The 71,391-nt window shown below is 41.2% G+C and overlaps 5 protein-coding genes and 1 pseudogene across 6 annotated transcripts in view; 2 read left to right on the forward strand and 4 right to left on the reverse strand.

Moving 5' to 3' along the window:
- Positions 1-1,868: 1,868 nt before the first annotated feature.
- TRIM68 (tripartite motif containing 68) lies at positions 1,869-14,700 on the forward strand. 2 transcript variants are annotated; one of them, XM_020884824.2, is made up of 7 exons: positions 1,869-2,006; positions 4,619-5,100; positions 6,679-6,774; positions 10,782-11,042; positions 11,490-11,512; positions 12,089-12,189; positions 12,391-14,700. In XM_020884824.2, the coding sequence occupies exons 2-7, from the start codon at positions 4,675-4,677 to the stop codon at positions 12,939-12,941; spliced, it is 1,458 nt and encodes a 485-aa protein (XP_020740483.2). In that variant the 5' UTR covers positions 1,869-2,006; positions 4,619-4,674; the 3' UTR covers positions 12,942-14,700. The 2 variants fall into 2 exon arrangements, with proteins under 2 accessions (XP_020740483.2, XP_020740482.2); XM_020884823.2 differs by lacking the exon at positions 1,869-2,006 and adding an exon at positions 2,013-2,128.
- Positions 14,701-19,222: 4,522 nt separating this feature from the next.
- On the reverse strand, positions 19,223-20,233 carry LOC110131860 (olfactory receptor 52I2-like). The gene has a single exon (XM_070464572.1). The coding sequence runs from the start codon at positions 20,231-20,233 to the stop codon at positions 19,262-19,264; it is 972 nt and encodes a 323-aa protein (XP_070320673.1). The 3' UTR covers positions 19,223-19,261.
- Positions 20,234-30,506: 10,273 nt separating this feature from the next.
- Positions 30,507-31,543, reverse strand: LOC139034152 (olfactory receptor 52I1-like). Its single transcript, XM_070464576.1, has one exon. The coding sequence runs from the start codon at positions 31,526-31,528 to the stop codon at positions 30,554-30,556; it is 975 nt and encodes a 324-aa protein (XP_070320677.1). The 5' UTR covers positions 31,529-31,543; the 3' UTR covers positions 30,507-30,553.
- Positions 31,544-35,280: 3,737 nt separating this feature from the next.
- On the reverse strand, positions 35,281-36,912 carry LOC139034151 (olfactory receptor 52I1-like). The gene has a single exon (XM_070464573.1). The coding sequence runs from the start codon at positions 36,893-36,895 to the stop codon at positions 35,876-35,878; it is 1,020 nt and encodes a 339-aa protein (XP_070320674.1). The 5' UTR covers positions 36,896-36,912; the 3' UTR covers positions 35,281-35,875.
- A 23,931-nt stretch (positions 36,913-60,843) lies between these two features.
- Positions 60,844-61,648, reverse strand: LOC110131855 (olfactory receptor 52M1-like; annotated as a pseudogene).
- Positions 61,649-70,893: 9,245 nt separating this feature from the next.
- Positions 70,894-71,391, forward strand: part of LOC110131872 (olfactory receptor 52K1-like) — a 945-nt gene continuing 447 nt past the window's right edge. The window contains exon 1 of the mRNA XM_020884834.2: positions 70,894-71,391. This exon is cut by the window's right edge and continues 447 nt beyond it. Coding sequence (XP_020740493.2) covers positions 70,894-71,391 — 498 coding nt within the window.

The following is a 71,391-nucleotide window of genomic DNA, read 5'->3' on the forward strand; positions in this document are numbered from 1 at the left end:
ACACCAGTCTATCAAAAAGCAATCATATTGCTGCTTCTTTGTTATCCATGCATGAATTGCTATAACTATAAATATTAATTTTTCATGTTATCTTTTTTTATGTCTAATGTTAATACAATCTGTAACATCTACAGTGTTTTATATCATATAAGACATATTGATGTAGGTGCATACTTGCTAAGTCACTTCAGTTGTGTCTGACTCTTTGCAACCCTATGGACTGTAGCCCACCAGGCTCCTCTGTCCATGAGCTTCTCCAGGCAAGAATACTGGAGTGGGTTGCCATGCTCTCCTCCAGGGATCTGGACCAACATCTCCTGTGACTTCTGCACTGCAGGTGGATTCTTTACCACTTAGTCACCAGGGAAGGCCACTGATGAAGGTACTGATAGATAATTCATCTTGTAAACAGATGTAAAGTTATGAAGTCAATCAACATAGCATAGTAGAATAACTGCATTTTCTCCTGCTTGTAACTTTAATAACATTTTTTCTCTTGTTTACTTTATCATGATTATAGTATATAATACTCACAAAATAGGTTAATTGTTTATGTTATTGATAAAACTTCAGGTCAACTGTAGGCTACTAGCAATTAAGGTTTGGGGGAGTCAAAAATTATAAAGATTTTTGACTGTACAGTTGGCCCCTGCAATGTCTAAAGGCCAACTTACAATCAATTTGATTTTGAGTTTCTTGAACAGAGTCTGTGGCCTATGGTTATAATTTCAGAACCCAGCATAAACAGTGAGTGCTCAAAAAATGTTGAAAGTGTCCTGTTTCAATTAATCCATTTATTATTCTGTTAAGCAGCCATATCTCCAGATCCAAGTGAGATGTACGGTACAGTTCAGACCTCAACTATCGCTTTTCTTCTTTTTTTGTTCATGGCCTCATTAGTTTCAGGAATTTTCTGGGCCTCACCCTTCAGAATTTAAACCATGTCCTGAGCCTTGACACTGGCATGAAGATCCAGAGAGTCCCTTAGTCCCAACAAGAAAATCATTTTGAACTAAGCTTCAGTTGGAGGATTTCCTGGTTATTTTCAATGCAAACAGGGTGTGCCTTTATTTGCTTATCCAGTAAACAATGAAGTATCAGGAAAAGGACAAGGTGCAGAGACTACAAAGAAATCATCGCCTTAAGTAGTAGTCTGTGTGTTTCTGTGAGGGTCTAGCACCCCCTGTTTAAAATTTTTTTTACAATTTCTATAGCAGTTTCGAAAGAGGAATTCCACTTACACTCCGCCAGTTCCCACCATCTGTTTTTAATTCTAAAGCGGGGTTGTGGCAATAGTGATGAGAGGCTGCCTGCTAAGTACTGAAGGATAAGACCTTGCCAGGAAAACCCAGGGTTTTCTTATGAGAAACCACCATCTGGAGCCAGGAGATGTCGCTCATCTTGCAGGAAACTATAAGTCTACTGCATTATCAATGCCCAGCCCCGCACTGAACTGGGTCACAGAACCAGACCTGGTTGATCTCATAGGGTGCTGAATTTAACGTAGAAAACTGGCTAAGGAATATTATTAGGTCCAGAGCTACCGCCTGAAAGGAACAAGATTCGCCCAGAAGAACCACTAGTCATCCACTGCGGAAGTGTAAGACGCAAGGGGTTCTTCAGCCCGAGGGCTAGCTGGGCTTCTGCTACTGCCTAGCCTGAACGGCCTCATCCTGGAGTTTCACCCCTTCGACCCGTTCTCGACGGACTCCTGGGCCCTTCTACAGTTTAAAGGGTTCTGAGTAGGGGAAGGGGCCAGAAAAACAGAAAATAGGCCGTCCGGCCGAAAGGTGGGCGCAGCCCCGTCCCCTGCTCCGACTGGCTAGGGTTTTCCCCATCACTATCTGTGATTGGCTGCTTCCGCAAAGATGCCGGCGGGGCGGATCCTGACGCCAGGTCCTGCACGCCATTCATTGGCTCCTTCCTTGTGGGCGGGGCCTCAGGGCGCTGCGGTAAAGGCGGCCGAGAAGGTGGACGCTGCTGGGGTCTTCGTCTCCGGGCCAGCGGTAAGTGCCGCTTTGGCGGGGCCAAGCGCTTCGGACGCTGCGGAGACTCGACCATGGGAACCAACTGGGCGTCTCCATTTTCAGTTTCCGCCTCGGGGCCCTAGTTCCGGCTGACGAGGGAGGTGGGTAGACAACTGTGCCTCTTCAGAGGTCCTGCAAGCGATCAGCCTTACTCAGCCCTCATCCGCCCCGTGCCCTGGGGCTCTGCCTGGCATCCTGTGCCCGGAAGTTACCATCCCCCTCTGCTCCGGAATCGCGGAGGTCACCTCCTCCCCACCTCCCTCTCTGGCCCCACCTCTCGAGTCTCTTTCAGGCTCCGCCCCCTTCCCCCTCAAACGTCTTTCCCTGAGGGCCTGGGGCTCTGCCAAACGCCAGGTTGAAGCTATTAATTAAGGTTTTGTCCGAGGAATTTGTGTAAAATAAAAACAAAATAATAAGGCAATAGTTACTATCCCTAAATCCTTTTTTGCAGAGACTTGCAGAGGCCATCACTTAACTTTTTTATGTTTAGAGCTTTTTACGTCTCTCTAAATAACATTCATCCTATTTTCTTGATATATCATTTTGGTATTTACCCGACTTCCCTTCTGCTACCATCTTCTCAGTTTTCAGTAACTGTTTTTATTCATTTGTTGGTCCACTGTAGCTTTAAATCATAGATATCAATATCTGTTGTGTAGCTGGTATCTCTTGGTGCCCCCTCCGCTTTAGATGAGGATGTTGACATTTCTTTCATATGCAGCCTTCTATCAGCTGGACCTCAACATTTACATTTAATTCTCACGTATTCAAAAACATTTGAGCACTGTTTTTGGCCTTGAGGATATGGTAGTAAACAGACTATGTCCCTATCCTCGTGAAACTTGTACTGTGGGAAGTAAGACACATACATGTCAAATGACATTCAGAGCAGGAATTTGGAGGTCATTTCTAGCTGGAGGGACAGCAGGAATCCGAGTGGGGTGGAATGAATGGACATGGGGGGGTCTACAAAAAAGTGTGGAAGTTTCCCCTTTTGTTTGACAGGGCTGTTTCAGGGTCAAGAGGGAGCTTCCTGTTGGACTGAGGGCTGGGGAACCAGGATAGGCTGTTCGGTAGGTCAATGACAGTAAGACAAACTTTTAGGATACTGATCCTACAGTGTAGTAGTGTCAGTGGGAGGAGGAAAAGCAAGAGGCAAGGAGGCCAGTGAGAAGGCAAGACCTGCTGATTGCCTGTAACAGTCCTTCAAAATCTACTTATTGCCCCACTTCTTCAGGAAGCCTTACTGAGCTACCTAAACCACCGTGATTTCTCTCTCCTCTTGAATTTTTATTATCCTTGAAGCTAGAGAGGTTAGATACTTTGCCCAGGATAGAATGATGGAGCCCAGGACCAAGCATCTGTAATATGAGAAGAGTAGAGTAATGATTTCTACTTAGGGTTGTGAAATACATTGAGTCAGTTCATTTAAAAAGCTCAGAAGAGTGCCTGGCATATAGTATATTCAAGGAGTGTTTGCTGTTATTACTAATGTATAGTATGCTCTCAACTCCCTAACTAGTTATAAAAGCATTTGGGGTTTAGGAACTATTTTCTATGTCTAGGTCAAGTATTTATTCAGCAGTACTGCATGGCAGGCAGTATTTAGATCCTCAGGATACGATGGTGACTAAGACCACCAGGGCTCTTCCCTTTATAGACTAGCAGGTCATACACACTTGCACAGTGAACAAATACATATTGCCAACTGTACCAAGAGCCTACCACTGTTCCTTTGTACACACATATAGCCTGGGCAAAAATCTCAGGTTTCTTGCTGGAGTAGTGAATTCATGATTAATGGGTTTAATTATCATCAGGTGACCTTTGTTTTTATCTTCCAAGGGCTATTTGTCCATATCTCCTTCTAACATGTCACTGAGGAGATTGTCTTGGCATCTTAGTGGATGTTAGTACTGGAAAAGTGGGCAGAGGTTTACAGAAGGTGGGGAAGCATTGTTGGTTTCCTTATACCTTCCACTTCAGTGTGCATCACAGAAAAACAAAATGAGCCTATAGGCAATGGGCTTCTGGCATATTAACTTTTCTGCATCTTGATGTAAAAAGAAACATCCTGGAGAGCGAGGCTGGAGGTATTTCTGGCTTTAGTTTGGCTACTGAAACACCACATGGCTAAGTTCTCTTGAATTCACCCAAGTTCAAGAGGAATAGTGTTATTCTGCAGAGCATAATAGAGGTAGAGTGAGAATGGTCTGGCCAGTGAACCCCGGGGAGATCAGAGATGATCAGGCGAATGGAAACAGAATTCTCAACATCCCAACTCTCAGGCTCCCTCAGATGCCCCTTCTGTGATGTGAGAAATGTGACTCAATCAGATTCAGTTGGGAAGACCAGTGCTTATTACACAGGGTCCATAAAGGGAGTGGCTCCTTACTCCAGTATTCTTGCCTGGGAAGTCCCATGGGCAGCGGAGCCTGCCAGGCTACAGTCCATGGGGTCACAGAAAGTCAGACATCACTTGGTGACTAAACCACCACCATAAAAGATGCAAATGAGGCAGTTATTGTTTTCAGTCACTACCCATTCCTGCTACCTCCTTTTTCTCTTATTTGTGTTTCTTTCCTCCTCAGCCTTCAGTGCCTCCGCCTGGTTTTGTTCATGTTCTGCGGAGGGTGTGGCGGGAACCATGGATCCCTCAGCGCTGATGGAAGCTGTAGTAGAAGAAGTGGCCTGTCCCATCTGCATGACCTTCCTGAAGGAGCCTGTGAGCATCGACTGTGGCCACAGCTTCTGCCACAGCTGTCTCTCAGGGCTCTGGGAGGTCCCAGGAGAATCCCAGAACTGGGGTTACTCGTGTCCCCTCTGCCGGGCTCCCATCCAGCCCAGGAACCTGCGGCCTAATTGGCAGCTGGCCAATGTTGTGGAAAAAGTCCGCCGGCTGGGGCTGCATCCAGGAATGGGGCTGAGGGGTGACGTGTGCGAGCCCCACAGAGAACAGCTGAAGATGTTCTGCAAAGAGGACGGCCTGATCATGTGCGAGGCCTGCAGCCGGTCCCCCGAGCATCAGGCCCACAATGTTGTGCCCATGGAGGATGTCGCCTGGGATTATAAGGTGAGAGATGGAGGCCAGCCCCCGTCCCCAATCCCGTTTCTCCCCTGCCCCTCATTTGGCTATCTCTAGATCAAGAACTTGAGAGGGAGCCCCAGAGACAAGATGAGAACTGATTCCTTTGACTTCTCACACCACCAGGTCCTGGGTGCCTGATCCAGTGAGCTGCACGTCTCCTTGCTTTTATGACCTTTCTTCCTTCCCTCCCACTTCCAAACCTACCCCCACCCCTTTCCTGATCACACAGGCCTTAATGCCTAACCCAAACTTGCTTTCCTTACTGAGAATTTGAGGGAGACCAGTTTGGGTTAGCTGGGGTTCTGGGTGCCTTGGATGAGGTCATCAAGACTGTACCTATCAGAACCTGCAAACTCCTAGCAAAGCCACAAATAATCTTTCGATATCAGGTGAGTCACTTCAAACTCCTCGTTTTATAGACAGACGTGAAGGCTTGGAAATCTGAGATCATGATCATTGGTTTTAGAGCTAGAAAGGACCATTTAGGATTGAGTTCGATTGTCTGATCTTATGTTGTAGGGGTCCCTTCTGACTTAAGTTAGTGAAAGGAAGATCAAAGACTAGAACTCAGGTCTTCTTTCTCCTTACCTAGTGCTCTTTCTCTTCTTACCTTTTATTTGTTGGGGGGCTTTTGGGAAAGCCATCTCTGACACACACACTGCTCCTTTTTTATAGCGATCCTTCTTGACTTCTAACTTCTTTTTCCTTAGATGTCCATGCTGACATCTTTATCAGAATCATTATCCCAATGATTCTGTGATACATTGATCCTCTACTGGTCTTAATTCTTAAAGTTGAGATTAGAAGGTAAAAGTGTTAGATGAATCCCTGATTTAGCTGTTTTCCTTTCCAAAGAGAATTTCTGAAAAATTGTTTATTTTGTTTTGCAAGTGTTAGAATAGGGAGGCAATATCCCTTACACACAAGAATTAAAGAGCTAAGTTAAATCCCAGCCAAACCAGCTGAATAACTTTGGATAGGTCACTCTCTAAGCCTCAGTTTTATTGGTAAATCTTTAATAAAATGGTTAATATTGTTATGAGATTACTTTATGCTTTCCAGTAGTAATCTCTTGCATTAGTATCTATGATAGTACTCTTTTAACGTCCATATGAACCATGCAAGGATCTTGCAAAAATTCAGATTCTAATTCAGGGAGGTCTCGGGTAAAGTCCAAGGTCCTGCATTGCTAACAAGATCCCAGGTGATGCTGATGCTGCTGACGCACTTTGAATAACAATGTTTAGGAGGCTGTAGGATAACAAGGCAGGAAAGTGTGAAAAGAGGCACTCGTAGGAAAAGTCCAAGGTACTTTTCTGGCAAGGTTGGAAACAGATCTTATCTTCTGCTTTACGAGACTGTGGGAGAGTAAATGATTCTCAGATGGAAAGACCTTGGCTGTCATCTGGGCAGGAATCCTCTGTGGCTTCCCTTTTCTCCCAGCATCCGTTCTGGCCCATCCTCTGAGGGATGCTTGTTTTCCCATCACCTGCCAATGCTCGAAAGTCTGGCAATCCAGGCAGGCTGCCCGAGGTGGCCTCATGAGGTTTTTGTCTCTTTCAGTGGAAACTCCATGAGGCTCTGGAACATCTGAGGAAAGAGCAGGAAGAGGCCTGGAAGCTGGAAGTTGGTGAGAGGAAACGAACTGCCAACTGGAAGGCAAGTTGCCCCCTGAAGAAAGGAGTCTGTATGGTCCCTGTGTTGTCCTGAAGCTGGCTTCCTCATGGCCCCCTCCTTATTCCTGTGAGGCAGAATGTGGGGTTTGAGGTCAGAAAACCTGGGGTCCTCATACCAGCTTTCTGTACCAGATATGCAGCTTTAAGCAAACCTTGGAACCACTTGCTTATAAGTTCCTTGAATATGATGTAGGGAGAACCTCTGGGCTTACATCCTCATATGTGAGAAAGGAAAAGTGCACACCTCACATATACTTTAGCTCACAGAGGTATGACTTGTTTAATCCCTAGTAGAGTATAGTTTCTGTTTCTCTTTCCTCAGCTAGAGCATACTTACTAAAAGTTCAGTAATTAAAATATTGGAAAATCATCTTGGAAATAAATTCAAGGCCCGTAACTAACAAACTATCTCAATCAACAGGAGGTAATATTGAATCAATATAAAACAGCATGAAGAATTGATATAACACCAGTAAGAAACAAAAGCAACTAACAGTGTAATTTTACACTGTCTTAGAGGCTTAAGGGTAATGCTTCTGAAGATAGAATATATTATTCTGAAAATGGAAAATAATATAGAACATAAATTGCCAAGATAGTATCCTGAGCCCTGCTGGGGTCAATAAGAGTTAGTAATAGGGACTAAGGAGCATGTCCTGGAGTTGTGAGAACAGGAAAGTAGGAAAAATATCCTTTATCTTTGCCTTTATAGTGCCTGGCACACAGTACCAAAACATTTCAGAGTGTGTGTATATGCACATGCCAGTGTCCTCAGTCCTGGGTGGCCCTTATACGACCAGTATCTGTGCTGATTTCTTTTTTTTTTTTTAATTTTGCTTTCAATTAGAGGATAGTTGCTTTACAATACTGTGTTGGTTTCTGCCATACATCAACATGAATCAGCCATAGGTATACCATATGTCCCCTCCCTCTTGACCCTCTCTCCTACTTCCCACCATATCCCTCTGCTCACAGAGCACCAGGTTGAGCTCCCTGCTTCATATAGAAAATTCCCACTGGCTATCTGTTTTACATATGGTATGTATATGTTTCAATGCTGCTCTCTCACTTCATCCCCACCCTTTTCTTCCGTGACCGTGTCCACAAGTCTGTTCTCTGTCTGCATCTCCATTGCTGCCCTGCAAATAGGTTCATCAGTACCATCTTTCTAGATTCCACATATATGCATTAATATATGATATTTGTTTTTCTCTTTCTGACTTACTTCACTCTGTATAATAGGCTCTAGGTTCATCCACCTCATTAGAACTGACTCAAATGTGTTCCTTTTTATGGCTGAGTAATATTCCATTGTATATATGTACCACAACTTCTTTATCCATTCATCTGTCAATGGACATCTAGGTTGCTTCCATGTCCTAGCTATTGTAAATAGTGCTGCAATGAACATTGGGGTACATGTGTCTTTTTCAGTTATGGTTTCCTCAGAGTATATGCCCAGTAGTGGGATTTTTGGGTCATTTGGTAGTTTTATTCCTAGTTTTTTAAGGAATCTCCATATTCTTCTCTATAGTGGCTTTTATCATTCCCACCAATAGTGCAAGAGTTTCCCTTTTCTCCACACTCCCTCCAGCATTTATTGTTTGTAGATTTTTTGATGGTGGCCATTCTGACTGATGTGAGGTGATACCTCATTGTAGTTTTGATTGCATTTCTCTAATAATCAGTGATGTTGAGCATCTTTTTATGTGTTTATTAGCCATCTGTATGTCTTCTTTGGAGAAATGTCTGTTTAGGTCTTCTGCCCACTTTTTGATTGGGTTGTTTTTCTGGTATTGAGCTGCATGAGCTGCTTGTATATTTTGGAGATTAATCCTTTGTCAGTTGTTTCATTTGCTATTATTTTCTCCCATTCTGAGGATTGTCTTTTCACCTTGTTTATAGTTTCCTTTGCTGTGCAGAAGCTTTTAAGTTTAATTAGGTTCCATTTGTTTATTTTTGTTTTTATTTCCATTACTCTAGAAAGTGGGTCTTTGAGGATCTTGCTGTGATTTATATCAAAGTGTGTTCTGCCTATATTTTCCTCTAAGAGTTTTATAGTTTATGTCTTACATTAAGGTCTTTTAATCCATTTTGAGTTTATCTTTGTGTATGGTGTTAGGAAGTATTCTGATTTCATTCTGATACACACAGCTGCCTAATTTTCCAGCACCACTTACTTGAAGAGACTATCTTTTCTCCATTGTATATTTTTGCCTCCTTTGTCAAAGCTAAGGTGCCCATGGGTGTGTGGGTTTATCTCTGGGCTTTCTATCTTGTTCCATTGGCCTGTATTTCTGTTTTTGTGCCAGTACTGTACTGTCTTGATGACTGACTGGAGCTTTGTAGTATAGTCTGAAGTCAGGAAGGTTGATTCCTCCAGCTCCATTCTTCTTTCTCAAGATTGCTTTGGCTATTTGGGGTCTTTTGTGTATTTCCATACAAATTGTGAAAATTTTTTGTTCTAGTTCTGTGAAAAATATCATTGGTAGTTTGATAGGGATTGCATTGAATCTGTAGATTGCTTTGGGTAGTATAATCATTTTCACAAGATAGGTAGATTCTTCCAATCCAAGAACATGGTATATCTCTCCATCTGTTTGTGTCATCTTTGATTTCTTTCATCAGTGTCTTATAGTTTTCTGCATACAGGTCTTTTGTCTCTTTAGGTAGGTTTATTCCTAGGTATTTTATTCTTTTTGTTGCAATGGTGAATGGGATTGTTTCCTTAATTTCTCTTTCTGATTTTTCATTGTTAGTGTATAAGAGTGCAAGGGATTTCTGTGTATTAATTTTATATCCTGCAACTTTACTATATTCATTGATTAGCTCTTGTAATTTTCTGGTGGCATCTTTAGGGTTTTCTAGATATAGTATCATATCACCTGCAAACAGTTTTACTTCTTTTTTTCCAATCTGGATCCCTTTTATTTCTTTTTCTTCTTTGATTGTTGTGGCTAGAACTTCCAAAACTATATTGAATAATAGTGGCAGGAGTGGCCACTCTTGTCTTGTTCCTGATGTTAGGTGAGATGCTTTCAGTTTTTCACCATTAAGAATAATGTTTGCTATGGGTTTGTCATATATGACCTTTATTATGTTCAGGTATGTTCCCTCTATGCCTACTTTCTGGAATTTTTATCATAAATGGTTGTTGAATTTTATCAAAAGCTTTCTATGTATTGAGATCATATGGTTTTTATCTTTCAGTTTGTTAATATGGTGTATCATATTGATTGATTTGCATCCCTGGGATAAAGTCCACTTGATCATAAATATAGCCTTTCTAATGTGTTGTTGGATTCTGTTTGCTAGAATTTTGTTGAGGATTTTTGCATCTATATTCATCAGTGACATTGGCCTGTAATTTCTTTTTTTGTTGGCATCTTTGTTTGGTTTTAGTATCAGGTTGATGGTGGCCTCACAGAATGAGTTTGGGAGTTTTTATTCCTCTTCAATTTTTGGAAGAGCTTGAGCAGAATAGGTGTTAGCTGTTCTATAAACTTTTGGTAGTATTCGCCTGTGAAGCCATCTGGCCCTGGGCTTTTGTTTGTTGAAGATTTTTTATTACAGTTTGATTTCTGTGCTTGTGATTGATCTGTTCATATTTTCTGTTTCTTCCTGGTTCAGTTTTGGAAGGTTGTACTTTTCTAAGAATTTGTCCATTTCTTCCAGGTTGTCCATTTTATTGGCATATAGTTGCTTGTAGTAGTCTCTTATGATCCTTTGTATTTCTGTGTTGTCTGTTGTAACTTCTCCTTTTTCATTTCTAATTTTATTGATTTGAGTCTTCTCCCTTTTTTTCTTGATGAGTCTGGCTAATGGTTTGTCAGTTTTGTTTATCTTCTCAAAGAACCAGCTTTTAGTTTTATTGATCTTTGCTATTGTCTCCATTTCTTTTTCATTTATTTCTGCTCTGATCTTTATGATTTCTTTCCTTCTACTAACTTTTGGGTTTTTTTGTGCTGATTTCGGATCCTGGCTGTGCAGATACAGGTGGAAACCCGAAAGCAGAGCATCATATGGGAGTTTGAGAAATATCGGCGATTACTAAAGAAAAAACAGCCACCAGGCCGGCGGCTGGAGGTGGAGGCCGCTGCAGCTCTGGCCAGCCTGGAGCAGGAGGAAGGGGAGACCATGCAGAAACTAGAGTTAAATCATGAGGCACTCATCCAGCAGAGCCGGGTCCTATGGAGGATGATCGCAGAGCTGGAAGAGAGGTCTCAGAGGCCTGTCCGCTGGATGCTGCAGGTGAGGAGCAGGTTTTCCTGGGAAGTCTGAGCCAGAGCTGAAGGTAGCCTGGCATTCTGAGAGAAGGGATTGCCTAGTCTTCAGTAGGGCCTGTAAGCACTCGGCCAGCCAGCACGGATCTTGTTACCCACCACCAATACCAGTTGTGCCCATACCCTGGTCTGGAGAATGGCCTCACAGCCTCCTAGATGGGCATTGTTTGGGCGGCTCTTGCCTCATACCTATTCCTCCCCTCTGGCCAGAGAGTTGGGATTGGAGCCTGAGGTCGGCCAGTCTGGCAAGAGGGCTAGGTCTGCCCTGCCCACTCCTGTAGGCTCCTCCCCGCTACCCCAGCATGCCTCCTCTCCAGCTCTCCGCCTTCCTCTCCATAGAGAGACCTCTGTGTCTGTCTGGTCCCTTTGAGGAATAGGGCATACTCATGTGCTGTCTTTCTTTTTCTCCTTCCAGGGTATTCAGGACGTCTTAAACAGGTATGTTTCCATCTTTGGGATAGTGGGGCCTGGCCAGAGCTAGAAATAGGGAAGGAACGTAGACCAAGTACCTACAGAAAAGTGGGTGCTGGTCTGTAAACTTCTCCCTATTCTGTTGTATTGGATAAAGAAGCTTTGAACATCTTTCTTTTTTTAATTTGTATTGTTACTTGGTCAAATTCATTCCAACCATTAGCAATAAGAATTTCGGTGAGAGCTATAACGTGTGGTGGCCTGAGCAGGTGGCCCAAGGAGAGGGAGTGCCTGCAGGTGTCTGCATGAGCGTTGGTCCTCTGAGTCTGCGTACCACCCCTTCTCCTCTGCTGTGCACCTCTGCCTCTCCCAAAGTCAGAGTCATACCTAACCCTTCCCATGGCCTAGGAATGTGATTATCTCTCTGTACCATAGACTGTTCAGCCCAGTCAAATAATTATCACCTCCTTGCTCTGCCTGCTGTTGTGAGGAGGGGCAGCTCACTGACTCTATCCCTGGCCGAGCCCCCTTTCTGTACTAAGGGAAGGCCCCACCCTTGGCAGAGCCAGGACTTCTGACCCCAAGGCCTTCCCCATCTACCAGGAGCAAGTCCTGGCGTCTGCAGAGACCAGAACCAGTCTCCTTGGAGCTAAAGACAGACTGCCGTGTGCTGGGGCTCAGAGAGATCCTGAAGACATATGCAGGTAATGAGCGCAGGGCAGAATTGCGGTGAGTGGGGAGTGGGACCCCTCCCCGAGAAATGAAATCTCCCAGTGCCCTCTGGATGCCCCATCTGTCCTCACCCTCATCTGTCATGGAGGAAATCCGTGGCTGTATCTGTCACAGAGAGGTCACCCAGGCCCCCTCACTCTGTCCGGGCACCAACCAAGACCTTTTTTCCTCAGCGGATGTGCGGCTGGATCCAGACACTGCCTACTCTCGCCTCATTGTGTCTGAGGACAGGAAATGTGTGCGCTATGGAGACACCAAGCAGAAGCTGCCCGACAACCCTGAAAGATTTTACCGCTACAACATTGTCCTGGGCAGTCAGTGCCTCTCCTCGGGCCGGCACTACTGGGAGGTAGAGGTGGGAGACAGGTCCGAATGGGGCCTGGGCGTGTGTAAGGAGAACGTCGACCGGAAGGAGGTGGTCTTCTTATCCCCCCACTATGGATTCTGGGTGATCAGGCTGAGGAAGGGCAGTGAGTACCGGGCAGGCACTGACGAGTACCCACTCCTGTCCTTGCCCGTCCCTCCCCGCCGGGTGGGAGTCTTCCTGGATTATGAGGCTCATGACATCTCCTTCTACAACGTGACTGACAACGGCTCCCACATTTTCACTTTCCCCCACTACCCCTTCCCTGGGCGCCTCCTGCCCTATTTCAGCCCTTGCTACAGCATTGGAGCCAACAACACTGCTCCCCTGGCCATCTGCTCTCTGGACGGGGAGGACTAAGAGAGCCACCATTTTAGCCAGAGACCTCAGAGTTTCACCTGGCCTGCAGGGGTCTGAAGGGAAGACCCTGCCCCTGGTTAGGTGATCCTGCCCAGAGAACTGAACTGAGCCTGGAACGCAGGGATTCCACTGCCTGACCCAGTGGTCTCACTCCTGGGCCAATGTCTCCCACTAAACCACTCATGTTAAAAAGCCAAGGCTTGGCCAGAGGAGCATCACGGCCCTGTGGGAAATGCAACAAGGCTTTTGGTGAGGATCAGAGTGGTCCTAAGGATCATGACAGTCCTTTATGCAGGTCACACCCCTTGTCCACATCTGTGTCAGGGCCATAAATCAGGATAATAAAGTAGATCTGACCTTCAGGAAACCCACTGGGTCAGGTTTACCAATAACCAGAAGAATCCTGTCTGTGTCCAGAGCTGGTTACTGTGCCAACACCAGCAGGAGGATGCTTCACCTGAGGTTTGCCACCTCTGAGCACCCATCTCTGACCCCAGCACTCTGACCTCCCAGCTGGAGAAATGTGTCACTGACTGCCCAGATCACCCACAGTGGCTGTCCCCTCTCTGAGCACAACCTGGGCGAGTCACTGTCTCAGACTCTAAGCAAACCTGTGTCCTAGTCCTGCCCTTTTCTCTAAATAGCAGGATCAGAAACCTATGAACCTTTGTTTCTATTTTCATTTCATGGGTGAAGAAACTGAAATGGCCTTAATCCAGCCAGTTATTTCTCACAGAGCTGTGGAGAGAAGAGTACATAGATTATAAAGTATTTCTCATGTTCAAATGAAACAAAGTTGATGAACTCGCTTCTCAGGTCACACATCTGCATATCATTCATTACATTCAGGTCTGAACATCCCAGTCTTTGAAAGATTTTAAGTGTCCTCAATGGGAAAATGGGTGTAGTAACTGCATCCTCTCCTACCTCACAGAGTCATTGTGAAGATCTCAGATCCATCCTGAACGTTTGTTCCTTTCTCAGGGACAAGGAAGGCAAGCCATGGATTTTGCCTGTGGTGACCTTCCCATCTTGCCTTTTCCCAGCATCTTTGCAGCACTGCCTTAGTTTCCTAGCACCTCTTCTGACAGTCCTGCCCTTCAACAGAAAGATGCCCTGCCTGGCAAACTTCAGGCCACGGTAATATATTCAGTATCGATATGTGTTTGTCTTTGGATTAGAACAGGGACTATGACATCAGGGTAGAGACTGGAAATAATACAAAGAAAAATGTAAAACAAATGCACTGAAAGGAAGGCTCACCCATAATTTCCTTGGGCAAAAATGTGGATCTTTGTATGTCACCAAGGGAATGTTCGTAGTTCTAGTAACTACATAATATTCTGCCTTTGTCTCTCTAAATCTGTGACAAATGATAGAAAGCAGAAGGAAAGCGTGGGGATAAAGAATAGGACTAGGCACAAAAAGCTATATATTATAATGAAGGTGAATTAAGACTATATCTGGGCTATTGTTATGTGTGTGGTGAAAATAATTCATTACAGGTCTTCAGAGTATGAAGTGGGAACAGTTGTGCTGGAATCAAACTGTGAGGCAAGCGTATGAAAACTGGGCTTTGCCTGTTTCAGGGGCTACAGTATACATGTATTGTCACGTTGATGCTGTGTAACACAACCTCTGATGTAGTTTAAGCTTGAAGGTGGTGACTGTTGAGTTAGGACTGGGCAGCAAAGTAGACATGGGTTAGGTATATGCAGAAGTAACATAATTCCTATAATAAAGAATAGTATAAATTGTCTTTCTGATGTCATTGTATTGGTTGTTCACATGTAAACGAGGTGAAACAGGCCAACATGGAGAAATAAGCTCATTCTACCCACCATGCTTCCAAGTTGCTCCTTGAGCGTTAGCAGCAGAGTGGGAGAACTTTCCACCATCTGCCTGGAAGGGAATGAACTGGTAAGTCACACACCTGGTCCTGGCAGAGGGTTGAGCTGATCTACATGAGAAGGACCTTGTCTTTGTGTGTATAGGGGGGCTGGGTAGGGGAATTCCCTGGGTAAGTGTGAGTATAGACTTGAGAAATAGAATGTAGGAAGTGCTTCCAGTTATGTCCATGGAAACTTCTCAGAGAGGCTAGGGGCTGAAACACTGTTGTCCTTTTATGATGGTTTTCTTAAGACAAACCTTGGAAGTTTCCTAGAAAAAGAATTGCTGGGTGAGTTCAGTCAAACTTAGGAAGAAATAAGGAGTAGAATGTGTTCATTTGTAATGTGCTCTTTGGACTGTTGTTTTGTTTCCATTTTTATATTTATAAGCTCATTTAGGTGCCATGGTTACATGTTAGAAGAATAACAAGGTTAAACATACTATGTGTTAATCATAATGTCTGATTTTTAAGACCAGGCAAGATAAAAGGTCTTAAGAATATGACAATCCTTGTCTCTAGGGTAGTTGCTGACAATAATCTTCTAAGAATAAGAATCTTATTTGTTCAGTTCACCGTTGTAGCTCCATTCTGGCACTGAGTATGTTTTTGTAAACATTTAAGTTCAGTGAATTTTCTTTTATATACCTAGAATCAAAACAAAAGTAAGCTCTTCTTGCCCCATAGGGGCATGAAAGACCAAATGTTATTTAATTGCAATCCCATTCAAAAACTTATTTGATACAATATTGTAAAGTAATTAGCCTCCAACTAATAAAAATAAATGGAAAAAAAAAAGATATTCTAAAAGTAAAAAAAAAAAAACTTATTTGATGGCTAATTACAAAAGAAGCCCAGAAGGGGAAGAGGCTGGTAGACATGTGGAGGGCAGAGTGCCTTCACTGCTCCTAGAATGCCTAGGGTTGTACCTCCATGTTGGTGTGATCATTCACTACAAGCCAGGGATGATCTTTGCTCATCTTTGTTTTGCTGCCAGAGAAAATAGAAACCAAGGGTTGCAATGTCTGGCCCTTGAGAGAAAAGGCTATTCAAAGGGTAAAACACTTGGGTTCTACAAAATGTGGACAGAGGGAAGATCCTTGGGTTCCCAACTCTCCACAGGAAACCCAATCTCCCTTTTTTTCAAGCAAGATTGGCTGTAATTTCTTAAAATTCTAACAGAGTCAACTGAGGGTTCCAGTCTCTAGTTACATGAGTATATGTTCCTCTGCTAAGACAAAGGTCCTATCTGAATATACTGGAAGAAGCACAGGGTTTTCTGTTTGGAGGAGCCATGGCAGGGACCCAGTCCACTTTGGGAGGTATGAAGTTCGATATTTGAGAATGTCTCATCTGGCTTCAGAGAATACCAATGTGAATGAAACACAAAGCTGGCAGGGCAGGGTTCTGATGGAAATGCCAGAAAAAAAAAAAAAATTATGTTTTGCGTGCAGGTTGGGCTATCCTTTTGTCACTTTCCATCAGGTTCTGTAGTGCATCTAATAATTCTTTGATTTAATAGGCATAACCAAGTCACTGGGTAGCTTGTGGAGAGAGAATAGTGTGACTTGTCAAAATGGAAATCTTAACCAAACACGCTTAACCATCACACCGTCTTGATGTTTTTATGTCATGGAGTTGCAAGGGGTTGATCTGATTTTTAGAGGTGGATTCCTACTTCTTTGATTTTCAGAAATAAAATACATTCTAAGCAAGTACATAATATTAGAAAAAAGGTATAGCTGCTAAGATGTTAAGCATCACTTTGCTTTGGAACAGTTTCAACATGAATGCTGATCTGCACAGAAATACATTTAAATGGTGCCTAGGATTACCCTTTCAGAGTGTGAAATTAAAACATTATTGGGTATATGTATAAGTATATACAGTATTTCAAGTGCTGTTTTATGTGATTTCCACTCATTTTTAATTTAATTTAAATCTTCAATACCCTCTATGAATTAGCATTATTTCCCTATTAGTAGAAAGGAGGTAAAGACTCAGACACAATAACTTACCATCAACACTTATTAGGAAATTATATTTTATTATGATTTTCATATGTACCAGAATCAAATATATACATCTCTTACATATGAAATATCTTTCTTTTAACATATACAGACTTATTCAGTTAAGGTTTTCTGCAAGGGAAAAATGAAAACAAACTCACATTGCCTTAGCCTCTGTTGCTTAGAAACAAAAAGCTGGTGAAAACTATTAAGTTGGTGCAAAAATAATTGGGGTTTTGCATTGTTGAAATTTACCATTTGATATTGGGATACATTCTCAAGTGTGGTTATTTTATACATCATTGTAATGTACATATATATTGTTTTATGACTTTTTGCTAGTTATTACTTGCTGTTTATTTTAGACTATATAACTAATGTTAGACAAAAAGTAAATTCAAGGGACTTTTTTATTCAAGTTCAAATGAGTCTTCAAGCAGCAGAGATAACCCACAACATCAACAATGCATTTGACCCAACTGCTAACAAATGTACAATGAAGTGGTGACCAAGTTTTGCAAAGGAGATGAGTGCCTTGAAGATGACGAGCATAGTGACCAGACGTCAAAAGTTGACAGCAACCATTTGAGAGGATCATTGAAGCTGATCCTCTTACAACTACACAGGAAGTTGCCAAAGAACTCAGCATTGACCATTCTATGGTCATTCGCATTTGAAGCAAATTTTAAAGGTAAAAAAAGCTCGATAAGTGGGTGCCTCATGAGCTGACTGCACATCATCATTTTGAAGTGTCATCTTCTCTTATTCTACACAACAACAAACCATTTCTAGATCAGGTGACATGTGATGAAAAGTGGGTTTCACAGACAACCAGTGAAGACCAGCTCAGTGGTTGGACGAGAAGAAGCTCCAAAGCACTTCCCAAAGCCGAAAACTTGCACCAAAAAAAAGGTCATGGTCACTGTTTGGTGGTCTGCTGCCAGTCTGATCCACTACAGCTTTCTGAATCCTGGCAAAACCATTACATCTGAGAAGTATGCTCAGCAAATTGATGAGATGCACTGAAAACTGCAGCACCTGCAGCCAGCATTGGTCAATAGAAAGGGCCCAATTCTACTCCACAACAACACACGACCACACTTCACACAAACACACATCACGCAACCACACTTCAAAAGTTGAACAAATTGGGCTATGAAGTTTTGCCTCATCTGCCATATTCACCTGACCTCTCACCAACTGACTACCACTTCTTCAAGCATCTTGACAACTTTTTGCAGGGAAAAATTCCATAACCAGCAGGAGGCAGAAGATGCTTTAAAGAGTTCATCCAGTCTTGAAGCACAGATTTTTACACTATAGGAATAAACAAACTTATTTCTCATTGGCAAAAATGTGTTGATTGTAATGGTTCTTATTTTGATTAATAGAAGATGTGTTTAAGTCTAGCTATAATGATTTAAAATTCACAGTGTATAACTGCAGTTATTTTTGTACCAACCTAATACAGTATTCCAACCAGCTTTAACAATGTGTGTTAGTCGCTCAGTCGTGTCCAACTCTTTGCGACCCCATGGACTGTAGCCCACCAGGCTTCTCTGTCCATGGAATTCTCCAGGCAAGAATACTGGAGTGGATTGCCATTCCCTTCTCCAGAGGAACTTCCCAACCCAGGGATCGAACCCTGGTCTCCTGCCTCACAGGCAGATTCTTTACTGTTTGAGCTACAGGGAAATTTACAATAGTGGATATATTAAAAGGCTATAGAGATATATCCTATAGAACTTAATAAGAGATATGTACCTGGGTGGTCCAAATTAATTCTAACCAGATAACCAGAAACTCCGTTTCTTCATCTCATTTTGCTCATCTGCTTCTCTTGCTGTGGAACAGATTTCTCTTTCCAAGTTCATGTTAGGAAATGGCCACCATCAGTGATCCCATGTTTATATCCACTCAGATAAAATCAAGCCCATTTTCACTAGAGATGGCCTCTGGTCCAGGTGTGAGCATGTGACCCATGTTGAGTGGATTGATCAATGGCCAGAGGTTAGTGGCCTATATATTAACAGTTACTTCCACATAATCACACAAGATGAATAATTGTGAGGAAACCAGTCAGGTATGGGGGACCCAACAGTTGGTTTCTTCTGCAGAGGGTCCAGTCAGATACTAAGTTGAAAATGTTGGTCAGAATCTAAGCAAAGAAAAATTCCAGCTCTATGTTCTCCACCAAACTTATATCTGATTCAGTTTCTAGGTGACTGAAACCATAAAAAGCATTGTCAGAAAATTATTTCACTTACATCCATGGTAGAAATTGAAAAGGTAGGCAAAAATACTCCCCACAGTTTCATCTTGAAATTTCTATGCTACCAGGTGAACCAAATGAGATCCACAGAACTCTAAGGCATCTTTGAAGTTGTCTGGAATCTTCAAGGGCTCAACAGACAAAGTGTTCATGAACCCAAGTTGGAGTGGTTAAAGAGGCAGTGCGTCAGCAAGCTCCATGTTCGATTTCGTATTTGCTTGGTCTTCAGGCCATAGATGATGGGATTCAAGGTTGAAGGGATAATCAGATACAAGTCAGCTAACAGCACTTGGGTGCTCAAAGGCACTATGTCCTCCCCCATCCAGGCCACATAGATGGATGCCATCCCAGGTAGGTAGTACAGAGCCATAACCCCCACATGGGAGCCACATGTGCTTAATGCTTTCAACTGAGCATTCTTTGAGAGAGCAAAAACTGCCTGGAGAATCAGGATATAGGAGGCAGCAATAAACACCACATCAGAACTCACAATAATGGAGGAAACAATCAGGCTATAGAGACTACTGGGCCTAGGGTCGGCACAAGCCAACTTGGCCACAGCGATGTGCTCACAGTAGGAATGGAGAACCACATTGGAGCCACAGAAAGGCAGATGACTCACCATCCAGCTCAGTGGAGTCATTGATATAATAGCTCTGATGGTGATGGTCACACTCATTCCCAACATCACTCGAGGTGTGAGAATTCTCTTATAGTGTAGGGGCTTACAGATGGCCACATAGCGGTCAAAAGCCATGGCCAGCAGCAGCCCTGTCTCCACAGCTGTGGCTGCATGGACAAAATACATCTGAGTGAAACAAGCATTAAAGCTGATGGAGTTGTCCCCTGAGGAGAAGATGCTCACCATCTTGGGCACCACCGAGGAGGCCATAACCATGTCCACTGCAGCCAGAATGCACAGGAAGCAGTACATGGGCTCCTGTAGCGTGGAATCCATCCAGATGACAGTCACTATGAGGGTGTTTGCTAACAGGCCTGTGGTATACATGACGCTCAGTGAGATAGCCAGCCAGAGATGTGAAGACTGCAGACCTGGGATACCCACCAGGATGAAAGTGGAAGGGGCTTCCGTTGTATGGTTGTAGGGTGACCCCAGCATCACAGATGAGACTGCTTTCCTGTTAATGTATAAAATTAGGTAAGAATGCAATCCCAGAAGACTTGTTCCCAGCTCTGGTGTTAGGAGAGCCTGATTATATTCTCAATTCAGTGCGCCACAGGATGAAGGAATCCACATGTGACAAAGTTATTCTATTCCCCCTTACATCCTCCTCAGTATTCTTTGCCTTACTAATCTCTATTCATTCTTCAGAAGTCTGCTCATGAACTACCTCCTTTGGAAAGTCTTTTCTTCTCTACCACCTCCCCCAACCCCTGCCAGAACTAAATTAGGTAACTTAGGAACTTATGGAATCTCCTATACTGACCTCTGAGGGATCTAAATTGACCACTCCAGTACTCTACCTGGGACTTCATTCAATTATGTGTGTCTTGCCCATGGCCTTATAACTTGTACCAAGTATGTGACCCAGAGTTCTGTTGCCCAGATCCATTAAGAAGAGATAAGTGTATTCATCATAGCAAACAGTTGAATGAATGAGAAATCAGAGGAAAAAGTTTTTTTCTTATCTCCGTATGGTAAGTTCCTAATATTTAATCATTGTTGAATGAAACAATGAACTTCCTGAGGTTGAACACATCGCATACTGCATCTTTTCCTTCCTCAAATGCTTACTGCCCTAATACTGGATCTCTCAAGGCCTCAGGCTAGTGGGTAAACACATGGATATTGTGTGACTATTTTGACTTTACAATACTCAAATAAAACCCAAGAACTCTATCCCAGGTGTCCAGGCAACCTTAAATAAAGAGTGCTTACTTGCCAAGTCTTAAGACTAGACCGCTGTTTATAACATCCTGTCCGTCCCCTCAGGAAGAGGCTTTCAGGCTGAGACCTTTCCATATCCTTGGACACTCTTTACTTGATTCTTTCTGATTGTTTCTCATTAGGCTTGGATTCTTCCTGAAAAATTCGTCAATCAGATAGACAGTACTGGCCTCAGAATCCCATCAGCTACTGTAGCATGTTCTCCTGTTAACCAAGCATGTTAATCAAATGTTAGACCAACATTTACGTGGTTCTCAATGCTAACCATATGACATGCATTTGCCCCTTCCAGTAGCTGCCTGGAGAGCCTACCACTGATTGACCCCACACCTAGCTACCAACAGCAGCCTTTACAAGAGACCTCATACGTTTTTTAAAAAGTTAAATTTCTAGAATATGATTGCAAACCATGGTCTTCATTGAAACAAACAAAATGCTAAACATAAGAAATGCCTTATAATGGAACAGACTGAATAAAGTAATTGTTGTTCAGTTGCTAAGTTGTTTCCGACTCTTAGTGACCCCATGGACTACAGCTTGTCTGGCTTCCCTGTCCTTCGCTATCTCCAGGAGTTTCCTCAAACTCATGCCAGTTGAGTTGATGCTACCCAACCACCACATCCTCTGTCGCCCCCTTCTCCTTGCTCCCTCAATCTTTCCCAGCATCAAGGTCTTTTCCAGTGAGTCAGTTCTTCATATCAGGTGGCCAAACTATATGTTTTCATGGTCAGAGAACCTTGCTGTGTCTAGCCACTGGGTAATAGATCATGAGAGGAGAAGGGAAAGCCTTTTGAAATAGACTGATAGTGCAGACTGAAAAAGACTTATTCAGTATATCTTTAAGATTGCTGTGTGTTTCCTGGATGCCACAGACTCAAGGTTAAGCATTATCCCTTAAAGAATAAAAAACGAGGTTGAGGAACCATACTGCCTCCTCCTCCCACCCACCTCTGATCCCAGATCTTTCCCTCTGCATCCCTGCTCTGTATAAAGCCACCTTTCTTCTGAGAACAGTCTCAGCTGGTGCCTGCCCAAGTCTCCAACTTGTAGCAGGTCCTACCTTTCATTCCCTTGAGGCTTCATTTCCCTCATTACTTTTTCTTCTTGATTAGCACTGCTAGACATTTATATATCTTGTTAGTCCTTTCCAATGACATTTGGTCTGGTTGGTCCTTTTTTCTTATTATTTTACTCTTCAGTCTATTGCTACTGAAAATTTTTTTGCTAAGACCAACAATGATCTCTATCAGTGACATGTTGATAGGATGTTTTCAGTCCATCAACACTTTTCACTGTTTCAATCCAGTGCTCTCAGTCTTAAATTTTACTTACCCTATCCAAAACATTTAACGTTACTGCTTGGTCTCATATTTGGGGATTAGTTTTTTATTGAAATATACATACTGTAAAATGGACAGTTGATAAAATTTTATCTGTGAGGACATAAGCATAACCCATGGCTACTATCCAGATCAAGATATACAATTGCTTCCTGGTTCTTGAGGTGCACTCTTCTTCGTGTTATGGCCAAGTTTTTCTGAAACATTTCCAGCCCACAACCTGCCTCTGCCTGCAACTCTACAGAGACATTCACATGATGAGCTGGAGAGTGAATTACTAAAGAAGAACTTAGACAATCATTTAATTCAATAATGAAATTGAAGAATAGGTGAGAATTATTTTTCCTATTTAAAGGATTGAAAATACTCAATTCAAACAAAGATTGTCTTAAAGGTAAAAGCAGGAATGCATAATTTACTCAAATGAAGCCTTTGTGTTTATGATAAACCAATGCCTCCCCTCTCTAGGACAAAAAGCACTTGCTTCCAATAAGCCCTACTGTTCAGTTTCTATTCTCTCAAATTCCCCTGGTCCTTGAAAACGCTGTCTCGATTATCACAAAGTTAGACTAACCCCTTCCTCTCTCAGCTTTAAATCAAAATAGTCGTGTGTTCCTGTTCCTGTTCTCTCCCCAGTTGTCCCATGATTTCCAGGATGTGAACTTGCTATCAGCAGTACCCACGAGCCCTGGCTAGCCCATTTTAGTAGGGTTGAGAGCTTATATCCTCCTATCTAGGATGGCTCTGGCTTTGAGACTTCAAGCCCAACACCCAGTCCCCAGGTCAGTTACCCACATCCCTGGAATTTTCTCTATTTGACTTCCTCTGGTTGTCCACATTTCTTCCACTCAAAAGAAAGGGGATTTATATAAGATCCTTTAGGACAAGCAATATGAGATCATATATGAACAACATGGATGCATGGTGAGGAGTTTTGTCATTTTCAGAGACCTCCCATTAAGAGTCCTCTTCCCCCTGTAGATTCTCTATCACCCTGCTTTTCCCCTGGACACCCCAGCTTTCCTTGGCCTCTGCCCAGCAGCCAAACACTGTAACTTCTCCAGAGACTGATTTTTGTTTGTGCTCTGGTCCCCAGAGTGTTCCAGATTGTAGGAACAGGCAGATGCCTAATGGTTAAAGAGTCTTTGTTTCTCAACAGATCCTCAGAGGATACTTAAGAGTTAGAAGAATATAGAGTATATTCTGAAAGGAAAACAAAAGACCCAAGATTAGTTCGACTTTGAAAAATGTAAAACAAACGCACTGAAAGAAAAGCTCACTCACAATCTCCTTGGGCTGAAGTTTGGGTCTTTGTACTTCATGATTCTGATAACTACATAGTATTCTGCCCTCCTTTCTTCTAAATATATGACAAAAGGAGGAAAACAGGAGGGAATTGTGGCAAGAAAGGATAGGACTAGGCACAAAATGCCATATATTATAATGAAGGAGAATTAAGGCTATATAGTTAGGCAATTGGCCCTTTAGAGTGATTGTTGTATGCGATAAAAATAATTCATTACAGGTCATTCCGATAATGAAGAATAGTAAAAAAAAAAAAAAAAAAATCTACCTTAATTGTATTGGTTGTTCACATATGAAGGAGGTGAAACAGGCCAAAATGGAGAAATAAACTCATTCTGTCCACCATGCTTTGAAATTACTTCTTGAACATTATTAGCAGCAGAAGAGGAGAACTTTCCATCATCTGCCTGGAAGGGAATGAACTGGGAAGTCACACACCTGGTCCTGGCAAAGGGTTGAGCAGTTCTATATTAGAGGGAACATATGTTTTTTGTGTGTGGGAGGGTGGCTCCCTGGGGTAGTGTATATTGAGTGGAGAAATGGATCTGTAGGAAGTGCTTCCAGTTATGTCCATGGAAACTTAGCAGGGCTGCCAGGGGCCAAATCAATGGTGTTCTTTTTGTGCTTTTATTAAGACAAATCTTGGAAGGTTCCTGGAAAATGAAGATTATTAGGTGAATTCATTAAAATCTTGAATGAATTAAGGAATGGAATGGCTTAATTTGTAATGTGATCTTTGGGTTGTTTGCTTTTCTGTTTATAAGCTGATTTGTATGTTATGATTACTTGTTAAAAAAATTAAGGTTAAACCTATTATGTGTTATCATGTCTGATTTTCAAGACCAGCCAAGAAGATAAAAGGTCTTAAGTGTATGAAAATTCTTTCCTCTAGGGTAGTTGTTTATACTTCTCTTCTAAGAATGAGGACCCCTTTTTATAATGAGTATGTATAGTTTTAATTTTTTTAATAAAGAAAGTATATATACACAGTCACAGATACAGGGAAAAAACACAGTATAAGAAAAGATCCCATTAACACTGTATTTACAAAAACAACATCAAAAATTCCAGGAATAAATTTAATAGAAGTAATATACAGGAACTAGATAGAAAAATATAAAATGTTACTAAGTGATATAAAAGAAAATCTAAATAAGTGAATATATTTTGTCCTTTGATAAGATTCAATATTGAAAAGATATTGTTTCTTCTTAATCTATATATTACATGAAATTCCAATTGATTTCCCTTATAGTTACATTAAAATTTTGATCTAGAACAGGAGTCAGTGAAGTTTTTCTCTAAAGTATCTTAATATTTCAGGTTTTGTGGGTAACATAGTCTCCAATATAACTACATAATTCTGTCTTGTGGTAAGAAAGCAGCCACTGATAATGCTTAATGACTGTGTATTCTGATAAAAATGTATGGACACTGTGAAAAAAACAAACAAAAAACCAAAGAACAAGAACCTTTTGTGTCTGATTCACCATTGCAGTTGCAGTCTGGCAATGTGTGTGCATATATAAATATTTAAGTGAGGGAACTTTCGTTCATATGCCTAGAATCAAAACAAAAATAACCTCTCCTTGCCACATAGGGGCATGAAAGACTGAATGTTATTTAATTACAATCCCATTTAAAAATTTATTTAATGACTAATTACAAAAGTGCTCCAGAAGGGGAAGTGGTAGGTAGCCACGTGGAGGGTAGAAGCTGCACTGCTCCTGGAATGCCTAGGGCTGTACCTACAGTTTAATGTGATCATTCACTGTAAGATAGGAATGAGCTTTTGCCCATCCATGTATTTTACTGGCAGAAAAACCAAGTGATGCAATGCCTGAGCCTTGAAGGGGAAAGCTTCTCAAAGGGTAAAATGCTTGTGTCCTGCAAAAGGCGGAGACAAAGGCCAAGAATCCTTGAGTTCCCAACTCCTTGCAGAAAATCTAATCTCCAGGTTTTTTTCAAGAAGGACTGGTTGTAATCTCTTAAAAATCCAAACACTGAGAGTCTACTGTGGGTCCCAGTTTGTAGTTAAATGAGCATATGTTGTTTTATATAATAGATCAGGGGTCATATTTGAATATATTGGGAGAAGCACAGGGCTTTCTGTTTGGGGTAGCCATGGCGGAGAACCAGTCCACTTTTGGAAGTATGAAGTTCAGTATTGTAGTACTAGCAGTGGGTCTTGGCTGGCTTCAGTGAATTCCAAAGTGAAAGAAACACCAAGCTGACGGATAGGCTTCTAATGGAAATACCAGCAAGAAATCTCTGCTTTTAAGTGCTGGCTGGACTATCCCTTTGTTGCTTCTCATCAGATTCTTTAATGCATCTAATAATTTTTTTTATTTAATTGGATGTGGCCAAGTCAGTGGGTTGCATGTGGAAACAGAACAGTGTGATTTGTCCAAATGGAAACCTTATCATATACTTAACCATGTCACGGTCTTGATTTGGTTTTATGTTATGATGTTGCGAGCGGATGGAAACTCATTATGATTTTTAGGGGTGGATTCATACTTCTTTGATTTTCAGAAAAATAAAACATTCTAAGGAAGTAAATAATATAAATGTTAGCAAAACGTATGGTTGCTAAGTTGTTAAGTATCAAATCTCTTTGGAAAAGTTACTACATGAATACTGATCTACATTAGGGGCTTCCCTGGTGGCTCAGAGGGTAAAGCGTCTGCTTGCAATGCAGAAGACCCGGGTTTGATCCCTGGTTGGGAAGATCCCCTGGAGAAGGAAATGGAAACCCACTCCAGTACTCTTGCCTGGAAAATCCCATGGATGGAGGAGCCTGGTAGGCTATAGTCCACAGGGTCACAAAGAGTCGGACACAACTGAGCGACTTCACTTCACTTTCACAGTTTCAATAGTGCCTACAAATACCCCTTAAAATTATGAAATTAAGATTTTATTGGGTATATTTTTAGGTATATACAGTATGTCAAGTGTTGTTTTATGTAATTTCTACTCATTTTTAGTTTAATCTTCAGTACCCTCTATAAAAGGGTTTGTTTTCTCATTAGTAGAAAGAAGATAAAGACTCAGATACAGTAATTTTTCATCAGCACTTATTATAAAATTATATTCTATTAAGATTTACAAATGTAACAGTCAAATATATAGACATATCTATTATATATGAAATCTGTTTCTTATAACATATACCAACTATTCAGTTTAAAACTTTCTGAAAGGGGGAAATAAAGACAAACTCACATTGCCTAAATTTCTGTTGCTTAGAAACAAAAAGCTGGTGATTAGTACCTTATTCCAACTAGCTTGACAACAGAGGGTATATTAAAAGAATATAAAGATATATCTTGTAGAACTTAATAATAGGGATGTACATAGGTATTCTAAATGAACTGGGGCCAGAGAGCCAGATAATTTCTTTATACCATTTTCCTAATTTGCTTCTTCTACTGTGAAAGAGTTCCAAGTTCATGTGTTAGAAAATGGCTACCATCAGTGATTCCAAGTTTACGCCTTCTCAGATAAACCAGAATCCATCTTCACTGGAGATGGACTCTGTCAAGGTGTGAGCACATGAGCCAAGTTCAGTGGGTTCATCAATGCACAGAGGTCACTGTCATATATATGAACAGTTGCTTCCATATAATTACGTGAGGAGATATACATGTGTGCAAAGTGACTTCAGGTGTGTCCAACTCTGTGATCTCATGGACTGTAGCCTACCAGGCTCCTCTGTCTGTAGGATTCTTGAGGCAAGAATACTGGAGTGGGTTGCCATTTCCTTTTCCAGGGGATCTTCCCAACCCAGGGATTAAACCCATGTCTCTTATGTCTCCTGCATTTGGCAGGCAGGTTCTTTACTACTAGCTCCACCTAGTAGTGGAATTAGAATTTAGCAGATGTACAGTTTGTGAGAAAATTAGTCAGGTATGGGTCAACCTTGGCTTCTTTTGCAAAGGGACTTGTAGGATACTAAGCTGAAAACGCAGGTCAGAAGCTAAGAAAAGGAAATCTCCAAATCTATAATCTCTGCCTAAACTCTACGTTTCAGATACTAGTTGACTGAAACCATTAAAGTTGTCAGATAATTTTATCATTTCATTGGTCCTTGCTAGAAAATGAACAGCTAGGCAAAGAAAGGCAGTACTTGGATGCAGTCTCAAAAACAACAGAATGATCTCTGTTCATTTCCAAGGCAAACCATTCAGTATCACAGTAATCCAAGTCTATGCCCAACCAGTAATGCTGAAGAAGCTGAAGTTGAATGGTTCTATGAAGACCTACAAGACCTTCTAGAACTAACACCCAAAAAAGATGTTCTTTTCATTATAGGGACTGGAATACAAAAGTAGGAAGTCAAGAAACACCTGGAGTAACAGGCAAATTTGGCCTTGGAGTACAGAATGAAGCAGGACAAAGGCTAATAGAGTTTTGCCAAGAGAACACACTGGTCATAGCAAACACCCTCTTCCAACAACACAAGAGAAGGCTCTACACATGGACATCACCAGATGGTCAATACCAAAATCAGATTGATTATATTCTTTGCAGCCAAAGATGGAGAAGCTCTATACAGTCAGCAAAAACAAGACTGGGAGCTGACTGTGGCTCAGATCATGAACTCCTTCTTGCCAAATTCAGACTTAAACTGAATAAAGTAGGGAAAACCACTAGACCATTCGGGTATGACCTAAATCAAATCCCTTACAATTACACAGTAGATGTGAGAAATGGATTTAAGGGACTAGATCTGATAGAGTGCCAAAAGAACTATGAATGGAAGTCTGTGATATTGTATAGGAGGCAGAGATCAAGACCATCTCCAAGAAAAAGAAATGCAAAGAAGAAAAATGACTATCTGAGGAGGCCTTACCAATAGCTGAGAAAAGAAGAAAAAAGCAAAGGAGAAAAGGGAAGATATACCCATTTGAATGCAAAATTCGAAAGAATAGCAAGGAGAGATAAGAAAGTCTTCCTCAGTGATCAGTGCAAAGAAATAGGGGAAAGCAATAGAATGGGAAGAACTAGAGATCTCTTCAAGAAAATTAGATATATCAAGGGAACATTTCATGCAAAGAATGGGCACAATAAAGGACAGAAATGGTATGGACCTAACAGAAGCAGAAGATATTAAGAAAAGGTGGCAAGAATACACAAAAGATCTTGTTTATATACACAAAAGATCAAGAATAGACAATAAAAGATCTTCATGACCCAGATAATCAAGACTGTATGATCACTCACCTAGAACCAGATATCCTGGAATGTGAGGTCAACTGGACCTTAGGAAGCATCACTTTGAACAAAGCTAGTGGAGGTGATGGAATTCTAGCTACTTCAAATCCTAAAAGATGATCCTGTGAAAGTGCTGAATTCAGTATGCCAGCAAATTTGGAAAACTCAGCAGTGGCCACAGGACTGGAAAAGATCAGTTTTCATTCAATCCAAAGAAAGGCAATGCCAAAGAATGCTCAAACTACTACACAATTGCACTCATCTCACACACTAGTAAAGTAATGCTCAAAATTCTCCAAGCCAGGCTTCAACAGTACATGAACCATGAACTTCCAGATGTTCAAAGCTGGATTTAGAAAAGGCAGAAGAACCAGAGATCAAATTGCCAACATCCATTGGATCATCGAAAAAGCAAGAGAAAAACATCTATTTCTGCTTTATTGACTATGCCAAAGTCTTTGACTGTGTAGATCACAACAAACTGGAAAATTCTTAAAGAGATGGGAATATCAGACCACCTTACCTGCCTCTTAAGAAATCTGTATGCAGGTCAAGAAGCAGTAGTTAGAACTGGACATGGAACAGCAGACTGGTTCCAAATCAGGAAAGAAGTACATCAAGGCTGTATATTATCACCCTGTTTATTTAACTTCTATGTAGAGTACATTATGAGAAACGCTGGTCCAGATGAAGCACAAGCTGGAATCAAGATTGCCAGGAGAAATATCAATAACCTCAGATATGCAGATGACACCACACTTATGGCAGAAAGTGAAGAAGAACTAAAGAGCCTCTTGATGAAAGTGAAAGAGGAGAGTGAAAAAGTGGTTTAAAGCTCAACATTCAGAAAACTAAGATCATGGCATCTGGTCCCATCACTTCGTGAGAAATAGATGGGGAGACAGTGGAAACAGTGACAGACTTTTTTGGTGGGGGTGGGGTGGGAGGGGGGAGGGAGCTCCCAAATCACTGCAGATGGTGACTACAGCCATGAAATTAAAAGACACTTACTCCTTGGAAGGAAAGTTATGACCAACCTAGACAGCATATTAAAAAGCAGAGACATTACTTTGCCAACAAAAGTCCATCTAGTCAAAGCTATGTTTTTTCCAGTAGTCATGTATGGATGTGAGAGTTGGACTATAAAGAAAGCTGAGCACTGAAGAATTGATGCTTTTGAACTGTGGTGTTGGAGAAGACTCTTGAGAGTCCCTTGGGCTGAAAGGAGATTCAACTAGTCCACCCTAAAGGAAATTAGTCCTGAATATTCATTGGAAGGACTGATGCTGAAGCTGAAACTCCAATACTTTGACCACCTGATGCGAAGAACTGACTCATTTGAAATAGACCCTGATGCTGGGAAGGATTGAAGGCAGGAGGAGAAGGGGTGACAGAGGATGAGATGGTTGGATGGCATCACTGACTCAATGGACATGAGTTTGGGTAAACTCTGGGAGTTGGTGATGGACAGGGAGGCCTGGCATGCTGCAGTCCATGGGGTCGCAAAGAGTCAGACACAGCTGAGCGACTGAACTGAACTGAACTGAAGCAAAGATACCCTTATAGCTTTATCTTAGAACTTGTTTAGTGCCAGGTGAACCAGACCATCCAGGTTAACTAAAGCATCTTTGGATTGGCTAGAATGCTCAAAGTCTGAAGAGACTTGTATTCATGAACCCAAGTTGGAGTGGTTAAAGAGGCAGTGCGTCAGCAAGCTCCATGTTCGATTTCGTATTTGCTTTGTCCTCAGGCCATAGATGATGGGGTTTAAGGTAGGTGGGATGACCAGATACAAGTCAGCTAACAGCACTTGGATGTGCACAGGCATTATGCCTTTCCCTAGCCAGGGCACATAGATGGATGCCATCCCAGGTAGGTAGTACAGAGCCATAACCCCCACATGGGAGCCACACGTACTTAATGCTTTTAACTGAGCATTCTTTGAGGAGAGACTGAATACTGCCTGGAGAATCAGGATATAGGAGGCAGCAATAAATGCCACATCAGAACCCACAATAATGGAGGAACCAATCAGACTGTAGAGACTACTGGGCCTGGGGTCGGCACAAGCCAACTTGGCCACAGCGATGTGCTCACAGTAGGAATGGAGAACCACATTGGAGCCACAGAAAGGCAGATGACTCACCATCCAGCTCAGTGGAGTCATGAATGCAGTCGCTCTGATGATGATGGTCGCACTCATTCCCAACATCACTCGAGGTGTGAGTATTCTCTTATAGTGTAGGGGCTTACAGATGGCCACATAGCGATCAAAAGCCATGGCCAGCAGCAGCCCTGTCTCCACAGCTGTGGCTGCATGGACAAAATACATCTGAGTGAAACAAGCATTAAAGCTGATGGAGTTGTCCTCTGAGGAGAAGATGCTCACCATCTTGGGCACCACCGAGGAGGCCATAACCATGTCCACAGCAGCCAGAATGCACAGGAAGCAGTACATGGGCTCCTGTAGCATGGAATCCATCCAGATGACAGTCACTATGAGGGTGTTTGCTAACAGGGCTGTGGTATACATGATGCTCAGTGAGATAGCCAGCCAGAGATGTGAAGACTGCAGACCTGAGATACCCACCAGGATGAAGGTGGAAGGGGCTTCCGTTGTATGGTTGTAGGGTGACCCCATCATCACAGATGGTACTGCTTTCCTGTTAATGTATAAAATTAGATAAGAAAAGGATACAATCCTGTAAGACATGTTCCCAGCTCTGGTGTTAAAAGAGCCTCTTATTATTCTCAACTCAGTGGGCCACAGGTTTAAGGAACTGACATGAGACAGTTTTCCTGTTCCACCTTCCATCATTCTCAGTATTATTTGCCTTACGAATTTCTATCATTGTTCAAAGACCATGAGTTACCTCCTTTGGATAGTCTTTTCTACTTTCTGCCCTATCTCATGACAAAACTAAATTAGGTACCTTCTGAGATTTTATAGGCTCTCATCTATGCTTACCTCTGAGGGACCTAAACTGATCATTCCAGTACCATACCTGTGACTTTGTTGTATTCAATCATGTGTTTCTTGTTCATGGCCTTATAAACTATACCAAGTGTGTGACCCAGATGTGTTGTGCACAAGTCCATTAAGAGAGGATATGTGTACTCATTATAGCAAAAAGTTGAATGAATGAAAAATCAGAGGAACGAATGTTTCTTTTATTTCTGTATGATCCATTCCTAATATATAATCATTGTTGAATGAAACAATGAACTTCCTAGATTTAACATGTAATGTTTTTCATCTTCTCCTTCCTGAAACTTTCACTACCCTAATACTACATCTCTCAAAGCCTCAGGCTAGTGGGTCACGACACTGATTGTGTGACTGTTTGACTTTGCAGTACTCACATAAAACCCAAGAACTCTTTCCCAGGTGTCCAGGCAACCTTAAATAAAGAGTGCTTATTTGCCAAAGCCTCGAGACTAGCCAGTCATTAGTTATCACCTCCTGTCCCTCCCCTCAATCAGGGGCTAAAAGGCTAAGAACTTTCCATATCCTTGGACATTGTCTTCACTTAATCATTCTTGGTTTTCTCATCACTTCTAGCTCCTCCCTAAAAAGTTGAGTAGGTAAGATTGATGGAGAACTGACTTCAGAATCCCATCAATGGCAGTAGCCAAGCAGTAGACCAACATTTTCCTGGTTCTCAGTGCTAATCAGGCAACACACATTTGTCCCTTCCAGTTACCCCCTGGAGAGCCTACCACTAACTGACTCCACACCCAGGTGCCAATAGAAACCTTGATGAGAGTCCTCAGAAGTTTTCTAAAAAGCCAGACTTATGGGATATAATTGAAAACCATGGTCTTTATTAAAACAAAAAAACAAAACCCTAAACATAAGAAATGCCTTATAATGGAACAGACTGAGTAAATAATGAGCTCTGTATTATAGTCAGAGAACCTAACTGCATATAACCACTGGGTGAGACATCTTCAGTGATAGATCATGAGAAGATAAAGGAAAGTTTTTTTAAAGTAGAATAATAGTGTAGAGTGAAAAGAAAATTATTCAGGGTATCCTTAAGACTGCTGTTTGTTTCCTAGATGCCAAAAAGCCAAGATTGAGCATCTTTCCTTAAAGAGTTGAACAGAATCTGAAGAATCAGAATGGCTCTTCCTGCTATTTACCTCTGATCCAGGATCTTCCTCTCTAGATCTCTGCCCTGTATAAATGTACTTTTCTTCTGAGAGAAGTCTCATCTAGTGCCTGCCCATCCCTCCTCTCTAGCCTTGGAAAGTTGTCTCAGGTCATACCTTTCATTTCTTTGAGGTTTTAGTTCCCTCATTCCTTTTTCTTCTTGATTAGCAGTGCTAGGGATTTACATATCTTAATAGTCTAGTCCATTGGCAGAACATTTGGTTTGGTGGGTCTATTTATAAGTATTACTATCTTACTCTTCAGTCTGCTGCTACTGAAAAATATTTGCTAAGATCAACAATTACCTCCATCAATGACATGTTGCCAATCCAGTGTTGTCAGTCTTTATTTTACTTGACCTATCCAGAACATTTAACACTGTTGCCTGCTTCTTTATTTTTTGGTTAACTTTTGACTGAAATATAGCATCCATATGGTAAAAGGGACAGTCTAAGTTTTATCTGTGAGAACATGAACACATCCTCATGGCCACTACTAAGATCAAGATACACAATTGCTTCCTAGTTCTTGAGGTGCACTGTTCTTCAGAAAGCTCTGGCCAAGCTCTCCTAAAACATTTCCAGATCACAATCTGCCTCTGCCTTCAACCCTGCAGAGACATTCACTTGAAGAGCTGGAGAGCCAATACTAAAGAAAAGCTTAGACAAGACACTTAATCCAATAACAAAATCACAGGATATGTCAGGATATTTTATTTCTATTTAAAGGATGGGAAAAACTCAATTCAAATGAAAATTGTCTTAAAGGTAAAAGTAGTAATCCATAATTCAGTGTGTTTGAAATGAATTAGAACCAAATCCATAATTCAGTCAAATCCATAATTCAGTCAAATTCAGTCAGGTTCCATTTGCCTCCACTCTATGACCAAAAGCACATGCTCCCAATCGGTCCTACTGCTCAATTTCTATTCTCTCAACTCCCCCTAGTCCCTGAAAACCCTCTCTCCTTCATTCCAAGATTAGACTTACCCCTTCCTCTCTCAGCTTTGAACCAAAATAATCATGTATATCCTGTTCCTTTTATCTCCCCAGTTGTCCCATGATTTCCAGAATGTGATCTTGTTATCAGCAGTACCCACGAGACCTGGCCAGCCCTTTGTAGTGGAGTTGCTTATATCCTCCTTTCTAGGGTGACCCTGGCTTTGAGACTTCATCAAGCCCAACTGCCAGTCCCCAGGTTAGTTACTCACATCCCTGGAGTTTTCCCTATTTGACTTCCTCTGGTGGTCCACATTTCTTTCATCCAAAAGAAGGATTTGTACAGGACCCTTCAGGAGGAGCAGTGCAAGATCAAATATGAACAACGTGGAGGCACGATGAGGAGTGTTGTCACTTTCAGAGCCCTCCCATTGGGAGCCCTCTTTCCCTTTAGATTCTCTATCACCCTGCTTTTCCCCTGGACACCCCAGCTTCCCTTGGCCTCTGCCCAGAAGCCAAATACTATAACTCCTCCAGAGACGGATTTTTCCCTGTTCTCTGGCCCAAGGGAGCTTTCCAGATTGCAGGGAGAGACAGGTGCTTAGTGGAAGAGAGTTTGTTTCATGTCCTCAGAGGATAACTAATAAGGAATATAACACATATTCTGAAAAGAAAACAAGGCCCAAAATAAGTTTATCTGATTTTTAGAGATTGATTCCTACTTGTTTGATTTTCAGAAGTAGAATACATTCTAAGCAAGTAAATAATAGCAATATTAGGAAAATCTATGGCTGCTAAGTGGTTGAGCATCAGATCTCTTTGGAACAGTTACTTTGTACATGCTTATCTACACAGGAATACAATATCAATAGTACCTATGACTACCCCTTAAAATTATGAAATTAGAAATTATTGGGTATATTTTAAAATATGCACAGTATGTTTGTAAGGTATTATTTTATGTCCTCATTTTGAAATTTAATCTTCAATGTACTTTATAATTAGCATTGTTTCCCCATCAGTACAAAGGAGACATTAAGACACAGAGACAGCAACTTGCCATCAACACTTATTTGGAAATTATATTTTATTAAGATTTTCAAATACACCAGAGTCAAATATATGTATCTCTTACATATGAAATCTCTTTCTTTTTAACATATACTGACTATAGAAATTAAGACTTTCTGAAAGGAGAAAATAAAAACAAACTCACATTGCCTTAGCTTCCATTGCTTACAAACAAGAAGTTGGTGATTAGTACACCATTCCAACTTCCTGAACAATACTAGGTACATAGGAAACAGAGGTATATCTTATAGTACTTAATAACAGGCATGTACTTATGTGTTTGAAATGAATTAGAACCAAAGAACCAATTTTATGAACAGATTTCACTTTCCAAGCACATGTGTTAGAAAATGGCCACCATCAGTGATTCCAAATTTACATCTCCTCGGGTAAGCTGGAATCCATTTTGACTGGAGACAGACTCCATTACAGGTATGAGCACATGATCCAAGCTGAGTGGATTCATCAATGACCCAGAGGTCAGTGTATTATATATTAATAGTTGCTTCCATATAATCATATAAGAACAGCTGTGAGAAAATCAGTCAGACATTGCAGATCCAACAGTTGGTTTCTTCTGCAGATGGTTTGGTAGAATATTAAATTGGAAATGTAGGTCAGAATCTAAGGAAAGAAAAAATCCCGTCTATATTCTCTGCCCAGACTTATCTCTGACTCAAATACCAGTTTATTCAAACCATTATATTCATCAGAAAATAAATCATTTCATTGACATCCTTGCTAAAAATTGAATAGCTAGGTAAAGCTAAACTTTACAGCTTATTCTTAGACCTTGTATGGCATCAGGTGAAACAAAATGTCCAGGTTAGCTAGGGAATCTTTGAAGTTGTCTGGTTTTCTCAAGGGCCTGAATTCCTGAACCCAAGTTGGAGTGGTTAAAGAGGCAGTGCGTCAGCAGGCCCCATGTTTGCTTTCGTATTTGCTTCGTCCTTAGACCGTAGATGATGGGATTCAAAGATGGTGGGATGATCAGATACAAGTCAGCTAACAGCACTTGGGGGCACAAAGGCACTATGTCCTCCCCCATCCAGGCCACATAGATGGATGCCATCCCAGGTAGGTAGTACAGAGCCATAACCCCCACATGGGAGCCACACGTACTTAATGCTTTTAACTGAGCATTCTTTGAGGAGAGACTGAATACTGCCTGGAGAATCAGGATATAGGAGGCAGCAATAAATGCCACATCAGAACCCACAATAATGGAGGAACCAATCAGACTGTAGAGACTACTGGGCCTGGGGTCAGCACAAGCCAACTTGGCCACAGCAATGTGCTCACAGTAGGAATGGGGAACTACGTTGGAGCCACAGAAAGGCAGATGACTCACCATCCAGCTCAGTGGAGTCATGAATGCAGTCGCTCTGATGGTGATGGTCACACTCATTCCCAACATTACTTGAGGTGTGAGAATTCTCTTATAGTGTAGGGGCTTACAGATGGCCACATAGCGGTCAAAAGCCATGGCCAGCAGCAGCCCTGTCTCCACAGCTGTGGCTGCATGGACAAAATACATCTGAGTGAAACAAGCATTAAAGCTGATGGAGTTGTCCCCTGAGGAGAAGATGCTCACCATCTTGGGCACCACCGAGGAGGCCATAACCATGTCCACGACAGCCAGAATGCACAGGAAGCAGTACATGGGCTCCTGTAGCATGGAATCCATCCAGATGACAGTCACTATGAGGGTGTTTGCTAACAGGGCTGTGGTATACATGATGCTCAGTGAGATAGCCAGCCAGAGATGTGAAGACTGCAGACCTGGGATACCCACCAGGATGAAGGTGGAAGGGGCTTCCGTTGTATGGTTGTAGAGTGACTCCATCGTGACAGATGAGACTGCTTTCCTGTTAATGTATAAAATTAGATAAGAAAAGGATACAATCCTGTAAGACGTGTTCCCAGCTCTGGTGTTAAAAGAGCCTGATGTTATTCTCAATTTAGTGGGCCACAGGTTTAAGGAACTGACATGTGACAAAGTTTTCCTGTTCCAGTTTCCATCATTCTCAGTATTATTTGCCTTACTAATTTCTATCACTATTCAAAGATCATGAGTTACATCCTTTGGGAAGTCTTCTCTACTTCCTGACCCATCCCATGGCAAACCTAAGTTACATAGAGGGACTCATCCATGCTGACCCTCAGAGGGACCTCAATTGACCTTTTAAGTACTCTACCTGTGATTTTCTTATATTCAGTCATGTGTGTCTTGTTCATGGCCTTATCCCTTATGCCAAGAGTGTGACCCAGAGCTGTTGTGTACACGCCAATTTAAAGAAGATATGTGTACTCATTATAGCAAACAATTAAATGAATGGATGGATGAAACAAACAGTAGAAAGGTTTTTTGTTTTACTTTTGTATGTTCAGTTCCTAATATTTAATAATTGTTGTGTGAAACTTCTTGAGATTGAACATATAACATTTTGTATCTTTTCCTTCCTCAACCTCTCAGTGCCCTAACACTGCATCTCCCAAGACATTAAGCTAGTGGTTTACCGCACCAATTTTGTGAGTATGTTGACTTTACAATAGTCATTTATAGCCCGAGAACTCTTTCCTGGGTTTCCAGGCAATCCCATATGAAGAGTGCATATTTGCTAACCCTGCACACTAGCCCACTGTTATCATTCACCTTCTATCCCTCCCCTCAGTCAGGGGCATGTAGGCTAAGAACTTTCCATATCCCTGGACACTGTCTTCACTTGTTGTTGAGTCGCTCAGTCATGTCCCACTGTTTGCAACCCCATGGACTGCAGCATACCAGGCCTACCTGTCCATCACCAACTCCCACAGCTTGCTCAAACTCATGTCCATTGAGTCAGTGATGCCATCCCACCATCTTGTCCTCTGTCATCCCCTTCTCCTCCTGCTTTCTATCTTTCCCAGCATCAGGGTCTCTTCTAAAGAGTCAGCTCTTAACATCAGGTAGCCAAAGTATTGGAGCTTCAACTTCAGCATCAGTCCCTCCAATGGATATTCAGGGTTGATTTCCTTTAGGATTGACTGATTCCTTTGACCTCCTTGCAGTCCAAGGGACTCTCAAGAGTCTTCTCCAGCACCACAGTTTGAAAGCATCAATTCTTCAGCGCTCAGCCTTCTTTATGGTCCAACTCTCACATCCATACATGACTATTGGAAAAACCATAGCTTGTGACTATATGGACCTTTGTTGGCAAAGTAGTGTCTCTGCTTTTTAATATGCCATCTAAGTTTGTCATAGCTTTTCTTCCAAGGAGTGTCTTTTAATTTTATGGCTGCAGTCACCATCTACAGTGATTTTGGATTCTTGACCCTTCTTGGATTTCCCATCAGACTAGCTTCTCCCTAAAGATTTGAGTAGGTGAGATTGATGGAGTACTGGTTTCAGAATCCAATCAGCTACTGCACCATTTTCTTTTTTAGCCAAGCACTAAACGAACATTGGGCTTCCCTCATGGCTTAGACAGTAAAGAATCCACCTGCAACACAGAAGACCCAGGTTTGATCCCTGGTTCAGGAAGATCCCCTAGAGAAGGAAATGGCAACCTACTCCACTATTCTTGCCTGGGAAATCTCATGGCCAGAGGAACCTGGCAGGCTACAGTCCATGGGGTCACAAAGGCTCAGACATGACAGAGCAACTAACATTACATTTCATTAGACAAACATTATACCTGGTTCTCAAATCTAACCAGGTAACACATAAATATATTTTACCCTTCCATTTATCCCCTAGAGTGCCAACCACTAACTGATTCCACATTGAGGTACCAACAGCAGCCTTGATGAGAGTCCTCTGAGGTTTTCTAAAAAGCCACATTTCTGGGATATGATTGCAAACTGTGGTCTTTGTTTAAACAGACAAACAAATGAAAACCCTGAACATAAGAATTGCCTTATAATGAAACAGAATGATTGATGTAATGAGCTATGTTTCATGATAAGAGAACCTTGCTGTGTCTAGCCACTGGGTGAAACATCTTCAGTGATAGATCATGAGAGGAGAAGGGAAAGCTTTTTGAAGTAGAAAAATAATGCAGAGTTTAAAAAAAAAAAGTTTTTCAGGATATCCTTAAGATTGCTGTGTGTTTCCTGGATGCCACAAACTCAAGGTTGAGCATCATTCCTCAAAGAATTAAAAAAGAGTTTGAGGAATCAGAATTCTTCCTCCCTTAACTCACCTCTCATCCAAGGTCTTCCTCTCTGCATCTCTGCTCTGTATAAATCTCCCTTTCTTCTATGGGCAGTCTGAGCTAATGCTTGCCCATCTTTCCTCTCTCTAACCCTGGCAAATTATAGTCATACCTTTCATTCTTTTGAGAGATTTTCTCCCCCTCATTACTTTTCCTTCTTGATTATCACTCACTGCTAGATGTTTATATACCTTATTAGTCCTTTCAAATGACAGGATAAGTGATTTGGTTGGTCTTTTTTTTACTCTTCAATCGACTGCTACTGAAAATATTCTTGCTAAGTTCAACAATCATCTCTGTCAATGACATGTTGCCAATCCAGTGTTTTCTTTTCAATCTTTATTTTACTTGACCTCTCCAAACACTTAACCAAAAATATTAGAGACAAAGAAGTAATGTTAAGTTTTTGAAGTGTGATATATGTGGGCTTCCCAGGTGGCACAGTGGTAAAGAATCTGCCTGCCAATGCAGGAGATGCACAGAGATGCGGGTTCAATCCCTGGGTCAGGAAGATCCCCTGGAGTAGGAAATGGCAACCCACTCCAGTATTCCTGCCTGGAAAATTCCCATGGACAGAGGAGCCTGGTGGGTTATAGTGCATGGGGTCTCAAAGAGTCAGACACAACTGAGCTACATACTGAGCTCACACATGTGGTATACAAACTGTAAAATGCACAGAAGACATGTCGTCGATAAAGTTTTATAAGGTCAGCATATAAATGCATCCTCATGGCCACTACCCAGATCAATATACAGACACAACTGCTTTCTGGTTGTTGAAGTGCACTGTTCTTCAGAATGGTCTGGCCAAGCTCTCCTAAGACATTTCCAGCCCAGAACCTGTCTCTGCCTTCAACCTTGCAGAGACATTCACAGGAAGATCTGGAAAGTCAATTACTAGAGAAAAACTAAAACAAGTCACTTAACTGAATCATAGGGTATATGAAGATTCTTTTATTCCTATTTAAAGGATGGGAAATAATTCAAATTAAAATTGTCTTAAAGGTAAAAGCGTGCTTCCATGGTGGCTCAGTGGTAAGGAATCCACCCGCCAATGCAGGAGCGGAGTCTTTGATTGATCCCTGGTCCAGAAAGATCCCCAGGAGAAGGAAATGGCAACCCATTTCACTGTTCTTGTCTGGAAAATCCCATGAACAGAGGAGCTGGACAGTTTAGAGTCCATGGGGTCGCAAAGAGTCAGACAGGACTTAGCGAGACAAGTGCTCGGGCCTGGTGCACTGGGAAGACCCAGAGGGATCGGGTGGAGAGGGAGGTGGGAGGGGGGTTCAGGATGGGGAACACATGTAAATCCATGGTTGATTCATGTCAATGTCTGACAAAAACCACTACAATATTGTAAAGTAATTAGCCTCCAACTAATAAAAATAAATGAAAAAACAAAGGTAAAAGTAGTAATGCATAATTCGGTCAAATGGAAGCTTTGTGTTTTGATAAACAATGCCTCTCCTCTATGACCAAAAGCACATGCTCCCAATCAGCCCTACTGCTCAATTTCTATTCTCTCAAATCCCCCTAGTCCCTGAAAACCTTCTCTCCATCACCTCAAGGTTAGACTTACCCCTTCCTCTCTCAGCTTTGAATGAAAGTAGTCATGTATTCCTGTTCCTTTTCCTTCCCTAATTGTCCTGTCACTTTCAGATGTGATCTTGACATGAGCAGTATCCACTAGACCTGGCCAGCTCTTTTTAGTTGGGTTGAGGGCTCATGGTCTTCTCTGGTTGTTCAGAGAGTAAAGAATCCGCCTACAATGCAGGAGATCCGAGTTCTATTCCTGTGTCAAGAAGATCCCCTGAAGAAGGAAATGGCAACCCATTCCAATATTATTGCCTAGAGAATCTTGTGGACAGAGGAACCTGGCTAGCTACAGTCCATGGGTTTGCAAAGAGTCAAAGACAACTGAGTGACTAACACACTGAAGGCTTATATCCTCCTTTCTAGGGTGACCCTGGCTTTGAGATTTTGTCAAGCCCAACACCCAGTCCCCAGGTTAGTTACTCACATCCCTGGAGTTTTCTCTATTTGACTTCCTATGGTGGCCCATATTTCTTTCATTCAAAAGAAGGGGGATTTATACAGGAGCCATCAGGAGGAGCAACACAAGATCAAATATGAACAACACAGAGGCATAGTGAGGAGTGCTGTCTTTCAAAGACCTCCCGTTAGAGGCCCTCTTCCCTGTTTAGAATCTCTATCATCCTTCTTTTCCCCTGGATACCCCAGCTTCCCTTGGCCTCTGCCCAGCAGCCAAACACTGTAACTCCTCCAGAGACAGACTTTTGTCTGTGCTCTGGTCCCTAGAGTGTTCCAGATTTCAGGGAGAGATAGATGCCTAATGGTTAAAGAGTCTTTGTTTCTTCAACTCCTCAGAGGATAACTAAAGTGTTAGAATAGAGAGTGCATTCCGAAAGGAAAACAAAAGGCCCAAGACTAGTTAAATTTGTGAAACGCTGTTATATTCCAAGCACCCTGCTAAACATTTTTCAAAAATCTCTTTCAATTTTCACAACCCTCTGAACTTAGCTACCATTATTACATCTATATTTTATAGATGAAATTAGGGTATATAGAAGGTCACAAAAATAATAAAGCAGAGTCATAATTCAAGTTCTAGCACTCATAATTTATTTTTCTTTTTGAAGAACTCTTCACACCGATAGCATACTTAATATCTCAAAGTCCACTTCTGTTTAGTTCCTGCATTCTGCCTGGGGACTCATGTTGGGCTTCACTATTTAAATACTTCTCCTAGAAGTGTGTTATAAAGTCCTATTTGAACAGAGAATGAAAATAGAGTATAAGGGAGGCCAAGGAAGATAGACTTTTCAAACTGGGGGAAGGGTATGCACTTCAGCACAAAGATATGAAAAGACAAACTATTTTCCAAATAGAAAATAAGCAGAGAAGGTAGAATGCAGGGTACTTGAAAGAGAATGCAGGTAATGAGGCTAGATGGGTGTGTGGGCCATATATTAGCAGCCCTGACTTCTGCTTTGGCATCATCAGGAATAAAGCTGAGATAAAGAAACCAACAGGTGCAAGATATAAAAGTTGTTTATTTGTTTTTCTTAATTGCAGAAGCTACACAGATATATAGGCTTACTGGATAACTCAGTTATGACCAACCTAGATAGCATATTAAAAAGCAGAGACATTACTTTGCCAACAAAGGTCCATCTAGTCAAGGCTATGGTTTTTCCAGTGGTCATGTATGGATGTGAGAGTTGGACTGTGAAGAAAGCTGAGCACCGAAGAATTGATGCTTTTGAACTATGGTGCTGGAGAAGACTCTTGAGAGTCCCTTGGACTGCAAGGAGATCCAACCAGTCCATCCTAAAGGAGATCAGTCCTGGGTGTTCATTGGAAGGACTGATGCTGAAGCTGAAACTCCAGTACTTTGGCCACCTCATGCAAAGAGTTGACTCTTTGGAAAAGACCCTGATGCTGGGAGGGATTGGGGGCAGGAGGAGAAGGGGACGACAGAGGATGAGATGGCTGGATGGCATCACCAACTCAATGGGCATGAGTTTGAGTAAACTCCGGGAGCTGGTGATGGACAGGGAGGCCTGGCGTGCTGCGATTCATGGGGTCACAAAGAGTCGGACACGACTGAGTGACTGAATGAACTGAACTGAACTGAACGGTTATGTGCCCAGGAGTAGGATCATATGGTAACTCTATTTTTAGTTTTTTTAAAAGGAAAGTCCTTGATGGTCTCTGTAGTGGCTGCACCAATTTATGTTCCTACCAACAGTGTAGGAGGGTTCTGTTTTCTCCACACCCTCTCCAACATTTGTTAATTGTAGACTTTTTAGTAATGGCCATTCTGACCAGTATGAGGTGGTTCTTCACTGAAGTTTTTTTTCTTTCTCTAAAGACATTTTATTATTATAACAAAATTCAGTCACTCAGTCAACAAATATTTATTGAATGTCTTCAATATGACAGATCCTTTGGTCTAGGGCCATGGTAACTGAAACAGACTTAATCTATCTCAGATTATATTTCAGTATCTTTCAAACTGCAATCATACTGTTCTAGTTTGTCACTCAAGATTGACAGAATACTAGATTTCTCCTAAAAATGTGATGATTGACTTTTAATCATTAGTTTGGGGCTTGAGGGCGGTGTCAAATTCTTGACAATGGAGCTAATCAATAAACATGGTTATTTAGGTTAAAACACTCAGAGCTTTAACCACTTAGCTAGTTATTTAGACAGATCTAGGTGAAGTAGTTAAGACAACTGTAGCTATCATATTATTGGAAATATCTAAGAAGGGAAATGATTCTATTTCCTAATAAAACAGGGTATTCAGCACTTAACATATACTAGGTATTGTGCTAAGCATACATTTAACATGTATTATTTTATTTAATCTTCTTTGTAATCCTATGAGGTCAGTACTATTATTATCCCCATGTTGGAGATGAGGAAACTAAGATTCAGGAAGGTCAAACAAATTGACCAGGATCATGGAGTTATTAAGTGGTATAGCCAAGATTTGGATCCAGATCTGCTTGGTTCTAGAGCCCAAGTTCTTAAATTTTATATTAACTGCATTCTATTGACTATAAGGTAGAAAACAAATCTAGTATTAAGAGAAAGTATAATTGTTTTGTCAGACAGCCTAGCAAACAGGAAGTAGCCAGTTCAGAGACTTGGTTTGGAGTCAACTATGAACTCAAATATTCAAGCTTTTTTAAGGAGGTTCATGAACTCCTTAAAATTATGGTTGAAAAGTGATTTGTGTTTTCTTTTCCCCTGAAGAAGAGTCCATAAACTTTATTCTATTTCCAAAAATGTGACTAACTCTCATTACCCAAAATGATAAGACCCTCTGGTTTAGATGAATAGGATTATACATTATATACTTAAGTTATGCAGAAAGGTCAACATCTATAATGTTATAAGTCTACAACTAGATGAAATTTTTTATATTATAAACAATGCTGAAATGAACATCTTTGTTCACATTTTATATAGTTTTTTAAGCTATTAAATGCATTTTTATGTTGGAATTTCATTAGGCACTTTTCATTTTTTGTGTTAATTTTTATTGGAATATAGTTGCTTTACAATGTTATGTTAGTTTCTGCTGTACAACAAAGTGAATCAGTTATATGTACATATATCCTCTCATTGTAGTTTGGATTTGCATTTCTCTAATAATAGCAATGTTGTGCATCTTTTCATGTACCTATTAGTCATCAGTATGTCTTCTGTGGAGAACTGTCTACTTATATCTTCTGCCCATTTTTTGATTGGGTTGTCTTTTTGTTACTGAGTCCTGTGAGCTATTTGTATATCCTGCAAATTAAGCCCCTGATGGTCACATCATTTGCAAATATTTTCTCTCAGTGCATACATTGTCTTTTTATTCATGGTTTCCTTTGCTGTGAAAAATTTATGTTTGATTAAGTGCCATTCATTTATTTTTGCTTTTATTTCCATTACTCTAGGAAATGGATCAAAAAAAATATTGCTGCAGTTTATGCCAAAGAGTGTTTTGCCTATATTTCCCTCTAAGAGTTTTATAGTAGCTGGGTTTACATTTAGGTCTTTAATACATTTTGAGTTTATTTTTGTATATCATGTTAGAGAATGTTCTAATTTCATTCTTTTACATGCAGGTGTCCAGTTTTCCCAGTACCACTGTTTGAAGAGACTGTCTTTTCTCTATTGTATATTCTTGCTTGTCTTGTCATAGATTAATTGACCAGAAGTGCAAAGGTTTATTTCTGAGCTATGTAATCTGTTGCATTGAACTATGGATCCGATTTTGATTACCATAGCTTATAGTATAGTCTGAAGTCAGAGAGCAGGATTCCTCTAGCTTCATACTTTTTCTCAAGATTATTTTGGCTATTCTGTTTTTTGTGTGTGTTTCCCAACAAAGTTAAGATTTTTTATTGTAGTCCTGTGAAAAATTCCATTGGTAATTTGATAGGGATGCCATGTTGAATCTGTAGATTGCCTTTGGTAGTATGCTCATTTTAACAATACTGATTTTTGTAATTCAAGAACATGGTATATCTTTTGTCTATGTCATTTGTCATCTTTAGTTTCTCTCATCAGTGTCTTATAATTTCCAGAGTACAGCTCTTTTGTCTTCCTGGGTATGTTTCTTCCTAGATATTTTTCTTTTTGATATGATGACATATGGGATTGTTTCCTTAATTTCTCTTTCTGGTATTTGGCTGTTTGTGTATAGAAATGCAACAGATTTCTGCACATTAATTTTGTATCCTGCAACTTTACTGAATTCATTGATGAGCTCTAGTAGTTTTCTGGTGGTGTCTTTAGGATTTTCTATGTATACTATCATGTCATCTGCGGTGACAATTTTACTTTTTCCTTTCCAATTTGAATTCTCTTTGCTTTTCTCTGATTGTTGTGGCTAGAACTTTCAAAACTATGTTGAATACAAGTGGAAAGAGTGGGTATCCTTGTCTTGTTCTTGATCTTAGAGGCAGTGCTTTCAGCTTTTCACCATTGAGTGTGATGTTAGCTGCAGGTTTGTCATATATGGCCTTTATTATGTTGAGGTATGTTCCCTCTATGCTCACTTTCTGGAGAGCCTTTATTTTTATCATAAATAGATGTTAAATTTTATCAAGAGCTTTTTCTGCATCTATTGAGATGATCATATGGTTTTTATTCTTTAATTTGTTAATATGGAGTATCACATTGATCGATTTGCGGATTTTGAAAATTCCTTGCATCCTTGGGTGTAAATCCCACTTTATCATGATGTATGATCTTTTTAATGCATTGTTTCTTGGCTTGCTAGTATTTTTTTGATGATTTTTTCATTTGTGTTCATCGGTGATATTGGTCTGTAATTTTCTTTTTGTGTGAATGTGATTTCTTTGTCTGGTTTTTGGATCAGGGTTATGCTGGCCACATATAATGAATTCAGAAGTGTTTCTTCCTCTGCAACTTTTGGAAATAATTTGAGAAGGATAATGTTAATTCATCTCTAAATGTTTGCACTAATTCACCTGTGAAGCAATCTGGTCCTGAGAGAGGTTTTGTCTGTTGAGAGGTTTTTAATTCCTGATTTAATTTCAGTACTGGTAATTTGTCTGTTCATGTTTTCTACTTCCTCCTGAGTTCAGTCTTGGGAGATTGTACCTTTTTAAGAATTTGTCCATTTCTTCTAGGTTGTCCATTTTACTGGCATATAGTTGCTTGTAGTAATCTCTTATGATTCTTTGTATTTCTGTGGTGTTGGGTTTAACTTCTTTATCATTTCTGATTTTATTCATTTGGGCCCTCTCCCTTTTTTCTTGATTCATCTGGCTAAGGATTATCAATTTTGTTAACCTTTCCAAACAACCAGCTTTAAACTTCTTGATCATTTTTATATCTTTTTAGATTCCATTTCATTTATTTATTCTCTGATCATTATGATTTCTTTCCTTCTATTAACTTTGGGTTTTGTTTGTTCTTCTTTCTCTAGTTGCTTTAGGTGTAAGGTTAGGTTGTTTATTTGAGATTTTCTTGTTTCTTGAGGTAAGCTTGTGTCACTATAAACATCCTACTTAGAACTGCTTTTGCTGCATCCCATAAGTTTGGATCATTGTGTTTTTGTTTTCATGTATATTTTTTGTTAATAATTCCTCTTTGATTTCTTCAGTGATCCATTGGTTGTTTAGTAGTGTATTGTTTAGCTGACATATGCTTGTGTTTTTTTCTAATATTTTTTCTTGTAATTGATTTCTAGTCTCATAGTGTTGTGTTCAGAAAAGATGCTTGATATGATTTCAGTTTTCTTAAATTTGCCACAGCGCTTTATGGCCTAACCTGTGATCTGTCCTAGAGAATATTCCTTGTGAACATGAGGGAATGTATATTCTGCTGCTTTTGGATGGAATGCTCTGTAAATATCAATTAAATGCATTTGGTCTAATGTTTTATTTAAGGCCTGTATTTCCCTACTGATTTTCTTTTTGAAGGATCTGTCCATTGATGTAAGTGAGGTGTTAAAGTCTGCCTACAGTAGAGGAGACCCAAGTTCGATGCCTGGATTGGGAAGACCCTCTGGAGAAGGAAATGGCAACTCACTCCAGTACTCTTGCCTGGAGAATTCCATGGACAGGGGAGCCTAACAGGATACAGTCCATGGGGTCGCAAAGAGTTGGACACAACTAAGGAACTAACACACACATTTTATTATTATATTACCGTCAATTTCTCCTTTTATGTCTGTTAATATTTGCATTAAACATTGAGGTGCTCCTATGTTGGGTGTATATATATTTACAGTTGTTATATTTTCTTCTTGGATCGATCCTTTGGTGATTATGTAGTGTCCTCTTTGTCTATTGTAATAGTCTTTAAAGTCATTTTGTCTGATATAAGTATGACTAGTCTTTCTTTCTTTTGATTTTCATTTTCAAGGAATATCTTTTTCCATTCCCTCACTTTCAGTGTTTATGTGTTCCTAGACCTGAAGTGAGCCTCTTTAGGCAGCATATAACATGTCTTGTTTTTGTGTCCATTCAGCCAGTCTATGACTTTTGGTTCAAGCACTTAATATATTTTCATTTAAAGTAGTCATTGATATATATGTCCTTATTGCTATTTATTTTTTTTTTTTTTTGCATTTGTTTTTATAGGTCATCTTCCCCTGCCCCATTTTCTTCTTTTGTTCCTTTGTGATTTGATGACCATCTTCAGGGTTATGTTTGGATTCTTTTTTCTTTTTATGTGTATATCTATTATAGATTTTTAGTGTGTGGTTAAGAGGATTTATTGTATAGTAGGATTTATTGTTCACTGCTTCCCAGGTGGCTCAGTGGGTAAAGAATCTGCCTGCAATACAGGAGACACAGGAGATGCATGTTTGATCCCTGGGTCAGGAAGATCTCCTGGAGCAGGAAATGGCAACCCACTCCAGTATATTCTTGCCAGGATAATCCCATGGACAGAGGAGCCTGGTGGGCTATAGTCCACGGGGTCACAAAGGGTCAGATAGGACTGAGCACGCATACACGTATATACTATTGAATATACTACTGTATGCATGTATTTTTATATAATTATTTGAAGTTTGCTGATCTCTTACTTTCAAATGCATTTTTAAAACCCTGCATTTTTACTTCTCTTCCTTCATGATTGGGATTCCCTGGCAGCTCAGCTGGTAAAGAATCTGCCTGCAATGCAGAAAGACCCTGATTCAATTCCTGGGTCAGGAAGTTCCCCTGAAGAAGAGATAGGCTACCCACTCCAGAATTCTTGGGCTTCTTTGGTGGCTCAGATGGTAAAGAATCTGCCCACAATGCAGGAGACCTGGATTTGATCCCTGGGTTGGGAAGTTCCCCTGGAGGAGGGCATGACAACCCACTCCAGTATTCTTGCCTGGAGAATCCCCTTGGAGAGAGGTGGCCTGGTGGACTACAGTCCAGGGGGTCGCAAAGAGTCGGACATGACTGAGAAACTAAGCACAGCACAGCCCTTCATGATTGTTATTTTTATATCAGATTTTACATCCAATTTTTTGTGTATTCCTTAATTGCTTGTTGTGGATATAGAAAATTTTACTACTTCTGCCTTTCAACCTCCCTACTAGCTTTGTGTATGGTTGATTTCCCAACTTTACTGTATGTTTGCCATTAATGGTGAGCTTTTTCATTTCATAAGTGTCTTATTTCTAATTCTGGCCTTTGTTACCTAGAGAAATTCCTTTAACATTTGCTGTAAAGTTAGTTTGGTTGTGCTGAATTATTTTAGCTTTTGATTGTCTATAATGTTTTTAATTTCTCCATAAAATTGGAATGAGAGTCTAGATGCCAGTTTGGGGAGACCTCACTAAGTTGGGAAGCTGACCTCCAGAATTTATTGTCTAAGCCAACAGCCAATACATGGATCTGTATCTCCAATAGCTAGAACCCATATTCCAGGAACCAAAGGATGGGAATAGGTTTAGCTTCTCTCACCATCACCCCCAGTGTTCCAATTCTTATATTTACACTTCCTCTGCTAACAGTCTTAAGCTTTGTTGGATTTGAGGTCTTAGTTCAGAGAGAATATTTCTACCAGAGTGCTAGTAAAACTTCTATTGAACTTGAATGCTGCTGTACTGCTGTTGAGTTACCTGCCTGCTCTTTTATCTCTAGGAAACATGATAATCATAAAAAATAAAGCAGTGCTCATAGGTAACCTTAATATAAATATAGTTTATAACCCTTATTGTGTAGCTAGGGAAATATAAGTGGCCTCTGGAGGAGAAGCATTTCTTAATACATCCAAGAAATGCCTGAACTTTTTGGTACCCCAAACCTAGAGTGTTAATCACCCAGCCATGTCTGGCTCTTGAGACCCCATCTATTGTAGCCCACCAGGCTCCTCTGTCCATGGGATTTTCCCAGCAAGAATACTGGAGTGGGTAGCCATTCCCTTCTCCAGGGGAATCTTCCCAACCCAGGGATTAAACCCGGGTCTCCTGCATTGCAGGCAGATTCTTAAAGTGCTGAGCCACCAGGGAAGTCCACCAGCTTCTCTGGTGGCTCAGAGGTAAAGAATCTGTCTGCAATGCCGGAAACACAGAAAACAGGTTTGGTCTCTGGGTCAGGAAAAGCCCCTGGAGGAGGGAATGGCTACCCACTCCAGCATTCTTTCTGGGAATATCCCATAAACAGAAAAGCGTGATGGCCTACAGTACACAGGGTCACAAAGAGTCAGACACAACTGATCGACGAGCACACACAAGCCTAGAATTGTGTGTTCATGTCTTATGATACCCTCCTTTCAGGATTCTGTGTGAATCCTAGCTACTCTATAACTTCCAGAAGTTTCTAAATTATTCTAAATCTAGTCTGTCAGTCATGTCACATTTCAGGTCAACTGATCCTTCCACTAAACTTCTGAGAAGTAGCATGGACAATAACAGTGTAGTAATCAGCAATCAAGTCATGTTCTTGAATCTAGGGTTGCCCACTTACTAATTCTTTATTTTTGAGTAGGTTATTTAATATCTAAAAGCCCTAGCTCTTCAAATGTGTCAATAAAAAGCTCTGAAAATAGCTACCTCACAGAGATTAAATAAAATGGTAAGTTGGAAGGCACTTAGCACCTGGTCCTACATATTATTAGTTCTCTATAAATCAGCTGGATAAATTAGCCTGGAGGTATTGAGGGAGGTCTGGACCAGAGTTAAAGATTTGGTAATCACCTTCAGTTTGCACCAAAATGGTAGCTGAATTCATGAATAATGAAGGCAGTGGTTAACAACCTTGGCTGCAGATTGAAATCACCCAAAGGACTTTGTAAAACTACACTTGGTGTCTAGAAAAGCAACACAGGACCCAAAAAATCTGGCTGACTTGGTATAAGCAGTGTTTCTCCAACTTCAGCATGCACTGGAATCACGGAGGGCTTGTTAAACCTCATATTGCTGAGCCCTATCCCAAGAGTTTCTGAATCAGTAGATTAAAATTTTGCATTTCCTACATATCTTGGGTGATGATGCTGGTGCAGCTGCTAGAGATGAGATTCATAAACTTATATTTTCCTGGCAGCATAAACACTCTTCTACTAAGTGTCAGAGTAAAAATAATGACTGTATTCAAGCTCTCCTCATTAGAGATTTCACCAGTTTTCCTAAGCTCAAAAATGAGGATGAAGATACATTGATGAGAAAAACTAAGACATGAAAAGTGGGTTTTGATATCAATTTCAGTCATCTAGAGGGACAGTGTGAGATTATGAAGTGACTGAATGGCCACTAGTTACACAGTCTTGTTTTGCCCAAACATGTTTCTGGAGGGAGAGGGTTGGGGCTGTAAGGAAGAGACCCTACAAAGAAGGGAGTTAGCAATGGATTCTGCCCACAGAGATAAATAATATGACTTGTGTATTCTTCTATAATAATTAAGGAAAGAAATATTTATTGTTTTTCAAGTGGAATGGTGTAATATCACTGATTACTGTGTTTATTTTATTATCAAGATTAAGATTTTAGCTCATTTCTGATATTTGCCACTTTTTTGCTTGTTGAAGAATGAATTACCATGTAGTACTTACAGGTGGACATACTCAAAGGTATTCCAATTAAAAACAAAAAGGTAAAAAAAAATAAAAATAAAAAAAATAAAAACAAAAAGGTAGCTAACAGTCCTCAGCTGCCACTTTACTTCTGGTTTAATAGATTCAGGAAGCTCATTGGCTCCAGCCTGACCAATCATGTTGGATCTCCAACTCTGACCAATCAAGTTCTCTCCCCTTCTACTCAAGTGAGATTCTGGCAGTTACCAGTTCTTTTTGCTGCAGACTGAGGTGGTGGGAGACTCAATTCTGAGTACTAGTTGGAGCCCCTGGACATTCTCAAATATAGATTCTCTTTTTTGTCAGTTTCTGTTTCTACTTTTCTGTTTCTGCCTCCTTGGAGAGACAGTGGATTTCCTGTTTCTTGGCTATGAAAGAAAGATGAGCAAAATGAATAAGGTGTCTAGGTTTTAGTCATTCTTCCTTTCGTCTATCTCATAATCACAAAATAGTTACAAGAAGTCAAAACTTGGGTTTTTTTCCTCACTGATGAGAAAGAGAAAGTTTGTACTGAGTTGAAGAAATGCTTTGGCTGATCAAATACTGGAAACTACCTCTTTACCAACAAAGGTCCATCTAGTCAAAGCTATGGTTTTTGCAGTAGTCATGTATGGATGTGAAAGTTGAACTACAAAGAAAGTTGCATGCCAAAGAGTTGATACTTTTGAACTGTGGTATTGGAGGAGACTCTTGAGAGTCCCTTGGAGTGCAAGGAGATCCAACTAGTCTGTCCTAAAGAGAATCAGTCCTGAATATTCATTGGAAGGACTGATGTTGAAGCTGAAGCTCCAATATTTTGGCCACCTGATGTGAAGAACTAACTCATTGGAAAAGACCCTGATGCTGGGAAAGATTGAAGGTGGGAGGAGAAGGGGATGACAGAGGATGAGATGGTTGGATGGCATCATCAACTCAATGGACATGAGTTTGAGTAGGCTCCAGGAGTTGGTGATGGACAGGGAAACCTGGCATGCTGAAGTCCATGGGGTCACAAAGTCGGACGCGACTGAGTTGAACCTCTTCAGGTGGAGTTCTATCCTCCTACCCCTGCTTTCTTTACTTGGCTTCTTCTGGGCTCTTGAAAAATCTAGGACTGGAAATAACTCTCAAAAATGACGCTAGAAAAGGGCTGGGCCATGAGCACTAATCCTGCTTTCATCAGGAAGGGCATGCTAATTATGTTTGGCATCCCTTACAGTGGAAGACTGCAAGAAAGACCTTCGCTGATTGCCTCAAGCTTTGGTTCTATAACTCTAGTCTATTAAAACTAACCACACTATTCCTGACAAGGGTACCTTATGGGATACTTCTCTCCTGACTCACAAGATAGCACATCAGAGGGAAACTCCTTATGAATACAGCCTATTGTCCCCCTGGTGCTTTCACTGGGCTTGCTTTATAACTAACTGCTGTCCTGAAAGCCACCCAAAGCTTTCAGGAAGGACTCCCTGCCTAGTCCATTTTGTTTCATGGACATTTACCCTGTCTGAGATGCATTTTCTAAAAAAATCCTTTTCCAGACAGAAGGGCCATTCTCAAATTTAAGCTTTCCTTAATTTCTCCATTCCCGTTAATCAGCCACTTTCTTGGGGAGCTTGAAATCTGGGAGATACTCATGTTTGTCTGGCTGGAATTTGTGAGGCAAGACTCACAGCTAGGGAAGGACTCAGGGAGAGGCTGTATCAACCCATAATGCCCTCATATCACTGTTTAGCTTTCTTACTTTACCTTTTGAGCTCTTAACTTGGTGTTTTCATCTTCATAGAAGCAAGTGGTTCTTTGGCCCCCTAGCTATTAGTCTTCAAAAGTCTTTGAAAGTCTTATCTTCTATGTCCCTAGGATTTTAGGCTAGAGTTCATCGAAACAGCACTGCTGAAATCAGTCTGCAGCTTTCTTATAGGACCCCCAGACCCTAAAGTTGCCTTTCATACTTCATAGCCAAACTACAGATCTTTGAATTCAAGAATCTCTATATTCAGAACTCATTTTCTGGCAGGGTTTGCTGATGTTCCTCAGCCTGCAGCTGAGTCTCATTAACATCATAATTGACTTGAGCGAAAAGATCCCTGTAAGGTGTATAGACTGGAGGATGGAATTGGAGCATTACATGAGGCTGTGACACTGATCCTAGAAGGTTTCCTCTTCCCTCACACTACTACTGTCCTGAGAGGAAAATGATCTTGACAGTTGAGATGCCAAGAAATGCATCAAGACTGTTAATAGGTGAAATTTAAGGGCTCTTTCTATAGGATTTACTTTCCTATTGCTTAACTTGGGTTCAAAGCTTTTTCCTTAGTGTGTGAGTAGTTATCCTGATTTGGAGCTTGAGCTATCATAATTTGAAAGATAACAGATGCTCATCACTTACAAGACTGTTAACCCAACAGGATTAAATAACCTCAGCTGTGCCTGGCTTCCTTGAGTGACCTTGTCTTCATCTGTGTAGAATGTTCTTTTCCCTATCAGGAGCCATCAGAACACAAAACAGAATCTCTCTCTTAGGATCCTGTTTCTAGCAACTATTAAGAATTTTTCACTCAAAAATGTCATAGGGCAGACCAACAACCCTCTAACAATCCCAGTTAGTGTGGTGGAAATGGCAGCCATCATACTGCATGGGGGTGAAGGTGAAAACTTGGATCAAAGGATAAGGAATTTACACCAGGAAAGATGAGAGCAGGGACACTACAGGAGATCTGCCAGGTTCAGAAGTGCTCCTTACAGTGGAGTGACACAGGGTGTTTGTAGTCTCAAGGACTCCCTTTCAGGAATACAACAGTGCTAAGGGAGCAGGAGTTACTGCTCAATGTAATGTGTATCTTCAACAGCTGGTATCTAGACATAACATTAAATCCCAGTGAAGAGCTTTTCAGTCGCTGTTTTGCTAACAGTATTGCCTTGAACTTATTTTGTCCCAAAGGAGCTAGAGGTTAATGGTTCAGTGGTGATCACAAGATTTATGAGCCTGAATGGTGGTTCTTCCAACTGAAGACCTACTCAGATCACCTGGGAGCTTTCTGTTAATTGTTATTGATGGCTCCTGAGATTGGATTCAACTTCAATTTTGAGCAGTCTTACACTTAGCTTCTGTCAGACCAGGCAGGTCATCGAGGTCAGAGCAGGGGATAATTGTCATCCCTCAGAAAAGGACACGGCAGAGTTAACTGCACCTTCAGTTTCCTCATAACACTTGGTTTTGTCATTTGTCACTGAAGATTCCAAGCCCCCATGTGGGGCTTCCCCAGGATTTGCATGTCCTGCATTGGTATCAAGTATTGAGTAGATCTGGGTAGAAAGCAATTCTCTTTGGGAACAGGAAAGTTTGGATTCACTGCACAAGTTTTACTGAAGGCCTTTCTGCAGTGAAATACCTGCATTTCCTGTACACCTTACTAATGATGGCAGCTCACAGAACTTTCATAAACGCATCCTTTCTAATACATCTTCAGAAGTGCTTGGTTTCCAGCTGTATTGAATTGTAATAGGCAGTAAAAAAAAAAAAAAAAGTCATAAGACAAGTTATTACCTTGTTTCTTGTTCCTATAATCAGACTTCAGAATGACTGCCCACCTCTGAGTTCTTTATAGAGGTGGTGGCATCAACAGCCAGAAAAAGTTGGGGGTAATGTATGTCGATGAGGTTTTAATGCAAACTCAGTACATGCTTTTTCCTTCTGGATGCTGTTACTTGGACTTGTTTCTTAGATAGCAAAGTTTGTAACATCTCTCTCCTTCAAAACTTCTTGAACCACCACTGCAGTTCCTGGGCCAAATGTGTTGATGTTTTGAGTTGTCTCTGCTGCTTTATGACCCATTTTGAACTCGAATAAGAGAAATGCTCAAATGAGAAAAAATTGCTCAGATTTGCTTTTTAACATTTCCCTAAAATATAAACTGCAAGTAATAAGTCATTAGCTAAAAAAAAAACCAAAAACTTAAAGCAAAAAATGCACATTAAAATGATGCTTTAACATAACCACATATATGTAATCCAATATCAAAGGCAAATTTCAACAATGTAAAAACCACAATTACTTTTGTACCAGCCTACTAGGTCTAGGGGCTTCCCTGGGAGATCGGATGATAAAGAATCACCTACAGTGCAGGAGACCTAGATTTGATCCCTGGGTCGGGATGATCCCCTGCAAGAGGGAATGGCTACTCACACTAGTATTCTTGCCAGGACAATTCCATGGACAGAGGAGCCTAGTGGGCTACATATAGTCCATGAGGTCACAAAGAGATAGGGCTGATCGACAAACACTAACTTTTCATTAGGTTCATTTAAGACTTCTCCATGTGGGAGGTACTTATCTGTGTGGTGGGTACCCCATAATAGAAGAACAAACACACTTTCTATTTGTTCAGTTAGGTTCAGTTGCACAGTCAAGTCTGAGTCTTGTGGCCCCATGGACTGAAGCACGCCAGGCTTTCCTGTTCATCACCAACTCCCAGAGCTTGCTCAAATTCATGTCCATTGAGTTGGTGATGCCATCCAACCATCTCATCCTCTGTCATCCCCTTCTCCTCCTGCCTTCAATCTTTCCCAGCATCAAGGTCTTTTCCAGTGAGTCAGTTCTTCACATCAGGTGGCCAAAGTATTGGAGTTTCAGCTTCAGCATCAGTCCTTCCAGTGAATATTCAGGACTGATTTCCTTTAGGATGGACTGGTTGGATTTCCTTGCAGTCCAAGGGACTCTCAAAAGTCTTCTCCAACACCACAGTTCAAAAGCATCAATTCGGTGCTCAGCTTTCTTTGTAGTCCAACTCTCAAATCCATACATGACTACTGGAAAAACCATAGCTTTGACTAGACCTTGTCAGCAAAGTAATGTCTCTGCTTTTTAATATGCTCTCTAGGTTGGTCATAGTTTTTTTTTTCCCGAAGGAGCCAGGTAGATTTTAATTTTAGGGTTGCACTCATCACCTGCAGTGATTTTTGGAGCCCCCCAAAATAAAGTCTCACTGTTTCTATTCTTTCCCCATCTATTTGGCATGAAGTAATGGGACCAGATGCCATGATCTTAGTTTTTTGAATGTTGAGTTTTAAGCCAACTTTCTCAATCTCCTTTAACTTTCAAGAGGGTCTTTAGTTCTTCACTTTCTGCCATACAGGGGGTGTCATCTGCATATCTGAGGTTATTGATATTTCTCCTGGAAATCTTGATTCCAGCTTGTGCTTCATCCAGCCCAGTGTTTCTCATAATGTACCCTGCATATAAGTTAAATAAGCAGGGTGATAATATACAGCCTTGACATACTGCTTTTCCCAATTTGGAACTAGTCTGTTGTTCCATGTCCAGTTCTAGCCGTTGCTTTCTGAGCTGCATACAGCTTTCTCAAGAGGCAAGTCAGGTGGTCTGGTATTCCCATCACTTTCAGAATTTTCCACAGTTTATTGTGATCCACACAGTCAAAGGCTTTGGCATAGTCAATAAAGCAAAAGTAGATATTTTTCTGGAACTCTCTTGCTTTTTCAATGATCCAAGCAGATGTTGGCAATTTGATCTCTGGTTCCTCTGCCTTTTCTAAAACCAGCTTGAACATCTGGAAGTTCACAGTTCATGTATTGTTGAAGCCTGGCTTGGAGAATTTTGAGCATTACTTTGCTAGCGTGTGAGATGAGTGCAATTGTGTGGTAGTTTGAGCATTCTTTGGCATTGCCTTTCTTTGGGATTGGAATGAAAACTGACCTTTTCCAGTCCTGTGGCCACTGCTGAGTTTTCCAAATTTGCTGGCATATTGAGTGCAGCACTTTCACAGCATCATCTTTTAGGATTTGAAATAGCTCAACTGGAATTCCATCACCTCCACTAGCTTTGTTCATAGTGATGCTTCCTAAGGCCCACTTGACTTCACATTCCAGGATGTCTGGCTCTAGGTGAGTGATCACACCATTCCATAGTCCATAGTTCTTCAGGCACTCTGTCTATCAGATCTAATCCCTTGAATCTATTTGTCACTTCTACTGTATAATCATAAGGAAGATTTGATTTAGGTCATACCTGAATGGTCTAGTGGTTTTCTGTACTTTCTTCAATTTAAGTCTGAATTTGGCAATAAGGAGTTCATGATCTGAACCACAGTCAGCTCCCAGTCTTGTTTTCACTGGCTGTTATAGAGCTTCTCCATCTTTGGCTGAAAAGAATATAATCAATCTGATTTTGGTATTGACCATCTGGTGATGTCCATGTGTAGAGTCTTCTCTTGTGTTGTTGGAAGAGGGTGTTTGCTATGACCAGTGCATTCTCTTGGCAAAACTCTATTAGCCTTTGCCCTGCTTCATTCTGTACTCCAAGGCCAAATTTGCCGGTTACTCCAGGTATTTCTTGACTTCCTACTTTTTCATTCCAGTCCCCTGAAATGAAAAGGACATCTTTTTTGGCTGTTAATTCTAGAAGGTCTTGCAGGTCTTCAGAGAACCGTTCAACTTCAGCTTCTTCAGCATTACTGATCGGGACATAGACATGGACTACTGTGATATTGAATGGTTTTCCTTGGAAATGAACAGAGGTCATTCTGTCATTTGAGATTGCATCCAAGTACTGCATTTTGGACTCTTGTTGACTATGATGGCTACTCCATTTCTTCTAGGGGATTCTTGCCCACAGTAGTAGATATAGTGGTCATCTGAGTTAAATTTACCCATTCCAGTTCATTTTAGCTTGCTGATTCCTAAAATGTCTATGTTCACTCTTGCCATCTCCTGTTTGACCACTTCCAATTTGCCTTGATTCATGGACCTAACTTTCCAGGTTCCTATGCAATATTGCTCTTTACAGCATCGGACTTTACTTCCATCACCAGTCACATCCACAACTGGGTGTTTTTGCTTTAACTCCAGAAAGGATGGAGAGATGGAGCCATTTCTCCACTAATCTCCAGCAGCCTATTGGGCATCTACCGACCTGGGGAGTTCATCTTTCAGTGTCCTATCTTTTTGCTTTTTCATACTGTTCATGGGGTTCTCAAGGCAAGAATACTGAAGTGGTTTGCCATTCCCTTCTCCAGTGGACCACATTTTGTCAGAACTCTCCACCATGACCTGTCCATCTTGGGTGGCCCTACACAGCATGGCTCATAGTTTCATTGAGTTAGACAAGGCTGTGGTCCATGTGATCAGATTGGTTAGTTTCTGTGATTGTGGTTTTCATTCTGTCTTCCCTCTGATGGAGTAGGATAAGAAGCCTATGGAAGCTTCCTGATGGGATACACTGACTGAGGGGGAAAGGGTGGTGTTCTGATGGGTGGGCCATGCTCAGCAAATCTTTAATCCAATTTTCTGTTGTTGGGTGGGGCTGTGTTCCCTCCCTGTTTGGCCTGAGGCCAAACTATGGTGGAGGTAATGAAGATACTGGTGACCTCCTTCAAAAGGTCCCATGCATGCACTGCTGCACTCAGTGCCCCCACCCTGCAGCAGGCCGCTGCACACCCAGGCCTCTGCCGGAGACTCCTGGACACTCACATGCCTGGGTCAGTCTCTTGTAGTAGTCCCTGCTCCTTTCTCCTGAGTCCTGGTGTGCACAAGGTTTTGTTTGTGCCTTCCAATGTCCGTTTCCCCAGTCCCACATAAGTTCTGGTAGCTCTATGGTGAGGTTAATGGTGACCTCCAATTGTTAGATGTCTGCATCTACATCCTAAAATCTTAAATGAGTAGCACTCCAGGGATAGAAGTGCAGTCGGAGCAGGATATAATTTTCATATCTATGAAATATGTGGCAGAAAGTGAAGAAGAACTAAAGAGCCTCTTGATGAAGGTGAAAGAGGAGAGTGAAAAGTTGGCTTAAAGCTCAACATTCAGAAAATGAAGATCATGGCATTCAGTCCCATCACTTCATGGCAAATAGATGGAGAAACAGTGGCAGACTTTATTTTTGGGGGCTCCAAAATCACTGCAGATGGTGACTGCAGCCATGAAATTAAAAGACGCTTACTCTTTGGAAGAAAAGTTACGACCAATATAGACAGCATATTAAAAAGCAGAGACATTACTTTCCCAACAAAGGTCTGTCTAGTCAAGGCTATGGTTTTTCTAGTAGTCATGTGTGGATGTGAGAGTTGGGCTATAAAGAAAGTTGAGCACTGAAGAATTGATGCTTTTGAACTGTGGTGTTGGAGAAGACTCTTGAGAGTCCCTTGGACTGCAAGCTCTAACAAGTCCATCCCAAAGGAAATCAGTCCTGAATATTCATTGTAAGGACTGATGTTGAACCTGAGACTACAGTACTTTGGCCCACCTGATGGGAAGAACTGACTCATTTGTAAAGACTCTGGTGCTGGGAAAGATTGAAGGCGGGAGGAGAAGGGCACACAGAGGATAAGATGATTGGATGGCATTACCGACTTAATGGGCAGGAGTTTGAGTAAACTCTGGGAGTTGGTGATGGATGGTGAGGCCTGTCATGCTGCAGTCCATGGGGTCACAAAGAGTTGGACTCGACTGAGCAACTGAACTAGACTCACATCATTTCAGGGAAAGTCTTTCCTTATCAGCAGTGTAGGTCAGTAGTTTCTGCCCCTACAGTGTGGTTTTGAGAATTATGTTAGGAATCAGAAGCAAGAGTGGCTAAGAGCTATATATTATTCCTTTTCTAAATACTTGAGCTACTATTTAATCTGGAGGGTAAAGTCAATGTTCTAATAAAGCAACATCACACACCTTTATTCAGCGATCCATTTAAAGGCCAGCTTATTGTGATCAGGGATCCTACAGTGGGATCAAGGTTAGTTTCTGTGGGAAGGATAAGATTTACTTTCCGTGGAGCCTTTACATACTTCAGGCCACTTGATGGGAGCCACCTGCTGGCAAAATATACAGGCAATGCTAAGACATAGTCATCTTGTCTTACTTCCTTGCATGAAGCTAATTTTCTTTCTCCAGGCCATTCTTTTATGAGCAGTATTCCTTGTAGCTGTGGGTCATACAACTAAGTCTTTTCTATAACTCTTCATTTATATCAATATAAGCAGTTTTGGCAGAATCTCAGTTGATAAGACTTAAATAGGAAGATGCATTTCCTGAAAGCTAAGGCCATTTTGACAAAATGACCCAGTTTTTAACTTACATATTAAAGTACACACAGAAAAATATGTAACATTATATGACACCACAAATGTTATATAGACTACAGCCAAAACATTTGATCTCAGCAGCTCAAGAAACTGAGCAAGGATATTCTACTCTATTGTGTATAAAATTAACAATACAACCTAATAAAACATTTAATTCATAAGAATTTAAATGACAAATAAACACCAAGTAACAAGTGCTACTTGTTACTGATTGTTTTGTCTTCTTTAGTTTAAATATACTTAAAGAAAAAAAAATCCTCTGCCCTTTAGAATTTAGAGTTGCACTTTCTCTTATTAGCATTCTTTTGGAATTACAAAACCCAGAGAACATAGGAGCTAACAACTCAGACTCCTTGAAGTTCCCAAATGAGAAACTGCCCACCATATTTATTTCCTCCGTGAGCTTATTTAAAAGAAGGGAGTATCATTCATTTGATTTTAGTTTCTGTGTTGAGAGTTTAGAGAAGTCTTTCCTGGATCTGCTTGGTGCAGGCAGCATAGACAATGGGATTGAGGATTGGAGGAATGAGGAGGTAGAATTTGGCTAGCAAGGTGTGGACTGGAATGGGCAGTCCGTGACCAAATTGTGAATGAGGGAAGAAACAGCAATGGGAACATAAAAGATCAAGATAGCACAAATTTGAGAACCACATGTCCCCAGGGTATTATGCCTGGCGTCAGGAGTAGCCAGCCCCTTCATGGTCCTGAAAATCATCACATAAGAGGCAGCAATGGCCACTGAGTCCAGGATCAAGACCATAATCCAGTGCTCATCCCACAGACATTGTTGACCCTGCTGTCACCACCTACCAAGGTGACCACAGCCAGGGGTTTCCAGTAGGAGAGGGAGAGGACATGGGCTTTGTAAAGGGGGCAGCTGCAGGCAGATCATCAGAGGCAGGGGTTCAATGTAGAGGATACCCCAGCAGAGGTCAGGGATACCCCAAACATCCCATCACAGTATGCGTGAGCACTGTGGTATGAGGGAGTGTGTCACAGCTACATAGCGGTCAAAAGCCACAGCAAGGAAGATGCCTGGACAGAACCAGGGCAATGATAGCCAACATGCACAGAAAGAAGTACATGGGCTGGTGCAGGCTATGCTCCACCCTTACCACAGCCAGCATGGTGACATTCCCCACCACAGCTACCAGGTACATGGAGTCAAAGCGGATGGAGAACCAGATATGCAGACTCCTGTTCTGAAATGCCAGTGAACTGGGAGAAACTGGGTTCTAAGCAGACATTATGAAAAGTGAGCATGGCTAGTTATAAGTGCACCTTCTCACTTGTGCCCCAAAATGTGGTAGGATATTTTTTTCCAGAAATTAAGGACAAGTATATTCTTAGGTCCTATAAAAAGGAATAGGATCATTGACTAGATAAGAGTCTATAAAATTTCTTTGAAGTTATAGAATAATGTCATGGCATGCCATTACTGTGTTATGTCCACAAGTTTACCAAACAGAAGCCAAAAATATTTATTTGGATGAAATGCATATCTTTATGCAATGTGACTCTCAAGGAATAATGCTTTTTCAACAATGAAAATGACCTAAGGTGGACAGTTGACTATTTAGCCACTTAATAACTCTGCAGGTTGGTTTTGAGATTTCTCAGAATCATATTAGCAAGGTTCAGAGTGGACACTCCTTGATTAGAGACACAGTGATGCTGAAAAATAACAGTGACAGCATCTGGGGCTCTAGATAGACCCATGGGACTCTCTAGAGTCTATGGTAAAGCTTAATCTTGGGGCCAGCATTAGCTATTGGATGAGCTTAAATGTTTAATCTTCAGGCCAAAATCAAGGTGGATGTGGTCGCATCAAGACGTTCCAGAGGGTTTAACAAAATTATTTCTTAAATGTGAGAGTTGATGACTAGAGTTCAGTTTTGTGTCTGCAAGAGCTCTCTGCCTTCTTGGAGGCTGAGTGGAGATGAGATCCCAGAGGTGGAGAATGTTCTCCCTAGGAAGGAAAAAATAATTAGTGTGGAGAAGCATGAGGTCTAGATGAATATTTGCCCAGAGAAATGCCCTTACTCAGAGTCCAGAGCTACTGGCTAATGGGGAGATGAATATTCACAAAATTATTTCCAGGTCTTCTTTCTGTTTTATTAGGATCCAAGGTCATATCAAAATATGTTCCTGTGTATACTAGAGGAATTCCCAATCAAAAAAATTAAGCAGAAGACCTAAATAGACATTTCTCCAGAGAAGACATACAGATGGCCAAGAAGCACATAAAAAGAGGTCGAATGTGACTAGTTATTAGAGAAATGCAAATCAAACCTGCAAATAGATATTACCTCACACCAGTCAGAATGGCCATCATCAAAAAGTCTACTACAATAAATGCTGGAGAGTGTGTGGAGAAAAGGAAACCCTCTTGCACTGTTGGTGGGAATGTAAATTGATACAGCCACTGTAGAGAACAGTATGGAGGTTCCTTAAAAAACTAAAAATAGAACTACCACATGACCCAGCAATCCCACTACTGGGCATATACCCTGAGAAAACCATAATTCAAAAGGACACATGTACCCCAGTGTTCATTGCAGCACTATTAACAAAGCCAGGACATGGAAGCAACCTAAATGTCTATTAACAGGTGAATGAAGACTATGTGGTACATGTATACAGTGGAATATTACCCACCATTAAAAGGAACAAAATTGGGTCATTTTTAGAGATGTGGATGGACCTAGATTCCATCATAGAATGAAGTAAGTCAGAAAAATATCTTAATGCATATATATGGAATCTACAAAAATGGTACAGATGAACCTAGTTGCAGGACAGGAATAGAGACTCAGATGTAGTGAACAGACATGTGGATGTGGATGGGGGAAGCAGGGGAGGGTAGGACAAATTGGGAGATCAGGACTGACATATATACAATGTTGTTCAGTTGCCTAGTCATGTCCAGCTCTTTGCAACCCCATGGACTGCAGCACACCAGGCTTCCCTGTCCCTCACCATCTCCTGGAGTTTGCCCAAGTTCATGTCCATTGAATCAGTGATGCCATCCAACCATCTCATCCTCTGTCACCCTCTTCTCCTTCTGCCTTCAATCTTTCCCAGCATCAGGTCTTTCCTTCCCATCAGAGTCAGTTCTTCCCATCAGGTGGCCAAAGCATCAGTCCTTCCAGTGAGTATTCAGCTTTGATTTCCTTTAGGATTGACTGGTTTGATCTCCCTGCTGTCCAAGGGACTCTCAAGAGTCTTCTCCAGCATCACAGTTTGAAAGCATCAATTCTTTGGCACTCAGCCTTCTTTATGGTCCAAATCTCACATCTGTACATGACTACTGGAAAAACCATAGCTTTGACTATATGGACCTTTGTTGGCAAAGTGATGTCTTTGCTTTTTAATATGCTGTCTAGTTTTGTCATAGCTTTCTTTCCAAGAAGCAATCACCTTTAATTTCATGACTGCAGTCACCATCCACAGTGATTTTTGGAGCCCAAGAAAATAAAATCTGCCACTGCTTCCACTTTTTCCCCTTCTATTTGCTATGAAGTGATGGGATGGGATCTTAGCTTTTCAAATGTTGAGTTTTAAGCCAGCTTTTTCACTCTCCTCCTTCGCTCTCAAGAGGCTCTTTAGCTCCTCTTGCTTTCTACCATTAAAGTGGTATCATCCGCGTATCTAAGGTTGTTGATACTTCTCCAGGCCAGCCTGCATTTCACAGGATGTGCTCTGAATGTAAGTTAAATGAACAGGGTGACATTATACAGCTTTGTCATACTCCTTTCCCAATTTTGAGCCAGTCTATCGTTCCATGATCAGTTCTAACTGTTGCTTCTTGACCTGCATTCAGGTTTCTAAGACAGGCAAGACGGTTTGGTATTGCCCTCTCTTTAAGAATTTCCCACAGTTTGTTGGTATTGTTATTAATGGTTAATTAAGCAATAATGACATTGGTAATTATTCCCCAGTGATCACATTGGATCCTCCCTAAATCATGAGATGTGGGCAGGACTGGGATGAGGACCACATGATAGATAAGGAAACAATTCAAGGAGCAGAGAGATTAACAGTCTCATCAAAGTCACAGACTGGGACTCAAACCTGATTTCTCACTCATAACCTTAGCTATTCAACCACAGTTCTATCCACAATACAGAAGCAAATTAAAACTCTAAACCCAATCAAACACGAAATAAATAGAAAACCTTGATCTAGTTGTGGCTGAACCCTGCTTGTATACATCACACTCAGAAAGCCCTAACAACAGGCATCCATTTGCATATTCAGGGGAGGCTGTGTCCTCAGCAGGCCCTGCAGGAAGGAGGGTGAGGGTGGAGAGGGGCTCAGTGGTCACTGAAACCAGAGGATGCTCTGCCTCCAGGGAGACATTCCTGATGCAGTAGGATGTGAGGGGAGCTGGGGGAGGGGCCCCAGAGGACTAGAGACAGGGACAGAATGTCCCCAGTCACCCCAGAGAAGATACCAGGTCCATCTTGGGTCCCTTTAAGATGTACCTCAGGGACAAGGCCTACTGTTTTCTTTTCTTTAGGGAATAGAGTAACTGATCATGAGAATTAGCCAAACCTCTTTATAATCCTCTTTCCCACCCTTCTCTCATTAAGAGAGGAAAACTGCACCATTTGTCCTAAAGCCTCCGGAAAATGAACTGAGCCTCATGCTGAGGGGTGAGAGCACATGGGCCTGTGGTGAACAGGGTGGATGGGGGACAGGAGATCACAGGGCATAATAAGGGAGCTGCACAACTGGGATGAGAGGCAAGGGGCTTATGAGAGAGATCAGCCGAAAACCAGGGGACTGGAACAGGAGGCCTGGGAGGCTCAGATCTAAGAAGTGTCATGTGAGCTGGGCCTGGAAGAAAAACCAGAATAACCAGGGTAACAGCAGAAATCTGACTACATACTAATCACTAGAGGGGCTACTATGGAGAAGGAACTGGCAACCCTCTCCAGTATTCTTGCCTGGGATATCCCATGGACAGAGGAGCCTGGCAGGCTACAGTCCATGGTGTTGCAAGAGTAAGACTTAGCAATTAAACCACTACCACCAGAGGGACTACCCAAATGTTGAATAAACAGCCAGTATAAGAGTGCTTCGTGTTTGAGGAGCACAGGCTAGATCAGAGGCATGAACCCAGGGGGCAAAGGACAGATCCATGTCTCATGGACTCATGCCTGGACAGAAAACTTCCTTTCTCTGTGGCATGACCTCATCTCCTGAATTTCTCATCTTCTGTCATTCTCATCCTTGTATGTCTGTCCTTGTCTAAGAGGAGACCTTCTCTCACCCCTCCCCAAATACTTGATCTTCTATGAGCTTGGTCCTGCTATCGCATTATTATTAGAAGAAACCCTCTTCTGCCTCCCAGGCCTGTGCTCCTGTGTCATGTGTTAGGACCACTTCAATAAGACCTTAGCTAAGTGGCCCAGACCTTGTGGAACAATAAGGTGGAGGCAGATAAGTGATACAAGACACTGAATTTGAAGGTAGGAAACCAGAGTTGTTCAAGTTTAATCTTTGAGGTTAGCACCTCCCTCCTGTGAGTGCTACTTGCTCTTCTCCTGCCTCAGTCTGGCCCCTCCTCAGTCACAGCTGCGGAAATGGTCTAGGGAAAAAAGGAGAAATTGAAAATAAGAAATGGAAGGGACAGATCAATTATACTTGCTTATTAAAGGTCTAGCAACAATGAGTTCTATCTTTTCAGTGTAGTCCTGTAGATTGAATCTTGATATAAGAGTCAGAAGTTGTGAAATTCAGTCCTTTATCTGCCTCTTATATCCTCCAGGATCACTTGAAGATTCAGTTTCCCATATCTATCATCATTCTAGGATCTTCTCAAGTTAAAGGTGTAGCCTACCTATACTACATCACTGATTGAATACTCTCCAGATACAAAGCCACATACACTTTGATGAGAGACATCGAAATAAATGACACAGGCTGTCTTTTGTCATTTGCTGACATTCTGGCTGTGGTGGCAAAAAACAAGACAATGACAGGTAAGGACTTGACAGAACACTCCTGCCAAGTAGGCTGAAGGGTGACGGAAAAGAGAAGAAACCAGATAAGCAGAGTCGTATTGTAAATGACACTAGAGGTGTATTTTTGTTGAATCTGGAAAGGCGGAAGATGGTGAATTATTAGGCATTTTCAACAGAATGGGAAACTGAGATTGAGGTTGTGTGAGCAAAGAGACTGGAGAACCAGTGATGGTCAATAGGAGCCCCCAAGAAGTAGATCCTCGGGGAGGGGAAAACTGTTTGAAACTGGAGAAGCACATTCACTTAGAATAGGGTGACATCATGGAGAAGAGGGTATTCTCTCATTCATTCAAGAAATATTAGTGAATTTCTCTATGGGTACCAAGGATATACTGGCAGTAAATGTAAAAACACAGCCCCAGAGTCATGGGCCTTCCATGTTGTTGATCCCAGTGCTTAGTCAGAGAAAATGCAGATTAGACTTGGAGAAGTTTCTTAAAAAAAAAAACAAACTTCTTATCCTGACTTAGTTAGCCAAAACTGATGGAAGGTTTTACAGAATGTCCATCTGTGGAGGTGCTTAAGATATACCCAGTAAGCCTCACTTTGCATCAGATGGTATATTATCCAGCAGCACAGAGGAGGAAGTTTCTTCATGGAGAGAGTCCTTCATGCATTTGTTTATCTTTTAATGACTAACTTAAAACTGATTTTTAATTGGGGGAAATTGTTTTACAGTGTTGTGTTGGTTTCTGCCATATAGCAATGCAAATCAGCCATAATTATTCATGTATTACCTTCCTCTTGAGCCTCCCTCCCCTATGCATTTATTTAAAGAGCACCTACTGAGCAACAACCAGGTTCAACAGAGTCTGTGAATACAGAAATGAAGAAGGCAAAATTCTTGTACTAAAAGCATTCACAGTCCAATGAATGGACAGATAAGTGCATTAGCAACATATATCACTCTCTCCCCATGTTATTTAATTCAGCCCATTAATGAGTCCTCATTGAAAACACTGAGAAAATCTTCTTGGAAGGGTCTGAGAAGGCTTCACCAAGATGGTGGCAGGATCTTAGCCAGGTGTGGAAATAGGCAGAGGAAATTATTCCAGATAAATGATGGGAGCTGCAAGCAAGACTGTCCCAGAAGGTGACACAATCTGTGGCTGAACCTGGGATAAATATTTTTTTAGAAGAATGGTAAGAAGTGAGGCTAATTTAGGTAAGACCAAGTTTGTATCCATGTTAAGCAGTTTTAAGTTTCTTTTGTAGTCATGAGATTGCCAGTGGTTTCCAGTAGGTCTATCACACAGTGGTAGATAGATGGAGTGGGGTGAAAATCTATAAGGAGAGCTCTCTAGTGACACTGGCAAGAGATGATATGACTTTGGGAAGACAAAGGGCATAGAGAGAAGAGCATCATGAGAATTCAGATGGTTCACGGGGTGTCATCATTGAGCAGGGTGTGCCAGAAGCTGCGTGACTGAAGCATAGGTGAAAGGGGCTGAGGGTGAAAAATGAGCAGCGACCAGACGCTGCAGGTACCTGTAAACCAGGGTCGGAATGTGGATTTCATCCTTAGTGCGGTGGTAATTCCAAGAAGGTCTTAGGCAAGGCCCAGCATAATATAAATTAGCCTTAATAGTCTCTTCATCTGTAGTAAGGAGAATGGATTACAGAGTGTCCAATATATAGACCACTGAGGCCAGATGTGAGGCTTTTGTAGTCTGGGTGAAAAGATGATGGTGATTTAAATAAGAGTGTTGGCAGGAGAAAAAGAAAAGCATAGGGAGTGAAATACATTTTGCAGATTAATAAGATTTACTGATGAATTGGATATGAAGGAAGAGGGGAAAGGATTAAGGCTTGTCCCTAGGGTTCTGAGCTCACAATAGGACAGACAGCAGTAATGCCTACTGAGATGGGCACATCCCGGGGAGAAAATATTTTGTGGGAGAGAGAAATATTTGTTTTGGCCATATTTTATTTGTGATGACTGTGGAACATCTAATTGGAAATATCTAATAGTAAAAGTAAAAGCCATGCATCTGAGAATTCCCTGGACAGAGACAGGTTAAAAAACAACCAAAAAAGCCAAAAGAAATCAAAGAGAACACCTAGAGAAGTGTGAGAATAAAAAGCAGAAAAGGAGAAGGTGAGAGTGAGGGGAAAGGAAGTGATAACAGGATCAGTGGACAGGGAGTAGTGAAGCTAGACTGGGAAAGACTGAGAATTAAATGAGACATGAGGAAGCAGAGATTTCATACAGTCAAACTTCTGAACAAGTTGTGCTGTGAAGGGGAAGAGAAACAAGGGCTATTAGCTGGAGGAAGGTTTGAAGCCAAGGGATACAGGATTGTGCTGATATTAATCAAGAGAAACTTTTAGAAAATAAGGCAAATTTGTGCTAGGGAAGGACCACAGTAATGGCGGTGTGTGTACAATGCTTTACAGTTATCAAGGTCTATTCTCATGATTCCATCTTTCTTCACAATAAAGCTCAGTAAGATGGTCGTGGGAGGTATAGTTATTACCATTATTGAAAGGTGAGGAAGCTAAAACTTTAAAAATATCATTGAGTTTCTGCTGGTACAGTGGCACTAAATGGGCCCAATTCTTTAGATTGTAAAGCTTTTTTCAATCTGAGCATGAACAACTTAACCTGAGCATGAACAACTTATAGAGCAACAAGGTAGAAACAGATTTAAGTGATACAAGACACTGAATTTGAAGGTAGGAAACCAGAGTTCTCCAAGTTCAAGTTTGATCTTTGACACTTACCAACCATATGACTGTCAATATTTTTGATTTCTCAATTCAAAAACATGTTCACATTTACTTAACTCTTTTTTTTTCCAGGTAACTTTTATAAAGGAAAAAGTTACACCGAAATAGTTCATTATATCTTACTGAACTCTTTTTAATGTTCTAGATTTGTGCTTGTTTTTTAAAAAAAGAAGATTTCCAGTTTTACTGGAATACAGTTGACATAACACTGAATTAGTTTAAGGTGTATAATGCAGTGATTTGGTACATGGATATAGTACAAAATGATTACCACTAATTAACATCTATCACTTCACATAGTTATTTTTCTTGTGATGAGAACTTTAAAATCTGTTCTTTTAACAACTTTCAAATATACAAGAGTATTTTGTTCATCTTTATTGTATTTGTTGCAATAGTGCTTCTGTTTTATGTTTTGTTTTATGCTTTATGTTAGGCATGTGGGATCTTAGCTCTCTGACCAGGGATCAAACCCACACCCCTTGCATTGGAAGGCAAAGTCTTAACCACTGGACCACCAGGGAAGTCCCTAGACTATTTTTAACTGAAGTCACCATGCTGCATTTTATATCCCCAGAACTTATAACTGGAAGTTTGTATCTTTTGACCACCTTCAACAATATCCCCAGCCCTCACCTCCCAACCACCAATCTGTTTTTATGAGTTTGTTTTTTTCTAAGTTCCATGTGTAAGTGATATCATATGGTATTTGCTTTTCTTTGTATTACTTGTTTCACTTAGCATGATGCCCTCAGTGTCCCTCTGTGTTGTCGCAATGCAGGATTTTCTCCTTTTATATGGCTTAATAGGATTTCATTGTGTATATATGGCACATTTTCTTTATCCTTTCATCCACTGTATTGAGTGTTTTAAAAGATTGTCTCAGTTAATCCTCAGAAGAAACTTTATGTAGGAACTGAGAGAAAAGAGAAGCGACACCATTCAAAATTTGGGGAAACAAATGAGTCTGCATTTCCACAATAAATGATGATAAGAGCAGGGGAAAGAAGATAAAAAATCCCAGAAAGAAGAAAAAAGATGAGAAACCCAAGAAATTCAGAGGCCAGTCTTTCAAAAATTGAGTGGAGCATCTCTTCTGAGTGTTATGAATTGTAGAAAGAAAAGTAGTTGAGGTAGAAGTATATCAAGATAAAAGTTAAAGTTGAAGGGAAGGAGAATAATGGGGATTTTCACATTCTAAAGTTAACTGGAGGTGATCGAGATTTATGGCCCTACTTGAGATTTCTGAGTGTCAAGTAATGACTAATAATATCAATACTTAGAGGAAGCGACTTTTCAGAAAGTGCCAGGCTTAATTATTTATGTATTCAAGCTTGACATTTTAGAAGAGAAACTTTCCTTTGTAATTAGGAGTACAGGTTGAGATGTGAGGCAAAGGAAGACAGTGAATGTTTTAGGGTAAGATTTCACTACACAAAGACCACAAAAGCTCTTCATCCACTTAATTCTTTTATGAAGGATGTCTTCTTAACTCTACTGTGATTTGACATTCTGACCACTCAATAGTTTTATAAGCATTTTGAGGGCAGATATGATATATAATGTTTAACAATTCATATTATGACTACTTTGTAATTTCTTTTAAGGCCCAAAAGTAGGGTCAAGGGCTAAGCCTTCCATGTAAATGATCAGAGTTTGAACTTGAACACTATAATCCTGCTGACACTGTGTACTCCCTGGAAGGCCCTGTGGAAGGAGACCAGAGAAAGAGAATTTCTGTTGGCCATGTCTGCCTCCAATATCACCTCAATTCATCCAACATTCTTCCTGTTGATGGGGATCCCAGGCCTGGAGCACCTACATGTCTGGATCTCTATTCCTTTCTGCTCAGCCTATACACTGGCCCTGCTTGGCAACTGCACCCTCTTCTTCATCATTCAGGCTGATGCAGCCCTCCACGAGCCCATGTACCTCTTTTTGGCCATGTTGGCAGTCATTGATCTGGTCCTTTCTTCTACAACACTTCCCAAAATGTTGGGCATCTTCTGGTTCAGGGATCAAAAGATCAACTTCTATGCCTGTCTGGTCCAGATGTTCTTTCTTCACTCCTTCTCCATCATGGAGTCGGCGGTGCTGCTGGCCATGGCCTTTGACCGCTATGTGGCCATCTGCAAGCCACTGCACTACAGTACCATCCTCACTGGGCCACTTATCACCAAGATCGGCTTGGCTGCTGTGACTCGGGCTGTGACACTCATGACTCCACTCCCCTTTCTGCTCAGA

This window comes from Odocoileus virginianus, unplaced genomic scaffold (genome assembly GCF_023699985.2).
Source record: "Odocoileus virginianus isolate 20LAN1187 ecotype Illinois unplaced genomic scaffold, Ovbor_1.2 Unplaced_Contig_30, whole genome shotgun sequence".
NCBI lineage: Eukaryota > Metazoa > Chordata > Mammalia > Artiodactyla > Cervidae > Odocoileus > Odocoileus virginianus.

Coding starts and splice junctions, on each gene's coding strand:
- LOC110131860 (XM_070464572.1), bottom strand. CDS start 20,233: ATGCTGGGGTCACCCTACAACCATACAACGGAAGCCCCTTCCACTTTC.
- TRIM68 (XM_020884824.2), top strand. CDS start 4,675: ATGGATCCCTCAGCGCTGATGGAAGCTGTAGTAGAAGAAGTGGCCTGT. Junction 11,513..12,088: donor ATTCAGGACGTCTTAAACAG/GTATGTTTCCAT, acceptor CCCATCTACCAG/GAGCAAGTCCTGGCGTCTGC. Junction 12,190..12,390: donor GATCCTGAAGACATATGCAG/GTAATGAGCGCA, acceptor TTTTTTCCTCAG/CGGATGTGCGGCTGGATCCA.
- LOC139034152 (XM_070464576.1), bottom strand. CDS start 31,528: ATGATGGGGTCACCCTACAACCATACAACGGAAGCCCCTTCCACCTTC.
- LOC139034151 (XM_070464573.1), bottom strand. CDS start 36,895: ATGGAGTCACTCTACAACCATACAACGGAAGCCCCTTCCACCTTCATC.